The sequence below is a fragment of the Cyprinodon tularosa genome, unplaced genomic scaffold (genome assembly GCF_016077235.1).
Source record: "Cyprinodon tularosa strain WSP-4 unplaced genomic scaffold, ASM1607723v1 ctg344, whole genome shotgun sequence".
Taxonomy (NCBI): Eukaryota; Metazoa; Chordata; class Actinopteri; order Cyprinodontiformes; family Cyprinodontidae; genus Cyprinodon; species Cyprinodon tularosa.
This window is the reverse complement of record NW_024039057.1, coordinates 19,419-80,366: the sequence shown is the minus strand read 5'-3', so window position 1 is coordinate 80,366 and position 60,948 is coordinate 19,419. Positions and strand designations below refer to the sequence as shown.

Below are 60,948 nucleotides of genomic sequence, written 5' to 3'. Positions count from 1 at the left end.
AAAATGATCTATAGTTATGAGGACATTTCCATTGAAATGGTTGAATATGGAAGTGATGTTTATAATTTAGCCTTTGGTTTTGGGATGCAGGTGTTTCAGTAAATATATTGTATTATCAGGCTGCTGGTTGGTGGATCCTTATGAGGTCATAAATTAATAAAACCACAAAGAATTTAAATTTATTTTAGACCTTTTATAATGGTTAACTGATCATTCTGGTACGATAGGATCATTTTCTTATGTACATTTTTGATTAGGAAATTGTGTTAATGTTTCCTACGAGGGTTATTAGCTTTTTTTTATTTTTCAACCTGTAACTGTGGATATAATTGTTCTTCATTTGTTTATTTTTTTTATTTATTTTTGCTAGTTTACCAGTATAGGGAAAAATATAAATTTTATTTCTTGATTCCATTGATGCCTACCTCCATTTGATCTTTATAATCTCTATTTTTTTAATTATTACTCATTGAGGGCTTTTAGATCCTGAAAAATTCTGCAAAACTACTCAATTTTCCACGTATTCAGACATTTTTTCTGAAAAAATTAAATATATCCCTTATTTATATATTTTTTTTAAATAGACTCTGAAGCTTATTATTACATCCCGTTATATTGCTCTAGACCTCTTTATGTTTAAATGATCTGGCTTTCATCAGGTTTTAAAATGAACGAATGATAAAGGTACAAAGCAATCTTATATTTTACCAAGTCAGAATTTATTAGTCACAGGAAGCAAAATGGAAAAGCTTTGTTAGAAAATAAGTGCATCCCTTAATTTAGCAAATAAACTAATCAAAAGACAAAAATTCAAGGAAAGTATGCTTTATCATCACTATGAGTCTACATACTGTTTTAGAGTATTTTATTCAGATTAAAATATTCTAAGACCTTCCCTGGTCCAGTTATGGTAGCTGCTTTATTTTTTTAACATTAGGAGGCTTAAAAAAAAAAAAAAAAAAACCTTTTAGGTTAGTCTATAAATAGCTTTTAACTTCATCTTCTCTAAGATTGCATCTGAAGTTGAGACACAGCTAGTTTTTCAACTCCAGAGTATCTGCAGGGAATCCGGAGTTGGTGAGGCTGGTTGGTGAAGACGGCAGCAGGGAGATCTGAGTGTGAGGTGATCCGATCTGGCTGATGGAGCCGTGATGCTGACGTCGCCGACTGGGAAGATGCTGGGTGAGCTTCCATCTTTTCCATCTCCTCTTTAACTCCTGCTGCACCTAAAATATGCAACGTCAACATTGATCCTCCCTGTTAGATGAGTCTCGACACGGTTCTCCTTATATCTGAGGGTTCTGATCTCACCTCTCCATTCATGAAGCAGTAGAGAACAGCAACGACAAAACCCTGGTAGATGTGAGAGGAGAAGGTTACAGCTTAGATGATTCATGTGTTTTCTTCTAAGCTGCTGGCATTTAAAAAGAGTAAAAACACATATCCTAAAATATTTCCCAATTTTGTCACACTAAAAAAATAATCTCAGTAAATACAAAAGACATTTTTAGCTTATTTTTGAAATGGAAGTGGCTCATGATATAAAAAGTGATTTCCAGCCCATAGGAGCAGCAGATCTCAAAGCCTTCGAGATGGGAGCTTTTTCAGACTAATAGATGTAAAGAATTGTTTCTTATCTTGGATTCCTTTGGAATGGGGTAAGAAAACTTTTGACCTATGTTGTGGTATAACTGTATGGAAGAGGGTTAGGGCCACTGGAAATTCTCACTTTTCTCTCAGAATTCTGATTTTAATTCTGACTTTGTCTAAGAATTCTGACATTAGTCTCAGATTTCTGACTTTTTTCTCAGAATTCTCACTTTAAGAATTTGTCTTTTTTCTCAGAATGGACTTTTTTTCTCAGAATTCTGACTTTTAGCGAAGAATTCTGATTTTAATCTCAGAATTCTGACTTTTTTTCTCAGAATTCTGACTTTAAGAATTTGTCTTTTTTCTCAGAATGGACTTTTTTCCCTCAGAATTCAGACTTTTTTCTCAGAATTCTGACTTTAATCTCAGAATTCTGACTTTTATCTAAGAATTCTAACTTTAATCTCAGAATTTTGACTTTAATCTCAGGATTCTTACTTTAGGCTCAGAATTCTGACTTTAATCTTAGAATTCTGACCGAATTCTGGCAGCTAACAAACATGTTAGCATTAAGCCGTAGCCCTATTTGTTTTAGAGACTAGCTCTCTTGTTTTAATCGCCTTCTGTTCCTCTGTTAAACTTCTCCATTACGTGCCCGGGGACCCGTCAGGCACATAAAAAAATCACCTTAATTCCCTCATTTTCCACCAATGTGTCACTGGCCTTCCCAAACAACTCGCATCTTTGTCAGGGAAGCTGAGTGCTCCCACATCTCTTTCTTCATAGTTCCCATCTACATTAAGATCCAAAATTATCAGATTAAAGTCAGAATTCTGAGATTTATTTTACAAATTGACACGTTGAGGTTGACTTTTATTTTTTCAGTGGCCCTAATCCTCTTCCGTAGAACTGAGTCCTGGGTGGGTGAGTTTAATAAGTTTTACCTGCGTGGACGACAACGCCAGCTCTGCAAACGTCCAGATCTTAAACACAGAGTCTACGACTTCCACTGGTAAGAAAACAAAAAGGATGCAGTGTAGACCAAATAGAGCCACCAGGAAAAATGTGGATTTAATCAGCTTCCTGTTGAAAAAAGGGATAATTATCAGCACAGGTTTTTTCTTCCCTTTTTTTTAATTATAAAACAATACTCTGGACTCTGTTCACTTTGGAAGGTATAACTCATTAGTAGGATTAATGTTGGAGTTGAATTAATTGGCTCATACGAGGAATGAGCCAATACTGCTTTTTAGCTTTTTAATTTTCATTTTTGTAGCTTTCAGTATTGACTGAAACCCATTTTAACAGATACGATATCAGCCCAAACCATACAGTACATACTTTTACTAATCATTTTGAACTTTTGGAAAAAAGGCTAAATTTAGTGATATTAATAAAACAGGACAATAATGAACAGCAACAGGTATGAGAAAAACTGACCCATATATTATTAACCAATCAATGGCTTACATAAAAATGTAACACAGAAGTGTAGTGTTTCTATCAGCTTGCTTTTATCTGACACAGGCTGACATGTTTATTCATTCATTCATTATTTTTGGCTTATTTTGGACCCATTACTGATATTAGTTATGGATAGGGACGTCCCACACGGCAAAAAAACATCTAGAAATATGGAAAAAGGTCATAAAAATGTATATTTACCCTTAATTTGAGTAGTTAAATAAGATGATTTGCCAATGAATGAGGTATTTTACTCTTAAAAGGAGATAATTAGATAATATGCACTCTTATTTTAAATATAAATTGTCTTGCCCAATTGTCAAATTGTCTCACTTACTTCATTAATTCAAGCAGAAATTCCCTTATTTTAAGAAAAAATAAATTATTTAGATTTCAATTTTTTGCAGTGCAGTGTCATGTTTGTCTTCCTCTGCAGCTATCATCACTTTTAAGTTTAAAGTCAGCCATTTTGCATTATAATGGCGGTTTTATACAAATGAAATGCAGCAGTCCTTATCATCTTATGCCAGAAAGTCAAAATTAATTGTTTTAGAATTTTACATTCCAAAAGTTAAGTTAAATATTTCCCAGAAAGACATCTTTAGGTCTTAACAGATCATTTATATTGAAAACACTATAGATGTTTTCTCTTCCTACACTGCCATATCTGACTGAACAAGAACGCGTGGGAACAGATCGGGGTCTGGTTTATCACTCAAACAAAAATACCTTTTTGTCTGAAAGATGTTCTTGCAGTCTAATGTTTTACTAAATGCGTTATATCCATGTTGCTCAAATACTGAGAACAATAATAAAAAAAAACGCAGGTTTTCAAACTTGCAGCCCGAACAAATATAAGTTAATTTTGATCCACCATCCAGTTACTGAGGTAAAATGAAGGAACGATACACAGATAACAACGAATCAAATGGCTATAGAATAATATACGTCGTAAAAGCAACTCACATATACTGACTAAATTCATTCCGCTGTGCATCTGGCATTCTGAGTTTGCTGATAAGTATCCTCAAAATACCCAAGAAAAAGATGAGGTTCACCTGAAATAAATAGAACAGAATAAAACATGTTTATCTGGAAAAATTAAAAAATGACATGTTTTGATTGGTTGGAAATTGTTTTCATCTAAAAAAAACATCATCTTTGATGTCAATTGTTATTTATTTTGTTTAGATAAATTTACATTTGATTACAAATATACAAAAATTCAATTTCTAAGGTGATTGCATAGCAAAAGCATAAAGTAACTTTTACACTGTAAAAGGGGGCAGGAATGTAGTTGTTAATTAATTTTACTCTGAATAGGCTAAAAGCTGAATTTTAAAACTTAAGACAAAACTAGGCTAATGGCATCACTAGATCCTTCGCTTGACTTACAGTAGAAGCCATTCAAAATGGCCCCTCCCAGTCAAACGTAAGCCGAATGGGAGCCCGATTCCCTGCAACTCCAACAAAATCCCCTCCAACTTCCAGCCAGTGGAGTGACCCGCTCCTTCTCCTGGGCGTGCATATTTTTTTTACCTAGACTCCATCCTTTCACTTAATTAAAGGGTCTGACGAGATCTACTTTAGTTCTTAATGTCCACAAATTATGACAGAAAGAATATTTTAGTACCAAGATTGATGTTTAAAAAGGAATTGTAGGGAACCAGCCAAGGAAAGTGGGGAAATTTAGAATGGCTGCTACTGTAAATTAGCTAAGCTTAACAAGCTATTTATATAGTACTAATTTAAAGTAAGCTAATGGAGCATTAGTCAGCACTTACAGTATAAAAAAAAAATATATATATATATTAAAATATTTTCAAGACTAATAAAACAAATTTTAAATAGCTCCAAGACAGTTTGATATTTTCTTTATAGCCCCAGTAAAGGTTATTTTTCTTTTAAAGTTCCAAATATCCTCTGGTTAATAAATCCATCAGATCATGTACGGTATTTGAGCTTTAGTTGCATTAAAATGTCTATTTTATATAGTATAAAAATATATCCCTCAACAGTTAAAAATTATTTGTTTTGCACTTAAGTCTACATTTAGTTAAAATTTAAATCTCTGTGCATAACAAGGCCAATGATTACTAACCATCCAGTGGTGTTAGCTGTTTGATTAGCCTTTACTTCATAATAATAGTCCATTTTATTCAATGAAATATGCACAAGAAAATTCAAATTTTTTATATTTTGTTTTGTTAATAGGAAAAAATGTTTTACACATATGGTAAGAAGAACTGGCATTCTCAGTATCCACCAAATCCATTCAAGTTTCCTGGTTTCCCAACATCTGTGGCCAGGAAATAAGAAACGATTATTAATAACTATGACAAACTACTATTTAGATGAATGCCTGATTAATCATTCTTGCATCTTACCCTTCATCTTCATAGAAATACTTAGCACATCCCCAGCAGACAATAACAATAAATGGAACACCTGTGAGATGATAAAAAAATGTACGTTTTCAGACAGTCTGGAGGTTTATGAACTTGTTTGCAGGTGAAGCAAAGCAAAACCTGTGAGACGCGATATATTGCAGTACCCCAGCTCAGGAGGATGTACCAGGCGAGGTGTTTCTTCAGGGAGAAGAAGGATCGGCTCACCAGGGTAAACAGGAAGTGACCCTCCGCCAGCAGCCAGCTGTAGTTGGCAAGGATGGAGTAGTTGGAGAACATCAGCACAATCTTACAAGCCACCTGCAGAACACCGTCGCAAAAAAGAGAGGCTGAATTCAGCAGCTTAACACAAACTCTCTCTGATGCTCCTTGGAATCGTTCATATCGTTCTTACTGTGTAGTTGTCACAGTGGTAGAGCTCCTCATCTGTAAAGAGAAGACTGTCCCTGATAAAGATGGAGATGGCTCTCAGGATGAAGGAGATAAACAGCTGGATGTGAATGTGGTTCCTGGTGCAGTGCAGCTTCCTGTAGAATACATTAGATCTGCTTTAGAGGCTTTCCTTCATCCGCTGACATGTAAACAGACATAAAAGGAAAATATATCCCACCTAAACAGGCAGAAGATGGTGATAGCGATGGTAAGAGTGATGAGGGAGAGGGTGTATCCGATGGTGTACATGGTTTTCACATAGGAGTAATAGAGATGAGAATCTGGGGGCTGAGAAGAGATCAGATTAATGAGAATTTATTTGTAGTTTGTTTCAAAAATAACATTGGTTTGAGTCAGAATAACTTAACTTTTCTTTTCCTGCTTACAGATTTCTTTTGTATTTTACTAAATTGTAAATGTTTCCTACTCTCAAACATCAGTAAAAACTAAAGCAGAAAGATATCTGCTCTGAAAAATCACTCCAAAATTAATAAATCCCTTTTCTGCTCTTTTATGGTATGCTAGCCACGCCCATTTCTGACAACATGAAGTAAGCTAAACAATATTTTAAAGCAGCACATGCATGCTCTAATCTAAAGAGATCAAAAAGAGATTAGAAACATAATCATTCGCCTTTATGGGCCTGAAAAAAAACCCAACAGTGAGAGACAAATGGAGAGCGGGGAACCCAGGAGGGGCTTAATGCACGGCTGTATCAATGATTTATATAAAAAGGGAAATGAAACCCTTCTGTGGCAGGTGTTAACCCATTTAATCAGATTTAAAATACAAGCAACGCTCAGACATTGGAACTGACAAGAGGATCTTTTATCCTTTAAAATCTTCAGTGAATTAAATCAAATCTGCAAAGTCGAACAGGTGAAAATATTCATCAGTGACGTTTAAGATTAATTTGTAGTTATTTTAAATTCCTGTTTGTACTTCTAGCCTCCAAGGATGATTATAATATTCAATTAGGTTGATCTGAAGCATTTAGTGACAAAAAAGCAAAACAATAACAAATCTGGTAAGTGGTAAATATATTTCTCAGCACTGTAAACAGTCATAGGACAGTCATAGGACTTTTTTATTGTAAGACTGTGCAAATGCTATTAAAAATCTATTTAGAGTTTCTTTCCATGCAGGCAAAAAATATGGAAAATGCTCAAGGTTTAATCAGCATTATGTTTATTAGTTTGGGAAGGGAGTGTAATTGCTGCCTGACTACAGAAAGTGATCTGGTTGGACTTTATGGAATAATCACCTCACAGTGTTCAGTTAATAAAACTGCTTACCTCCAGAAAATGGAAGGACTCGTTGAAAGTATAGCCACAGGCATCCTCGTATGGGAGGAGAAGGTCTGTCCACCCATTAGTTGTGCAGTTGCGCTGCACTTTACCTGCAAAATACCAATAAAATCACTGCTTCCTTTTGCCTGCAAAGAGGAGCTCTGCAGAAATATATATAAAAGAAAAGGAATGAGTGGCGTATTACATCTTAATTCAGGGTAGCGAACCTAAGTGATCAGCTTGATGTGACAAAGACTACATATTACCGAGAAAAATTGCTAGATAAACTTCCTGCCTTTTTGAAAATTTATTATCTTTATCTTTCAACACTCAGCACTCTTACATGTTACCCAGTCGTTTGTTTACATAGGCTTTACACAGCTGTTTGGATAGAGATCCTAAGAGGAAGAAAAAGTCTCGCTTCCCTTAGAAGACAAATTAGTTTTTTAGGGAAATAATTAACCAGCGTGATGTGGTGCAGATAATGGGTGGCAGTGTTTTTTAATGTGCGTCATCGTGCTTGCGTCTCACACCTTCTGAATTAAAGAAATCCGGGCATGGTTGGGAGACGGTTTCCCCCAAAGAGGCAGGTGGCCAGCAGTGCAAGGTGTCCCACATTCCCTTGCAGTGCACACTGCTGTTTACTAAACATATAAAACAAGAACGACAGGTTTCATGTTATTTTTCTGCAAGAGATAAAGCAGTTTTAAAAAAACTGATGAGAAAAAAATTAATGGATTCAATTAAAATTAAACATGCAATAAAATCCTTATTTTATTTCAGGGTAAATATGAGAGTGCGTGTTATTAGATGACCACTAGCTGTCACTAAAACATAGCATTGTAATTCTGTAAAGGCCCAATTTTATACATTAAACTCATCTCAGTGATATGTTAGTTTCAAATCTGAAAAAAAGGAAGTTATTTTTGTCAAAAATTACACATGTGAACATTTTGGAATAAAAAAAAAAATGCAAAAGCTGTATTAACTTACCTTTTGCTTTTTGCTCCTTCAACAGTATTAGATCATTCATGCACTTTTGTTCATCTTTAATAAGATTCATGTGAGGATAGCAACCTGATGATGTTCTACCCTGTAAAATAGAATACCATTCTGTTTTTTTTGTATTCTCATGGATTAAAATCAAACAAGTGTTCTTCTCTTTACCTGGTGTAAAAGCAGCACCCCAATAAGCCCAACTTTCTGCATGATGTTCCCTTTTCCCTCTATGAAACCCATCTAGGTCCAGACTCCAAGCCGCATAGCTGATCTGAATAAAAAACAACATCCTTGCTGTTATATGCAGCTGATATATGGGCCCTTAAGATCAAACATTATATTGTAATGGGCAGGGCAAAAAAGAAATACCAACATCACTGTAGCTCCATTCAATTTCAAAATAAAATCATGATATAGGTTTATAAATAGGTAAATTGTTTTACTTGATATGTTTTTTTAATGTACCTGTCATTTATTTTAATGTATATATGTTTCTTATGTAACTTTGCTGCCTCTTTGGTTGGACTCCCTTGAAAAAGAGGTTTTTAATCTCAATGGGATTTTTTTCCTGGTTAAATAAAGGTTAAATGTAAAAAAAAAATTAATAAATGTACAGAAGAATTATGTGGTGTTATTGAAAATAAATATTAAACTATATTTTCCGTATTTTTTGTTATTATCATAATTATTATTTTATTTAAACACTAGAAAAGAACGTTAATTGACATATTGAGGCTCTTACTTTGAAACTTTTTACGCGTATTTCCGGCCTGAGTATTTGGACTTGATGGAACTTTACCGCGCAGCGCCCCCCCCTCCCCTTCCCGGTCACCATGGTAACGCAGGCGCCTAGTTTGCCTCGTTTCATAAACAACGAGAGATAGAGGCGTTTAGGCGTCACAGCTCCGGTAGGAACATTCAACAAAATTAGCCTCTGTCTTTCAAGAAGCAAAAACTCTGGTTTTTAATTCACTTTTAATTGTTAACCTTTAACTGTTTTTAAATTCTGTGCTCTGAAATATCTTTTTTTGTTTAAACTTTTGTCTCGGTTAATTACAATTTAACTTAATTTAACAGTCTAAATCTGGTAAAGCAGACTTTATCTTTAGAAATTTAAAATTCAAGACTGTAGGGTTCCTACAGAAAACGTTCATAGTTCAAACTTTTTCTTTTGTCAATTATTCACCAATCCTTCCTTCCTTTCTCCCTTCATTCCTCCCTTCCCTCTGTTCTCTCTCCTTTCCTACCCTGTCTCCTTTATTTATGCCTTAGCACTTTATTATTTTACTCCCCTTTCCTTCTTTTTCTCCACCCATCTCTATATAATCTTCCCCTCCCGTCCATCTTTTTTTAAATACTTACCCCTTTTCCCTCCATCAATAATTTCCTCTATCTAAATGCTCATCCCTCCTCCCTGCTGTTTTGTGCTTCTGTAGAGTAGAACTATATGCTATGCATTAATTTGGAATATTTGCATTTATTTTTTCTAAAACATAGATGTTGTGCAGCAAATTTCTCTAATGAACTCTTGCTTCGCTACGTCTTCTTTCCTCATTTCCTGGTTTTCCAGCATTATTATTTCTCGGCACACAGCAGTCTCCTTGACTCCCCTCCAGCCTTCTGCCACCTCTCTCATGGGGAACCGGAGCTGACCTTTTGCCAGGATGGAGGTAGCCCCGTCTGGCTCGCTGAGGCTCTCGGAACCTCACAGGAGGGGGACGCCTCTGCCCCTGAGCCAGCTGGTGGAGGAAACCAGAAGCAGAGCCAGCATCCCCAATCATCTGCTGGAAACAAGTATAAGCATCAACCTCTCTCTCTGAAGGGACTCAGATGAAACTATAAGCCCCTCTCTGACATTCACTGTTTATTTGTGAGATGTATCCTCTTTACTTACAGAAAAATAAGTATTATAAGAATATTATAAAAAAAATAAGTCATATTTTGCAACTTCTCTCACTTGATGGAGGGGTCTGAAATTATCATCATAGGCGTATGTCCACTCTGAGAGACATCTTAAAAAAAAAAAGTCCAGAAATCTTAATTTTTTAACTATGTATTTGTATGATATGACAGCTGCAAATAAGTATTTGAATACCGGAGAAAATTAATGTTAATATTTGGTACAGTAGCCTTTGTTTGCAATTCCACAGGTCAAATGTTTCCTGTAGTTTTTCACCAGGTTTGCACACTGCAGGAGGGATTTTGACCCGCTTCTCCTCAAAGATCTTCTTTAGATCAAGTTGCTGGGCTGTAAATGAGAAACACACAATTTGAGCTCCCTCCAAGGATTCTCTATTGGGTTTAGGTCTGGAGACTGGTTAGGCCATGCCAGAACCTTGATATGCTTCTTTCAGAGCCACTCCTGGGTTATCCTGGCTGTGTACTTCGGTCATTGTTGTGTTTGAAGACCCAGCCTCCACCCATCTTCCGTGTTCTGAGGGAAGGAGGTTGTTTCCCAATATCTCGAAATACATGGCCGCGGTCATCCTCTCCTTGAAACAGTGCATTCGCCCTATCCCATGTACAGAAAAACACCCCAAAGCATGATGCTACCACCACCATGCTTCACAGTGGGGATGGTGTTCTTAGGATGGTACTCATCATTCTTCTTCCTCCAAACACGGTTAGTGGAATTATGACCAAACAGTTCTATTTTGGTCTCATCTGACCATATTTCTCCCATGACTCCTTTGGATCATCCGAACGGTCATTGGCAAACTTAAGATGGGCCTTGACCATCCGATTTAAGCAGGGGAACCTTCCGTGCAATGCATGATTTCAAACCATGACGTCTTAGTGTATTATCAGCAGTAACCTTGGAAACGGTGGTCCCAGCTCTTTTCAGGTCATTGGCCAGCTCCTCCTGTGTGGTTCTGGGCTGATTTCTCATCATTCTTAGGTTAAATGAAACCACACGAGGGTGAGATCTTCCATGGAGTCCCAGTCCGAGAGAGAGCGACAGTCATGTTTAGCTATTTCTATTTTCTAATAATGGCTCCAACAGTGGACCTTTTTTCACCAAGCTGCTTGGCAATTTTCCCATAGCCCTTTACAGCCTTATTCAGGTGTACATTTTTTTTCCCTAGTGTCTTTGGACAGCTCTTTGGTCTTGGCCATGTTAGTACTTGGATTCTTACTGATCTGATCTGTCTTTATGCAGCGAAAGACCTCAAACAGGTGAGTCAGGTGGACATTTTGAAGGCCAACAAACAGGACTTTGAGGGGTCACAATTCTGGCTGATTGACAGGTGTTCACACACTGGGGAAAAAAATCAAAATCTAGATAAGTAATTATTTCTTAAAATAATTGCATTTGTTCTTGAATTGAGGAGGTAAAAGAGACATTTTGTTAATAGAACAAGACAATTTACACTTAACATAAGAAAAAGCAATTGCATTGTCTTATTTAAAGTGCATTTTATCTAAATATCCTATTTTGAGAGTAAAAATACTCATTCCATTGGCAAATCATCTCATTTACCTACTCAAAATAAGGGTAAATATACTTAAAGAATTTTTTACTTATTTCCAGATAACATTTCCAGTGTATATTTATTTACAGCTGTATCATACAAATAAATAGTTAAAAAAATTATATATTAGTATTTCTGGATTTTTTTTATTTTTTTTTAGATTATGTCTCTCACAGTGGACATGCACCTACAATGACAATTTCAGACCCCTCCATCATTGATTTCTAAGCGTGCAAAATAGCAGAGTGCTCAACTACATATTTTCCTTACCGTATATTTGATTTACACTGAATTTCTCAACATGTTAATTTTCCCTTTTAGAAATCTACGCCAAACTGAAGAGCAACAGTCAGATCCAAGCAGACCCTGCAGAGCTCCATTTCACCAGCTTTGATTTGGGAAAGAATTACACTAAGATCCTGGTGAGGAAAACACTGGTTCAGCTTGCAAAAGTATTTAATACACTTGAACCGTTTAGTATTTTGCTTTATTAAAACTCTGAGCTCAGTTGAGTTATATTGTTGTAATATCATGGAAAAGTTTAAAAATTATGAAAAGGTTTTCTTTGCTTTTGAGAGGTGTTGAGCATTAAACCAGGACATGTACAGTATTAAAATAACTACTAATCTGTAAATTATCCGCATTAGCAGTCCTATTATCCAGTTTCTACCTTTTTTTTAATTATTAAAAACTAATTCAAAGCCCTATATGCGTGACAAAGGTATAATATTTCTTTATTTTCTTTTTTTCTTCTCTTATGTCCATTAGAAATTAATCAACATCTCATCTGAAGTGATTAATATTCATATAATTCCAACCCTGACAAAGTATTTCCATACAACTTACACCAAAAAGGTATTTCTCAACCTGAATGTGAAATTCTCCCCACCGTTCCTCCATGAATGCAATCAGTTCTGATTTTTGTTTCCGTGCGTCTGCCAAGTGTCGGCTCATCCCAGGCCTCTCCTACACCCTGAAGGTTGTCTTCTGCCCAGACGAGTGGCGCTACTTCTACGACTGCATCCGTGTTCACTGCAAGGTTAGCTAACCCTAACCGTAACCCTTTTGTTGGTCATATTTAAAAATGCTATTTAAAAAATAGCATTTAGCAAAGTTGGACAATTACATTCAGTTTTGTAGAATCCTGCAAACATTTGAACCCCCTAGCTGCTCCCTACTAAATGGTATGTACTTATATAGCGCCTTTATTCAAGTCAGGAGACTTGACCAAAGCGCTTTACACTACATTCATTCACGCACACACTCATACACTGATGGTGGCAAGCTACATTGTAGCCACAGCTGCCCTGGGGCTCACTGACAGAACACTGGCGCCACCGGGCCCTCTGACCTTCAGTAGACAATGCAGCTGAAGTGTCTTGTCGGAGTCGGGGCTTGAACCTTCAATCCTTCGACTTCAGGGCAAACTCCTACATCCAACGCCACTGTCGCCCTACTATTACAGAAGAGCCACTGAAAAAAAGAAAAAACTGATTTTAAAATTTTGTTTCAGTTTAATGATGGAATAAAGTCAGAATTCTGAGATTAAAGTTATAATTCTAAGATTAAACTCAGAGTTCTGAGATTAAAGTCAGAATTCTGAGATTAAAGTCAGAATCCTTAGAAAGAAGTCTGAATTTTCAGATTAGAGTCAGAATTGTGAGATTAAAGTCAGAATTCTAAGATTAAAGTCAGAGTTCGGAGATTAAAGTCAGAATTCTGAGATTAAAGTCAGAATTCTTAAAAAGAAGTCTGAATTTTCAGATTAGAGTCAGAATTGTGAGATTAAAGTCAGAATTCTAAGATTAAAGTCAGAGTTCGGAGATTAAAGTCAGAATTCTGAGATTAAATTCAGAATTCTTAGAAAGAAGTCTGAATTTTCAGATTAGAGTCAGAATTGTGAGATTAAAGTCACAATTCTAAGATTAAAGTCAGAATTCTGAGATTAAAGTCAGAATTCTTAGAGAGAAGTTTGAATTTTCAGATTAGAGTCTGAATTGTGAGATTAAAGTCAGAATTCTAAGATTAAAGTCAGAATTCTGCGATTAAAGTCAGAATTCTAAGATTAGAGTCAGAATTCTGAGAAAAAAGTCAGAGTTCTGAGATTAAAGGCAAAATTCTAAGATTAAACTCAGAGTTCGGAGATTAAAGTCAGAATTCTGAGATTAAAGTCAGAATCCTTAGAAAGAAGTCTGAATTTTCAGATTAGAGTCAGAATTGTGAGATTAAAGTCAGAATTCTAAGATTAAAGTCAGAGTTCGGAGATTAAAGTCAGAATTCTGAGATTAAAGTCAGAATTCTTAGAAAGAAGTCTGAATTTTCAGATTAGAGTCAGAATTGTGAGATTAAAGTCAGAATTCTAAGATTAAAGTCAGAGTTCGGAGATTAAAGTCAGAGTTCTGAGATTAAAGTCAGAATTCTTAAAAAGAAGTCTGAATTTTCAGATTAGAGTCAGAATTGTGAGATTAAAGTCAGAATTCTAAGATTAAAGTCAGAATTCTGAGATTAAAGTCAGAATTCTTAGAAAGAAGTTTGAATTTTCAGATTAGAGTCTGAATTGTGAGATTAAAGTCAGAATTCTAAGATTAAAGTCAGAATTCTGCGATTAAAGTCAGAATTCTAAGATTAGAGTCAGAATTCTGAGAAAAAAGTCAGAGTTCTGAGATTAAAGGCAAAATTCTGACTTTTTCCCCCATATTAAACTGAAATAAAATTTAAAAATCAGTTAACTTTTTTTATTTTTTCAGTGGCTCTAATCCTCTTCTGTATCCTATCGCTTTCAATGAAACATCCCGTCTTTTTTTACCTCTTTCTCATGATATCTCTTTCCCTTTCTTCATGGCATCCGCCCCCGCTCCTTTTAAGGGGGAGGAGAACCTGTTAATTCCAGTTCATGCTTACCCTGTCATCGATGACCTGCACATCCCTCCTCGCATCGACCTGCCAGCTGTACCGCTCGGACAAAGGTGTGTGTTGAGATCCGTGGCGGGGAGTTTTGTGACCTTTCCTCCGCCCAGGCTCTTACCTGTCTCTTTGTATTCTTCAATACATCCAACCTTGCTTTCCATTCACGTGTTTGTGTCCAGTCATAGATAAATAAGATCTGTTTTTCTCCTTTTTTTTCTTCTCTTCCCTGTCTGCAGTGTTCATCATTCAATTCCCATGAGATGTAGCTGTCCAATTGACTTTGAGTTTGAAGTGTTCATCATTCAGCCACACCAAGCCTTCTCCATCCACCCCCTCAAAGGTAAAGATTTGGAAAATGATTCTATTTAGCATCGAAAATGATTCTTTTCAATGATTATAAACCAACATATAAAGAAATCCTAGTGAATAGAGTTTGAGGTTATAATGAGAAAATGTGGAAAAATATGCAAGTGTATTTTTAACTCCCATTTTAGTCGTCTAAAAATAGAATCCACCCGCTAGACAATGCTAATGTGCAAGGCTTTCCTCAACCTTCAGAGCTGTTCATAAGTCTTTGCATGACTTGAAGGGTCCCTCTAGTTTCCACTCTCTGCCACACAGCAGCATTCATGGTCTGGAAAGCATCACAACAGATGGCGGAAAAAGCACTTGGGATCCGGATTACAGCTGGCTTAAAACGTTGGAATGAGAAGAGGAGAGATACAAATGAGTTTCAGTTTTTTTTTTTTTGTGTGTGTGTTTTTTTTTCTGAAGAGGCTGTTATGTGCTTCCGTTCTGCTTATACAAACAACAGCAGAGCATGAAAACAGTCACTACAGCAGTTGCAGTTCGATGTTATGGTTTAGCGTCCAACTTCTCCTCCCTCTGTGGCCCTAAACAGACGGAAAGGCCGTGGGAGATGTTTTGTTCATCAGCAAATCTAAGGTGTAACTTTTGAGTTTACGACCAAACAGGAACTAAGGTTCAAATATAAAGATATAAGGAAGATGAATTAAAGGTGACATTAAACAGCATGACGTATATGAAGTATTAAAAACTAGCTAGATTACAAAAAACAATTTAAGCATGAAGCAAACTATGCCCACAATAAATCTCTTTCCTTTTTCCATCTCCCACCATCCTCCCTGCTCTGTTATTTAAATAGTTATTCTATTCTATAAACCGCATTTTAAGGGTTATATAATTAAAAGTTTCTCTAGTATCTTCTCTACCTACTTAAATCCTATTGAGTTGTGGAGTAAAGCAATCCAGGTTCCCCTCGGACATAATGCCAGATCATTACAGAGAAACGCACAGGACAAACAGTCCTCTACACACACTTAGTTAAGGGAAATTTAGTGAGGCTGATTTAACTAACAAGCATGTTTTGCACTGATTGAGGAAGCCAGAGTATCCTAAGGAAACCACATGGAAAGGTAGAACATGCAGAAACCCCAGAGGGGCTGGCTAACACACCAGCATTCAGCAGATAGGGCAATCAAATAATACAAATCCTCCTATTTCTTAATCAACCTCTAATGGCTCAGGAGGATTTCGCCTTTTCCAATATGCGTTCCTGTTCCTTGCAAACACCTTGCAATATTATCCAAATCTACACCTATTTTATATTCATATAGAAACTATTTTCTATTTATGATTTTTGTATCTATTGAGGCAAGTGTATTTTTCTTGCAAAGTCTGTGTCTTGATGATCTATTAGTAGAATATTCACAAACAAGCTTGAATCTCATAGAAACTGATTCACCTATTGATTGCAGTAGGGATCCCCGGGTTATTAGGGCAGAATATTATGCAGAGATATTGCAGCAATGAAGTTAAAGGAGGGAACAAATTGGACTTTCAAACACACAATGAATGCAAAGCTTCACCAGATGACTTCAAATTTACCAAACGCAGAACTGAACACCATTTTAACGTCTGATTGTGATCTAGGTTAAAAGATAGAAAGAACTCAACAAAACGCCTGATAAAAAGTGCAATGACTGTAGCTTATGAGACTGTGAAAAAAGGATATATATTTCAAAACATCTAAAGAATGAAGAAAGTTAATGTTGTTTTCCTCTAATTGCTAGCCCAAAAAGATATTTAGACAGTGGGGTCAAAAGTACACACATTTGTTACTTAATTAGAAGTATAGATACTGCAGTTTAAAAACACCCTGGTAAAAGTTGAAGTATCAACTTTACCTCTTTACTCAAGTAAAAGTGAAAAAGTATGTGCTCCAAAAACTTATAAAAGTATAAAGTAACCTTTAAAAAAAACAGCCGGATGCAACTATATGAATTGAAAGATCAATTTTTCGACTATTTCGAAAAAATTCTTGAAGATGGGGCCAAGGATGAGGGAGGCCTTGTTGGTCTCTGTCGCTCTCGCCAGTCTCCGACCTTTCAGACACTTCAACATCTTTTTCTGAATCCAACTTTATCCAATAGCATAGACAATACACGTTTGCAGTTTGAAGAACACCTGCTTGCTTCTGATGATTTCCTTTAGCTAATCAATGAGTGTTTGCGTTCTATGACTCATCCAATTACACTAGTTTTCACTAGATGTGGATGGTGCTAATAATCTGCATTGGATGGCGCGCATGACATGAAATAAATATTCATAAACATTAAATCGAAGCCAAGAGTAACAAGTAATGTTTCTTTTAAAAATGTAAGGAATAGAAAGTACAGATACTTGTGTGAAAGTGTAATGAGTAAAAGTCAGAAGTAGGAAGAAAAAAAGTAAGGGAGTAAAGTATAGATACTTAATAAGTGTACTTAAGTACAGTAACAAAGTATTTGTACTTCTATACTTGACACCTCTGTATTTAGATACTGCAGATCTGTTGTTTGGCCCAACTCTGTTAATCTATTTGTAATAAAGCTGTTGACAGTCAGGTGTTAACTGAAGCTTTATCTTTGGTTCAGTTATTGTTGGCCAACTATTTACATGTAGGTCTGGTTACTTTATAGAAATGTTTTAGCTTTTACCAAAACACAAAACTCTGTATCATATTCTCTCAAACTAATAAAAGTTTTTTTTCTAGCGATCAAGGAGTCAGTTTTAAGGCTGATTATTCCTCTTATATTGGGCAAATTTATGTTTGAATATTTTGCAAAAATATGTTGCGGTGCATGATTGGGTTTTCATCAAAGTTTCCTGTCTTACGTGCATTGTTGCCAGGTTGGGATGTTTCTCAATCTGACAGTTTATGATGGTTGTCTATGGTTAAAAAATTTTTTTCTTTAGATTTATGGCCTAAGAGATCAATAGACTTTGGTTCAAATTGGGCGAGATTTCGTTCGTCCAGGCGGTTTATGAAAATTTTTGGGCTGGAAAACGTGAGTCAGTGACATCTGGCAACCCTGCTGATGTGGTGAGTGTGGACGTTACGCAGCAGCAGTCACTGTTGTGTCCATGTTAATAACCAAAGCCAGTAAAGCCGCATTATAGAAGTCTTGGTGATGGTTGTATTGTGATGCTTGAAGATAGATCTGTTAATCCACAATGTGTATTCGTTTTTGTGTTTCACATTTCAGACGCACACATTTGACTGTGCTTCTATTTATTTTTTTCCGGGGTGGGGGGTGTCCATAAGTGGGCTGGTGTAGATTGAAAAATGCAGGGCTGAAAATCGTTCCCGGTCCGAGCCTGTCTGCTGCTAATAGTTTTGGGCCGATTCTTGGAGCCGATATGGTTCCTTCCTTTACATGATAAAAAGTTTTAATTCCAAACATAAAGAAACATCTATTCAAAATCAAACAAAACTAGGGATGCACGATATTGGGATTTTGGCCGATATTCGATATGCCGATATTTTAAACCTCATGTAGCCGATAACCGATATCGATACTGATGTTAAAGCTGGACAAAAATAAGTAGTCATTGAAAATAGCAGTTTTGTTATCCCTTTCTGACACTTTGAAAAATAATATACTCAAATATGTTTTCATATGCTGATATCAAATTGATTTTTAAAAACGCGGTATCGATCTATTTTACTTTCAAAATCTCGTGAAATTTCATTGTTCTGTTACAAACTCTCGTGATATTTTGCAAATTCTTGTGAGATTTTGTTAGTAAAATAGATCGATACCACGTCTTTATATCAACATATAAAAATATGGCAACATTTCGTGGATTCTCGGGGGATTTCGTAACATAACGATGACATATAGCAATATTTCATTGGTAAAAGAGATTGATATGGTGTTTTTAAATGGCAATATATCAGCATATGAAGATATTGTGATATTTTAATGTATCAATATTTTTTCCCTCATCTTTAGAAGTTTTTAAGTCTGTAAAAAATAAGTTTTTGAGGAAGAAGTAGTAGTATTTTTATTTTTTTTTTTTAGACTTTAGAAACTCAGAAGCTGATCAAATATCGGGTTAAATATCGGTGGGGTGGCCGATGTCCGATATTCAGTTTTAAGGCCGATACAGGCCGATACTGATAGGGGGCCGATTATATTGTGCATCCCTAAACAAAACATTAACAAAATATAGCAAATGGAGGTTAGTGGTAATGTACAGGCACAATGGCCAGTGTCATGAAAAAAAGTGAAAAAACACTAATATCAGCCAAAAACATCAGCCGCCCTTTTCACTCCTAAATTGAGCGTTCTTTTTGGATTTTTTTCTCAAGCTGTTTTTATTTGAGATGCAGTTAAATCTTAGAGATAAATTCAAGCTTCATGCTACCTAGTTCCTCTTATGTGTGGGTAGCATCTGGATATACCGTATCAGCCATTTTTGATCTGGGCTGAAAGTAAGCGGTCAGACCCCATGCTAACCTCAGAGCCGCCTTTCTTTTCCAGGTGTGATTCCAGCCAATGGAGAAGCGACGCTCACCGTGATTTTCTGTCCTCTCCAGTATGAGACGTCTCAGTTCACCTTTCAGCTGGTTGTCTCACAATTCAACACCAAGCCCTACCTGTGCACTGTCAGCGGGAGCTCAGCCCCTCATTTAGCACGCAGGTAAAAGACCACTCAATGGTAGTGCAAGTAAAACACTATTGCATGGAGGGTTTTTATTTATGCATTGTGAAAAAGTATGAAAGAAAAAAACAAACAAATACAGTACTTTTTAAACTGTACTTTACCATAATATATGCATTTTGCAGGTTTCATATAAAAAGCGTTCCTACTGCCATAAACACATACTTTACTTCTATATGTAAAATTGAAAACAGAGTAAAGTTTTGATTTTTTTTTTCCACCCAAAACTGATACAAGAAAAAAAAGTCAAGCTGCTCTTCCTGGCTGCAAGATTTACCCCTGTCCTCAATTCTACCCCAACATATCATTCCATACTCACATTTTATATGTATTTACAAGCTTTCTGCACAACCTTTATCTGAAGAGGAATCTCTCAAAGCTTTGGTTACACAACGTTTTTGGCATGAAACCCTGAGCAAATACCCAAGGTTGAACTTCTAGTTCCTCTCTCCTGTTTTGTTTTCCTGCATCTTGGATGTCCCACATAAATAGTTAAAGCAATTTCTTTCATTTCTTGTTTCTCCTATCAGAAAATAAAAATGTTCCAAGGCTTTCCGAGCAAACTGCCAATAAACATTTTAGGCGAAAAACATGCCTGCAAAACTGGATTCTCCGCAAATGGCTTTGTGTGCTGATTAGAGCGTCCCATTTATTTTTCCGGCTGGCACAAAAAAACCTAATGTTTAATTCTGCTCCCATGAGAATGATGGGGCCATCCATCACGCAGCAGTAGCTTCTTCCACTGCACTGTCTGCTGTTATCTCCACCAAAAGTTAATAATTCATGGGGGAAAAAAATAAAAAAAACTTGGTAGCTGCTGCAGTGATATCAGAATAGATAATGCTTCTTAATGGATGTTTAGCATATAAAACACTCTCTGTGTTTGTTGTTTCCCACTGTGCAGTGAAATGATTGAAAAGCTATATGCATGTGAAGTCCGTAAAAAATAACCAACGCTCTAGACCGAATCAGTGTTTGATTTGGATTGTTTGAATGATTTCCCTGACATGGATGAAGAAACTAACGTTTACTCAGTCATATTTTAATCACTGGGCTTCAGTTCTGTATTTTCCTAACATATAATCAATCTAATTCTATCCTTTATAGACACTGTAATAAATCTGTGAATTTTATAGGGTTCTTGTTGGTTTATACCAATTTATTAGGAGTTGTTTCATAATCACAAATAAATATGAGGGGAGTGATACAGAAAATATGTGACAGGTGACCTCATTGCAGAGCCTGGCTGCCACCCCCACACCCCTCCTCTGTCCAAGCAGTATATCACAATAAACAGCCCTCATATTAGCTTCCTTCTGGCCTGGAAATTGATCCTGGAATCAACAGGCCAAAGCTGCAACCTTCCACTATTTCTCTGAAAGTTATTTAAAAGGTATTTGCTGCAAACGTCAATGTTGTTGTTTATAAGAAACGCAACGCTGGAAATGGAAGAACAATTTCCAACAAAGCAGCTGCATTTCGAAACAAATGGCCTGGATTTAGATATTCTCCAGTTTCTGCAAAAATGTTTCTGCATTTATATTATTTCAATTGTTTTTCCATTCAAATCCTGCATGTAATTAGTCTGTCTGTGTCGATTGGAAGTTACTTCAGAGTTGATAGTTATTTAGTGGCTAAAAAAGCTCTTCCTCTGTTTGCAACCCACAAAGCAAACAGAGTTTTAGAGACAAACTGAGATTTTTTGAAACTCTTTATAAAGTTGATATCTTTATAAAACATCCATTGTTGAAGATTATTTAAAGCTTTAAAGTAGACGGTAGCTCCACCCTGAATCAATGTCTTTCTGTTCCATTCACAATACAGAAACATTTTTTCATTATTTTCTATTGATTTTATATTTTTCTACTTTGGTCTCGCTTTTTCCTTTTTAGTATAATAAGTATAATAATATAATGTAAAGTAAATGCTTCTATTTGTAAAATAATATTGAACTAAAAGGTGACTCTTGGGATGTAATAGATATTTAGGATAAAAAATGTGGAGGGAAAAAAATCTGTGAGGCAAATCTGGGAGAATCGGAGGCATTGATCAGTGTTTTTAGATGTTTTCTCCACTCAGTATGTGAAGGTAGAGGCCTATTCTGTTCATTTTGAGAGGGTCAATATGGTTCTTAGCTACCTTAAATCGGCTGTGTTTCAGTTTACTCTTCATTTGTTTTACTTTCCATTATGCCTTCTCATATTTTGTCAGCTGTTCACTTCCCTAAGAGCAACAACATGCACCAGAAATCTCATAGCTGCAACTGCAGACAAACATGGTTCAGCAAAATATCAATAAATATATGTAATGTACAGTAAATACATATACAGCCTAAAAACATATAATAAGGTATCTCAATGATAAAAAGATCTGGATGCATTAATACTTTAACAAGGCACTACCATTTTCTCCAACCATGTGTTTATCTACCTGCTAATGAGGACGGCTAACTTCTTTCTGTCTATGTGAAATTGAATACATCCATTGATCCATTTTCCGTCACGCTTATCCATGCTGGGGTCAAAAGGGGTGCCGGTGCCTATCTCCAGCTGTCAATGGGCGAGAGCCGGGGTACACCCTAGACAGGTCGCCAGTCCATCGCAGGGCAACAAAGAGACAAACAGGACAAACAACCATTCATGCACACACTCACACCTAAGGAGAATTATAGAAGCCAATTGACCTAACAGTCATGTTTTTGAACTGTGGGAGGAAGCCGGAGTACCCAGAGAAAACCCATGCATGCATGCATAAGGAGAACATGCAAACCCTATTCAGAAAGACCCCGGGCCATGAAGCAAACCTCGAAAGTTCTTGCTCCAAGGCAGCAGTACCCACTGCATCACCTTGCATTCCCATTTATATCCAGTCAAGTGATATACTGAACGTTTTCTTCTACCGTATATTCTCTCCTGCTTTTCATGTTTTCTTCATTTAAACTTCCCAAATCCTACGTTGTTGTTTTTTAAATTTGCTTTTTAAATTTTGATCCCCAATGACAGCCATTTGGACCGAAAAGCAGACGATGGTGCTTCAGCTCCTGCAGAACACAAAGGACGTCCAGCTCCTGCCTACAGAGCTCCTGGAAGTAAAGGCAGGCGGAGTTCAAACAAGGAGGCTGACAAATCAAAGGTGCTTAGAAGTGAACAGAATAATTTCTTTTACACCCAAACTCAAAGGCAAATATGTTCTTTAAAAAAAACTTTTTTAAAGTACATATTTCTGTGCTTTAAAAAGGTTTGTTGTGTTTTCTTTTGTACATAAAAAAATACTTTTTTCTACCATCTTTCTCTCTATTTAGACATTTAAAGATAAGGTGGGCGCTAAGCATGGCCAACCACCTTCAATGGATGCCTGTACGCCTGCAGGGGTGGCAAAGATGCTTATCAAAGACATCAATAAACTCAACACAAAAGGTAGCAACAGCCGCAATGATTTTACTCCTAAAGCTGACACGGCTGCAACCCTTTAAACAATTGTTTTGTGTCGTCTAACGCAATCTCCTCCATTAAACTCTTACCAACGTCTTTTATTTCCTCGGCACCCGCTCCTCTTCAGCCTTATCCTGTGGCAGTATGAAAGTGAAGCAAAGCAGGCAGATGAAAGAGGCTCTCTTCATGAAAAAGGTTCAAGAAACTGCGAATGAGGAACAAGAAAACCAGCTCAGATGGTAGGAAAAGAGAAAAATAGGATCAGTGGTATTTTTTAATAGAACCTCAACACAGTCTGCAGAAGAGTTGAGATACTGAAGACTCATATTTGCATATTTAAATGTATTTAAATATCTAATTTACTTTACTTATAAAATAAAATATGTTCTTTCGAACACTAAAGGGCTTAGAATATACATACTCACATGACTAAAATAAATTGGGTTAATTTTTAGTTCTTCTTTTCTGTAATATACATATGAAATAAGTTCCTAACTTAGAGTTGATTTAAGATTTAGAGATTTGTTGTTTCTCTTCTTTGGTGTCTTCTGTCAATGTTTTCCTCTTCCATTTAGCTTAATTTGTAGATGCATGTGTTTTTTACACAGGCAGGTTCATCCAGGTATGGAGCCAGTGTCAGAGCAAAGGCAGAGGCAGATACTGGAGGACAGAGAGTCGGCTCTGCATGAATACAAGGTGAGTTTCAGCAGCAGCGTGGAGAGAAAAGACAAACATTACCAAACAAAATATTCATATTTTTATTTGTCGAGTTATTTAAAGGTAGGCTATAGTGGAGGATGTTCTTTTTCTGGGTGAATCGTCAAAATAGGTGGTCTTAATTGTCAATCATTCTGGTGATATGATAACATAAAGCCGTCCTATGTGCCCATCCCCATTTTCCCTTACTGGTGACGTGTCTGACATAGTGGAAAAATTGTAAATCTTCTTTTGGAGAGTAAGCTTGAATGAGTGATGCAAACAGCAACTTTTAAACAGAGCGTGCATAAGGAGAAATGGGCTCTGGCACGCTTTCGCGCGCTTTCAATACACTGCAAAAACGATCTAGAAATAAGTAAAAATTTCTTAAAGGCACACTATGCAACATTTTTCAGTTAATTAATGTGTTCCATAACGTTTTGGATGATTAAATGAGTCATTTCAGGTTGAACAAAGGTATTCTCGGCCGCCCTGGTGGTCAATGGGGGAAATACTGCACTTGCAATTGCAGGAGCCCTCGGGCCGCACCCACAGGCTCAGAAGTCTCGTGAGAGTCAGTCTTGCTTTACGGCGAGAACTGCTACACGCCCCCAGTTAAAAGCATGCTCGTTGCTAGCACAGTGGCGATCTTTGTGCAGTTATCATGGCGGAACCAGCGTGAAAACAGCGAAAGCCCATGTCGGAGCAGGCAAGAAAGAGGAAAAGGGCTCCGGACAGAGAGAGGAGTCGTACACGGGTGAACATCGGGCAAGCTTTTTCCGAATGGCGAGAGCTAAAATAAAAAGAAGGCTGCAATGCTGACGCGGACCTCACGTTTCTGCTGATGCGATTGTAAGTAACATTGGAATGGTTTCTCTCTCTCTGTGTGCATGTTCATACTTTCACTGTGTTAGTCATTCAGTGCATTCGCCTGTCTGCTAAGCTCAAAACAACCGCGCCTGGCTTGACGGAGAAACCAGTAGAACAGCTGTGCATATTTACGATAGTGCACTTTTACTTTCGCCCTCTGGGGGGAGCCTCGCTGGAAAGTCAACACCGGTTGCATAGTATACCTTTAATTTAGTGTATTCACCCTTAATTTGAGCAGGTAAATGAGATAGTTTGCCAATGGAATGAGTAATTTTACTCTTAAAGTAAGATAATTAGATAATATGTACTTTAAATAAGACAATGCAATTGTGTTTTCTTATTTTAAGTGTAAATTGTCTTGTTCCATTGGCAAAATGTCTCTTTTGCCTCCTCAATTCAACAACAAATGCACTTATTTTAAGAAAAAAAATGACTTATCTAGGTTTAGATTTTTTGCAGTGTAGTGGTATCCTCTCGGGACCCGGTACAGAATTGTGCATGTGCATTTTTCTTTTTTAATTGGAGAGGGTGTGTCTTCAAAAATTCACAAAAATCCTCAACTATACCTTTAATTTAGTTTGGGTAGCAGTGAAGTCATAAAGTGGAAGTAAAATCATACATAGCCCTAGGAGTATTCTGTGACCATACATTTTTAATTAACTTTTTAATTAGATCAACTTTGAACTTTAACTGGGCTGTTCTAACTCAGGATCTGCTTTAATTGATTGACTTTATTGATCTCACAGTGAGGATCATGACATCGGCTTAATAGTTAAAAAGAGAAGGTACCTATGTATATATGCATAGGTATATATATATATATATATATATATATATATATATATATATATATATATATATATATATATATGCAGAGGCAAAATCTCGGGCCTGGGAGGAGTTCGGAGAGGCCATGGAAAAAGACTATCGGTTGGCCTCAAAGCGATTCTGGCAAACCGTCCGGCGCCTCCGGAGGGGAAAGCAGTGCTTCACTAACACTGTTTTTAGTGGGTGTGGGGAGCTGCTGACCTTGAAGGAGGATATTGTCGGGCGGTGGAAGGAATACTTTGAGGATCTCCTCAACCCGACAGACATGCCTTCCGTGGGGGAAGAAGAGACGAGGTGCTTGGGGCTGGGTTCGTCCATCACCCGGGCTGAAGTCACCGAGGTAGTCAAAAAACTCCACGGTGGCAAGGCTTCGGGGGTGGATGAGATCCGTCCTGAGTATCTCAGAGCTCTGGATGTTGTCGGGTGTCATGGTTGACACGTCTCTTCAACATCGCGTGGAGGTCGGGGACAGTTCCCCTGGATTGGCAGACTGGGGTGGTGGTTCCCCTCCACAAGAAGGGGGACCGGAGGGTGTGTTCCAACTATCGGGGAATCACACTTCTCAGCCTCCCCGGAAAGGCCTATGCCAGGGTGCTGGAGAGGAGAGTCCGGCTGAGGGTGCTTGAGGGTTCATGGGAGTTTGCCCAACCAGTCCACATGTGTTTTGTGGACTTGGAGAAGGCATTCGACCGTGTCCCTCGTGCTGCCCTGTGGGGGGTGCTCCAGGAGTATGGAGTCGGGTGCCCTTTATTAGGGGCCATCCGTTCTCTGTACAAGCGGAGCAGGAGTCTGGTTCGCATTGCCGGCATTAAGTCGGACCTGTTCCCGGTGCATGTTGGACTCCGACAGGGCTGCCCTCTGTCACCGGTCCTGTTCATAACTTTTATGGACAGGATTTCTAGGTGCAGCCAAGGACCGGAGGGGGTCTGGTTTGGGGAACAGCGAATCTCGTCCCTGCTTTTTGCGGATGACGTAGTTCTGCTGGCTCCCTCCTGCCAAGACCTACAGCGTGCGCTGGGGCGGTTCGCAGCCGAGTGTGAAGCGGCTGGGATGAGAATCAGCTCCTCCAAATCCGAGGCCATGGTTCTCGACCGGAAAAAGGTGGCATGTCCCCTTCGGGTTGGAGGGGAGTCCTTGCCTCAAGTGGAGGAGTTCAAGTATCTTGGGGTCCTGTTCACGAGTGAGGGAAGAATGGAGCGGGAGATCGATAGACGGATCGGTGCGGCTGCTGCAATAATGCGGACGCTGCACCGGTCTGTCCTGGTGAAGAGAGAGCTGAGCGAAAAGGCAAAGCTCTCAATTTACCGGTCGGTCTACGTTCCTACCCTCACCTATGGTCATGAAATTTGGATCATGACCGAAAGAACGAGATCCCGGATACAAGCGGCTGAAATGAGCTTTCTCCGCAGGGTGGCTGGGCTCTCCCTGAGAGATAGGGTGAGGAGCTCGGTCATTCGGGAGAGGCTCAGTGTAGAGCCGGTTCTCCTCCACATCGAGAGGAGTCAGTTGAGGTGGCTCGGACATCTTCTTCGGATGCCCCCTGGACGCCTCCCTCGGGAGGTGTTCCAGACATGTCCCACCGGGGGGAGGCCCAGGGGACGACCCAGGCCACGCTGGAGAGACTATGTCTCTCCGGCTGGCCTGGGAGCGCCTAGGGCTTCCCCCAACAGAGCTGGAGGAGGTGTCTGCGGAGAGGGAAGTCTGGGAGTCTCTGCTTAGTCTGCTGCCCCCCGCGACCCTTTTCCGGATAAAGCGGGAGACGACGAGTACGAGTACGAGTATATATATATATGCTAATATAATATCATATAATGTATAATATAATATAATGCTTATATAAACTATTCAAATGTTGCTGTTGGTTTAAGGCCGATGCCTCTTTGAAACATTTTTCTAGATCCCATAATCAGTTGCTCCTCCAGCAGGATCCTCCTTTCCATTCATTCTTCACCACCTGTAACGAGTTTCCCCAAACCATGATACTGCCACCACCATGTTTGGGAGAAGGGCCGTTTAGGATGATGGACTAAACTAGACTCGACCCTACTTTTTTTAAGTCCTGTTCTCTGGACTAAAGGGCTGGTTATTCTCCCGCAGCAGTGTGTCGCAGTAATCTTGTCACAGACATTTTTGATTTATGCCAAATAGGGAAGCATGGTCTGCACTGTTATTTCACGCCACAATACAAGACGGGAGAATCACAAACTAGCTGTGGGTCTAGATAGGGTCGAGGTGGTGAGAAAGTGGGGGCAACTTTGTGAGAGATGGAGGGACATGAGAGGAAAAAAGAGCGGGGATCCAGGTGAAAAGTTTCCCAGTGCTCTTGCACACCTCGCTCTTCTAGCTGGTCCATCTTCATGAGTCGTTTTCCACAATGCTAGTCATACAAACAAAACAAGATGGTAAGGTACCAATCAGGAAATAAGCATGAATAGAGCGGATGTAGATTTGACCAATCAGAGGCCTCCTGTCTGCAGCTCTGTCTGCGGTCACCTACAATTTTGGAGAGGTGCAGCAGAGTGTCTGAGGAGGGAGCAGGGACGTCTGTTTTCACTGCGACACACACGCATACGAAGCATAAAGCAGTTGCGAAGTATAAATCAGCTTTAAGACCCGTGGAGATCACAGTTGCAGCAACTTATTTATAAACTCATCACCGAATTAAAAGTTTTAACCTTTAAACACTTAGAATTTTTTTTTCCTCATGCTAACAGCAACAACTAGACTAAAAGGATGACAGCAATGGTTTGTTCTTGACCTTCTTGAGACATAACATTTTACATGTAATGCCAGAAAGTTAGCCTTTGATTTAGTTTTGTGGAGCTACAGGAAAAAGGTAAGTGGTTTTCAACATTTTGTGAAAGAAAAAGCTAGAAAATGTTGAAAATGTGGCATGCATCCTCCTTTAATTACGCTTCTAAATTAATTGGCTGCTCTTAATCACATTTAGGGGGACCAAATTAAAAGAGGGCCGAATAACAGCAAGTGTTTGCATTAAAATGTATTTTTTGTCAAAGAGCGATATATGAATGATTGAATTAGCCTTTTTTTTAAATGATTGTTCTTATAGATCTGTTGACATCTGAAAATGAATCTCTTAAAAGTCCCTTTAACCTCTATATGTTTGAAATGTTTTTCACCGCTGAATCCACTTTAGGATTTTTATCCTTAAAACACAACAATATAATCTGCTTTCAGGCTATTGATTTTATCTTGTAACCGTGGAAACAAGGCAAGGTCGGCCAAATCAAGTTCAGTTTTTTTGAAATACGAGTTTGTGAATAGTTGAGGCTGAACAGCCCTTCCTCTCTTATCTCCTGTTCACTTAAGCTGTAATCCACATACTTTATCACCATACTTTATTCAGATGTTTTATGGGAAGTCATGTATTTATGAGAGGAATGAAACGCTGATTAAAGGCCAGAACGCAAACATTTATGCAGCGTGTTATGGCTTACAGTTTTGTAATCTTCCAGTGTGAGTTTCACCACCTGGGAATCCTAAATCACTAAATTAGGGCGCCTCATATCCTGTGACAAGGAGAACATTTCCTCTTCAGCCAAAGGACTTTCGCCTTTAGCAAAAAAAAAAAAAAAAAACTTGACATATTTCTCTTAAACATCTTATGCAATGACCATCACTGACAAAACTTTAAAACGTTTTACAAAGAAAGAACATCTGCTTTATTTTTTATTTAAAAATTCCCCATAACTTTTTTATTATTATTCAAATCACAGAGTTAGCTGCTGTGTGAAAGAAACAGGAGTTCATTACATTTAATAATTTCATCTAATAAAAGGGAAGTAACCTGAGGTCTGAGGTGACATTCTGTAGTTTATTGGAACATTATAAAGTTAAACAAGAAATGCTGAAAGAAAGAAGCAAGGGTTTTTTGATGAAAATGTCTCTTGTTTGCTGATTGTGTTAAAGGTCCAAAAGGAGGATGAGAGGCAAGATGAAGACATCGCTCCTGAACAAACCAAGCTTTCCTCCAGTCGGATGCTTCATGATGCAAAACAGGTCCTCCTACTGTTTGAGTCGCAAGTTTAACATGAAACTCAAGTGTTGACGATCCTCTTTTACACATTAAATGAGACGTGTGCCTGTTCAGCTTAACAATACAAAACTGGATGTCGTTATCTGCTTTAGCTGTGATCAACCATTAAATGGCCGTTATTAGCGGTTAGCAATCCCATAAAATGGCTCTAGGCTCTTCTACCTCTTCTACCTTCTAGGTTTCTCATGGCTGAAAAGATGCAGCTTGTCCTTGATAATAGCCACTCTATTTACCTACTCTTTATATTTATACATATATATGGATTTCATATGGTGTTTAAATACAACTCAGGGGTCTGAAGTAGTTATTGGATATAAGCAACAAGGCGATCAACTTTATTTTTGTTCAATAGATGAAGAACTACTAAAATTCTGTTCAGATTATACATAAATAGGTTAATTAACTCTGAGATAAAAATGGAATTACCTTAGGGTTAGGATTAGGATTCATTCAGTGATAATCTACTGAGGTAGGTAGGTAGGAGGCACAATCTGAAGCCATTCTATCGGACTAATAACTACTAATAACCATTTAAAGGGATGATATGCGAAGTGGCTGCTGATGTTGCTGAGTTTAGTAGCAGAAATTAAAGTAAAGCCACAGCATGATGCAGGCGCCACCATGTTGTGATGTTCTTCACATATTTTTTTTGTACACAGATAAAACTTTTGCTTTTTAAAACATAACAGCTTGCATGCCTAAACATACCCTTCCATGTATTGAAGGAAGAGCTGTTTGGATCATGTATTCGATCTTTTTCTCAGTCAGCTGGATAAATTAAAGTGTTTTCACTCTCAGGCGATGATTACGGGGGAGTTTATGGCACTGAAGCACTTTTGATTATCTGGAGAAAGTGAAAAAACTGTCCTCATAGGGGAGTTATTGTTGCTGCCAGCATGCACAACCAGCACAAAAACACAAATCTGGACGTCTGCAGAGAGTTCTAACAAACACTAGCAGGTGGATATTCAGTTCTCGTGGTGTAGAGGGCAGTAGAGCAAAGTGGGAGGTAAGATTTAGTCTGACAATTGGAGGAAACAGGACACTATTAAATATAGTAGACAACCAGTAATATGGAGAAATTCTTGCAGCTCTTTTAGTATTGATTTCTGCTTTTTGGTTGGTTCATGTTTAATGCTTACCTTTCATCACCTCTGGTTGTTTCTAGAGTTGAATTACAGGATAAATATTACATTAAATGAGGAAAAGATTTTTGACTTAAATATTTTACATCACAAAAGCCACACTTAGAGAACAGTGTGTAAGTAATATTTGTATACATATACACTATATTATGTTATTCTGCCATGATGAACGTTTAAAAGAGCCTCATCTTAGTTGGTCCTCGTTCTGTTTGGGAGTCAGATTTGGGTTCCCTTAAAGCAAAACAAAAATACCTGGACCTTTTTTTTTGACTATTGCAACTTTCTTTCATTAAATTCCATCTTTGCAAGTAAATAAATATATATACAAAAATAAAATACAAGAAAAAAAAATATATATATAAAAGTGTGTAGATATGTACATATTCACTGTAATTTTGCTATATTTTCCACTCAACAGAATAATACATAAATGCAGATAAAAACAAAACAAAAACAACAATAAACAGTAATCCCTACCCATTTAACCCACCTCCCCAAGTTTCCCTTCTATATTCTGAACTGCCTAACCAGTTCCAACCCTTCCCATAACAACCAGGCAGTCACACCCACACACACCATGCATACACCCACATCCCATTTTTCAGGATATTTAACCAAGTGATTAAATAATGTACTGCAAATGTTTCCATTGTAAAGACTAATTTATGTCTTCTAATGAAATATAAGAGACTTTTTTGAAATTTGGAATCCCCTGTTACATTACATTGGAGAGAATTCAGCTTAAACTATTATGCTGTGCTTCGCCTGTGCCTGTAACATTTAAAATGTTGGGATTGGAAGTTGTCAGATCCTGAAAAGAAAAACTGTACCTCTTTGATAATACCAGGTGCACCTCAGTTAATGTAAAATAATCATTAAGAGTTTATTTCTTTTATTCCATTCCAACGTTTGCAAAAGTAAAACACATTTATTAGAGATATTGATGAGACTTCCAACTTATCTTTTAAATGTTTATTTCCGCCTGCTAAGAATTTGGTGTACAGGTAATAAACACACAACATTAATATTCTCTGGGTTAATTGAGTCAAAATGTCCGCTTACAAAAATAAAACATTCTGTAGAGTACTGTATTGTTTGGGCTGCTTTGGCTTGAAGCTCTGTCTCATCTGGTGACTCATGTCAGTGCTCCATGGATCCATTTACTGGCCAACCCTGCAGTGATCAAATCATCACTAAACCAGATGGAACTAATTTAAGCAGTGTGGGCTGCCGCCAGGTCTTGCTAAGATATAAAGCACCATTTCCATAGCGGCGATCAGCTGACCTTTGATTTGATGAGTGGACCAACACCAGCAGAGAACATGGTTCCACAAAAAAGGATATTTCAGGTCGTATATGTGCATCCCTATAGCTTTTCTCCCAAACTATATCATCAGCTGCTTTACATTACTATTAAAGGTATAGAGGATGATCTTCTTTTGCAGGTGGATCATCTAAATAAGTGTTTCTCCTAATAATGAATCATTCTGGTGATATGTTTACGTACGGCCGTCTTACGAGCTCGTTCCGTTCGCTAAATTTTTCTGCACAACTAAACTTTCAGGCAAATATCTGTGGTGGGCTACGGTTTCAGACAGTCATTGAAGCTCACCGCCGTTCTTTGAAAATGGCCGAGGGTCGCAAGAGAAAAAGTGTCTATGAAGTGTATGAGAAGATAAGAAAGGCCTCAGAAGAGACAGATGTATCCCATAATGCTTTGAGAGGAAGGCTCTCCTCGCAAAGCATTATGGGATTTGTTGTTGCAGCGGCCTGCTGTCGCCATAGGCTGTCTCTAACCGACAGTGGCAACTAATAATAAAGATGATGCAGACACTGCGCTGTGAAGGAGAAGTTACTTCACCAATGGAGCAAAATTAAGTGATCATATGTCCAAACGGTCAGTTCACTTTTAAGTCCACTATATAGTATATAGGACACAGTAAACCTATATAAGCTATAAAAACAGCAACTTTTAAATAGAGCATGCATGATGAAAAATGGGCTCATTCGAGCTCTCGCATGCACGTTTTTCAAAGTGGAGAGGGCGAGTCTTTTAAAAAATTCATGAAAATCCTTCACAATACCTTTAACGGTTTGTTCACCTCTGTTTCTTACGCACCCTTTCTATTGCACTTTTCCTTCCACTCAACTTTCCATTCATATATATTGGCTCAGCTTCCTTTTCTTCCTCTTTCAAAACTGTTGGAAACAAACAGGTTAAATGTACCAGTCTGCCAGTAATAAAATAGACGTTTTTAAAATGAATAATTAAAACTTTTAAAGAAAATCTAACTTATCAAGCTATCCATATATCTTGTTCTTGTTTTACACACCTCAGTACTGTAACACCTGCCTTGGCAACTGCAGCTGACCAATCAGATCCCTGCTCTGCAACCTCCTTTGCTTACTGGACAGGAAAATGTCACCCTAAAACTTTCCCGATCTCTCCTAGGATCCAGACGGAGAACCAGTCTTCCAGCTGCACATCGATATTAACTTGGAACTGAGACAGAGAGCCCTCACACTTTTTCAGCAGGCAGCTCGAAAGGTACATGCCAAACAAATCTAGTTTGGACTGTGCGATATTGGAGTTTGAATAATATATTTCTGTAAAAAGGTCAGCAAGGTTTGTTTGAATATCTATGCATGAATGAACAAGCACATCATCTTCTCCGTGGGCCTCATTAGAGGGGTTAGCACCCCTGCAGCCCTGTCACTTTCAGCTCAGCCGTGTGGAAATTTCAGAGTCAATGTATAATTGTCTTTCAGTCCAGTTTATCATTAGTGTTTCGATTTAGAATTTAGAAGCATATTCGTTATGTATTAAGTTATCTTTTTTAGATGAGTGTAGCTAAAATATAAAATAAACAAAAGTAAACAACTAAAAATTGACCAAATCTGATTGGTTTCCATTGGAAAGCCTTTTTCTAATTTCGCCAAGGTTTAAACATGCAGCATGATACTAATAAGGGGTCTTGTTTGAGTACACAGAACCTCATTACAGAGTCATTATGGAGAAAGGAAGGAAACAAGAAGTCCTGAATGTCAGAAAATAATTAGTCAGAGTCAACCTCAAACTCCTCCCAGATAGTGTAACTGTGGCAAAGTGGCGACAGGTCGAACTCGTCTCTGTCTTCCAGGTTGTGATTCGAGGCCGGATGCAGTGCAGACTGACCTTGTTGAAGAAACTGGCTGATGGTATGAAGAAGGCTCCCTCTGTAGAGAACAGGTTGAGCTTTATTGTTCTGAAACAACCTCATTATGACACGTTGAACCTTTTTTCCCTCTTTTTTTCCCCAGTTAAGGATAAAACATGTGATTTATTGTCTCCTGACAACATATTACCACCGTTCCCCACTGAGAACAATCCCATGGTGAGAACATCTTTAACTGTATTTAATGTAAAGTTTTACAATGGATTTCCTAAAACAGTTTTATATGAAGCCTGCACAGATACAGAAATCAGGCATGTGGAACAATTTTTATCTATTACTTCCTGTATTTAATCCGGCCATAAAATCAGTGAGGAAGTTCAGTTTCTGGTACTTTAATTAAATCTTTGATTCAGACGCCCTGCAGAGCTGTGGACCTCAGTGTTGAGTTGCATAAAAACTGCCATTTGTCTTCTTGATATTTCAAGGCTCTCAGGAATTTGGTGGCGTTGCCTGTGGATCCTATTGATGTGACGGTGACAGCACACATTCCTTTCTTCAAGCTCCAGGTCAGTTCTTACCAAAGCACCTGGCTTTCTCACATGGCAGCTCCCTCATATATCACTGGATGCGTAACCAGCAGCAGTGTTGGATTGTAATTCAATAATAAGATCAGGGAAAAACATTTTCTGTCTGGAAACACCGGACTTTCTGCTAGCCTACAAGTCTGGATGAGGGAGGAAACTAAAACTATACCATGTAAAAATATTTGTAAATTCATTCATATTTAACTCCTTACCAGATATGTTTTATTTTTAATATATTTTCCAAACTGAACAAAGAGAATTTCCGAGAAATAATCATGAAAATGTGTAGAAACCCAAAGTTTATTCATTATTGCAGCACTATATATCCATGAGGTTCTGCAGCCTTACTTTATTCAGCTGACATTTGCCAAAAGGCAATGAACACACCTGTCAGGTTGCGAGTGCTTCACAGAGACAGACAGTCATATGCTCTCACACTCAGATTATCTTAGCATCAGCGGTTAACTTAACATTCAGGCCTGTGGACAGGAGCACTGAGAGGGAAATGTGGACATGCAAGTTTAGAGGCTCCAAGTAGCCTTTATCAGCTTTTCATCCCTCCTAAAATCATCTTTCTTCCCACGTTAATTATTCAATGAGCCATTAACATTCATCTGCTACGCTAAGGGACGTTCAGGTAGAGCCTTAGAGTTAATGAGCATCAAATACAAATCTATAAATTGCTCATTTTAACAATAAACATCAGTTTAAGGTCAGTTTATTTTCCTTTACTGCAGATAAATTCAGAGTGGAGGAAACCTTTATCAATTGGCCATGTTTAGGAAAAAAAATTGTAATCTTGCTTTAATGAACAGTTAAATTTTAGCTTCTGCAGTTTAGAGAAATTTAATTGCACCTTTACTCCTACTGTAGGATGTCAGAGGGAAAAAAACACTGAAAATTGGTAATTAGAAGCTTTGTTGACCTCTGAAGGAATAAGCTTAGCTTTTTTTTCTCTTTCCAAAACTGCCACTTTAAACTAGTTCCATTTACAGTTTTTATAGTAAAAAAATGCCTTTTAGACGTGAAAAATATTCAAGACCTGAAGCAAACTCCCCATTTTACTGCATGAAAAGTTGCAGCAAAGTGTAATTCCACTAATTCCCATCAGTTTTTAACGATTTACAGCACATCGCATTTATGTGTGCCTGTGCGGAAACTGATGTTAACGTTTTTCCTGGAACCTTCTTCCCATTGTCTGCAGTGATTCTCAGCCTATATCCGTTCTTTTACATGCAGGAAAGCAGCATAAAGGGGCGTGAGATTTATATATTGTTTTTGCAGGTGTGGAGTATCAGAGAAAGTGATATGATGTGTTGAAGGACTGTAAATGGGGGCAAATATTACAGAACCAGGAGTTCATGTGGAGCAGTTTAAATAACAGATGGTAGGAGGTCCTGACAGCAATAAACCGGCAGAGCGATTTGCTCTTTCTGAACCACAGAAGAGTTTTCTTTTGGTGAATTGTGAATGATTATAGGTTTTATTTAGACTGCAAAAAAAACATACGCATTTAGCCCTTTTTAAATGCTGCTTTCTTCTTGGTTTTAATGCTCAGTGGAACTTTGTGCATTTAAGCATGCCATCTGTGATGTTATCCAGGTTCCCCAGCACTATCAGCTCATGGCTTACTGGCGTGTGTCTGCTTGGGAAGCTTTTAACTCCTGTATACCCACAACACTGGCCAGACCTCTTCGTGCTGGAGCTCCGGTAACTATGAAGCTCCTCGATTGAGGTGTAAATTACCTCCAATATTTCAGTTTTTATGTTTTATTAATTTCCCTTTAGGAAGCACAGGAGCCTGTTGAAGACAAAGATGAAATTATTGGAACGAAGAACGTTAAAGTTGAGCTGAATGAAGAGGAGCCTGTAGCAGCAAAGGAGACTGTTGCATTATCCTTCAGCGCTCCTGCAGATCTGCTCAGGCCTGTTCCTGCAAACCCTCTCAGGATCTTTGTATGGCTGAGATTTGCTTCATATTACTTGCTTTTTTCATACGGGAAACTCCTCTTTCTACATATTTACTTAGTGAAATCTTATTATAGAATCCAGCCCCGGGTCTTCGGACTTATAAACCAAAGCCCAAATATCTGGAGAGCGACTTGGAGATTCACCTCTGTCCCCTGCAGAGGTAAGACCCCAAAAAATTATATTTTTATTTCATTTTTTTTTTTTACAACCATATAACATTAATTCAGCTGTTACATTTTGTTAAGGTATGAAGTCTTTAAGAGCAGCTCTTCTGGCTTCACGACACGCCCTCCACAACCTCAGTTTCTCCATCATGAGGTAAATTCCTTTCAGTCTCCACTCTTTATGCCTTTATGGCTTTCTGTAAAATAACTCCACTAGTAATCTATATATGGAAGGCAATCAATCATTTTATCAGAATACAACCTCTAGATATGGATTAAATGTGACATAGCAGCAACCAAATCCCCACAGCATGATGCTGCCACCACCATGTTTCACTATTTACTTTATATGATCAGGGTGAAGTTCCAGATTTCCAAATAGTTATTTTTAATCTTCCATAAAGTCGGATGGATTGAACGATTAACCTGCTTTGGTTAACTTCCTGGTTGGGATCTGGAGACATTTTTTGCACTGGATCTCTCTTAGTGGTGCCAAACTAAAATATGGCTGAATATAAATCCCTGTCGCACTTGCTGCATATTTTAATTCCTAGCTTTATACTGTATAGTCTTTGTTTGTTATGTATGAGGTAAGAATTGTTTTTCATTGCATCGTTTGTTGACTATTTTCCTGTTGACCTAAAGTGCTTTTTAAAACTCATGTTCTGTATTTTATATTGTTGTTTTTTCCTTGCAGGAAGTGATTGTAAAATGGAGGAAATCAGATTCAAACTCTTTATTTTCCGACTCCAACTCACTCCCCACCAGTTCTCCTCGAAGGTAGGTCACCTGTTTAATGCGTGCGTGTGCTCATTGTTGCTGAGTCTTAACAGAAGCGCTTTACAGTCCTTCGGACCAGGGAGGCTTTTACCTTCCAGCTGACTTAAACCAATCCTGATCAGCAGCTGGAGAAGACTGCTTAAGCTCAGCATAGATTTTTTACTTCCTGTTTTGATTTGAGAACCAAACTCTAACAGCATCTAATAAGAAGTTAAAAATACTGCAATTTTCTCACACTGAGCAAAAGGAATCCACTTGAAGTCATGATGTTTTTTGTTTATACTGTACAAGTTTCCATCTTTTACAGGAATTCCTGTGTTTACAAGACCTTAATTGAAGATAATTTAATCGTTAATAGATTCTTAGTGATTGTTGAAGTGAGATATATTACATGTTATGTTTTAGACAAGTTTTAAAGCTTATGTTGATGCTGTTGAAGAGGATATTTCCCTCTAAATCCTCCATCAAAGTCCAATCATTAACTCGCCTCTGTGTCTGTTCCGTTATCTGGCAAACAGCATTACAGCAAGCAAAGCTCAAAGTGGTACAGTATGAATATGTAACAGAGAAGTCCAAACAACTTCCTCCACCTGCCAGGACGCTGGATGTCAGATTGTCCACTTGTAATAGATCCGCCAAGGCTCATAACACATTCATAGAGGCAGAGGCTGGGAAAGCATCCTCCACTTTAGGCACTTCAAAGCTCTGAATCTCAACTTTTAGACTGGTTATTTATTCTCGCGTTCATAGAAAAGACATAATTTAGTCTATAACTGATCATCCAGATGAAATAGAAGATGATAAATGAAATCATTCCTCTTTTTTTGTAGACGGATTTAGCTCAAGTATCTCTATTAAAGAATCTAGGTCAGGCTGTATGGAGGCTAACATGAAGAAATAATGATTTATTCAGTCTTCAGCCTGAAAGAACAGCAAGGAAGTGGTATTTGATGTAGTGTGTTAGCAAACACAGCTCTAGTTTGTCCTGTTCTATTTGTGCACACTTTTCTGTGCAAACATTTTTTTTTCCCACTTGACCCTTCTGCAGAAACTTTTACATTTTATCTTCCATGATTGAGTTTTTGGAATCAGGTACCAAAGGAAACAAAGCTGATCAGGAATAAATATCAAGATATTTAAGTGCTGTAATTAAACTCAGACAACAGAATAAGGCACTAAATGAAGGCACAACTGTGTTGATCTGGAAACAGCAGCAAGACGATAGCTGCTTTCCCAGTTGGAGCTATTACTGGAAAGTTTCACACATCTGAACGGAACTTATTGGCTGCTGTTAATGCTTCGTGCCCTTCTTGCCTGCAGCGCTTTGTCTGCTCATGCAATATTTTACAAAAGGAAGCGATCATCAGCTATTCTGCTTTGCTCAATCTCTCCAGAGTCCCCTGTCCTCCAGCACGCTTTCTTCTCTTCAAGGTTTCTTGTTGGACATTGGTAGATAGTTCACTTTGTGTCCAAACCATTTTGTTGGCATCACGGTTCTGCTAAAATACCCAATAATGACATTTTGTCAGATTTGCGGTTGATTCCACCATTTCTTAATTAGAAAATTCTCTGGTATTTCAAACATGTCACAGTCTAAACAGCTTCCTGCATATCCGTCCTTTGATATGCCCCAAATGTACGACTGCTTCACGTCTTGTCACAGATCACATTGTCGTTTTATAGCAAACAGTCTGATGTGCGCTTACAGCTAATTATCGGCACACGCTCCTGATTGTTACAGGTTTGTTGATACTTCCTGAAGCGGAACAGGGTGTAAAGTTAGAGGGTAGACTTCCAGTCAAATGTCCTTTAAGGATCTTGGAAGTCATGCTACAGCTAATTTTTGGATAAATATAAAGGCTTCATGTGAATGGAATTTAGAAAGTAGTTAAACATTCTGCCCAGTTTCTAGATTATCCAATACGATTTAAATTAAGTATTCACTTAAAATATTGCTTTTATTTTCTATCAACATCCAATCTTACTGTTCAAAGTAAGATTTTTCAATTAATTATTGTTAGGATTTGCTTGTTTTTGCGCTTCAGGAGAAGCATAAAGGATGTATATGTCTCTCCCAGGTCCGTGGATTACAACACAGACATCCTCCCTCTCTCTGCACCTCCTGCTGCCTTCCCTGATGAGCCTCCTGCTCTGCCAGAGTCCTGGTAAGCACCTCATATTGCTGTTTACACTAACCAGGGTCTCCAGGTAGGCCTGCCCCTCTGGCACTGATGGCGATCCTGAAAACCTGTCTGCAGGTGTGAAGATTCGGGGATCCAGCTGACACCAGAGATGATCAGAGCCGAGTTCCTCGTGAGGAAAGCTCCTGTCTCCAATAGCAACCTCCCCGCACCAAAAAGGCCAGGTCAGTTAGAAATAAGACAAACATCCAGCCTGGCGGGATCGGAGAACTCACATTTACAAGGAGACACTTTTCAAGCCAAGAAAAAAAAATAAAAAAATAGAATGATTGGCCCCACATTTAGCAGAAATAAGGCAAAAAAAAAGCATGTTTAGTTTTAGGAGGGGAAGTATTCTGGATAAACAAAGCATAAAGTTAATGAATGAGGACATCATGTAGCTGGAGTTCCTTTAACAAAAGCTTCCTGGCAGCCGCATCCCACTGGATAATATGCAGAGATATTAAGCTGCTGTCTAAACACTGAAACAGACCTTTTCTTTGCGTTTCATCCTGCAGAGAATCGGCTCAGCCTCTTTCTTCCTCTGACATTCTGCTAATGATTAAACTAAGTTTGCACGTCTGCAATTAAAATGTCAGTTTCAATCTAATTTATCATCAAACAAAACCTTATTTTCATCTCTATCGATAAAAAAGACTGAGTGATGATAGAGTTTGTGATACAACATAGGAATAATAAGGAATTACGTTTAATTAAAGTCTGAAAGCATGTAATGCTACAGAGCTAAATGAGCTCAACTGGAAATTGCAGCTGAAAATAAAGGCAAATTTACAGAAAAACAATAAAATAAAACAACAAAATGCTTGTTTTGGTTCAGTTTTCTTCATACTGACATTAAGCTGCTTCATTACAGCCTGGATGTGACCCCAAGGTCTGAGATCAACCAGACGCAAACATGACAGATGGCCAGACTGAAGAAGCTTGAAGGAGAGGAACGTGAATAGGCAATACCACTGCGCACACACACACATCCTCTTCAGGAATAAACACTACTGCTTTCCTCCGGAGGCACATTATTCAGCAGCCATCCTACTCAACCCCATGCAAGACTCTCCTTTGTCTGTTTTTGCAACTTCTGTGAAATGGAACCTAGTTAGTTTCTCGCCCACCTGTAAAGCTTCTTCCTGCCCACTCAAAATTGCCTATAAGCCTCCCTTCTGAGCTCTCAGAAAGGCTGGGACTGTGTTTTCCCTCCACCTACCTCATCCGTATCGGTGTGCAGCAGAGAATCCGCCACAGTATGTTCCTAAAAGCTGCACTTCATCTCTGACAGCATGGTTTTGGTATTGACTGGACTGTTACTGATTTAAATGCAAATGAAAGCCAAAGAATTTCACTCTCTCTGTAGGTCTGACAATGAGTCCTAATTGAGGTTTTGTGTATTGAGACGATTCAGCTTTTAATTTGCCCTGCAGCTCGCTGATTTGCAGCCATCCGGGGACTGAGTATTACTCCATCGTTAATTAGAGACATCAGTTTAACATTCACACTTATGCGGTTGTAAGAAAAAAAGAAAAAAAAAGGAAAAAGGATAGCAACCAAGTTAAGGATTTAATTATCAAAAGAGCTGACAAGCTGCGAAGTCACCGGATATAATCCAGCTCTGCGCACGCACCACCTGCCACCCATAGAGGGAGCTCCAGCTCTATGCCTCTTGACTTACAGCAGCAGTTACCTCATGTGTTTGTCCATCAGTGAATGGGTGTACAGTCACTGATGGCAGGGGGGCTGGAGAAAAAAAAAGTGGCACAGAATTGCTTGTTTGTTCTCCCTTTTATAGATGCACACAAAGTCACACCAGAAGGTCACAACATTCGGTTAGACCCAAAGAGAAATGCAGAAACATTTATGAATATTCTTTCAGATTACATTAAGATATTGGACAATTGTGCCTTTTTAAAGGGACAATGTTCTTTTTTTGGCTGCAAATGACAAACCAGCAGATAAATGCTCTATTTCATTATTAACATTTACAAATGTGTGTGTTTTTTTTTTTGCTTCTTTAGTTTCCAAATAAATAGAACATAACAGGAACCAAGATACATATTTCAATAGAAACACAAATGGTCTGTATTTATTAATCAGGAGGAAGTTATATCAGTACGTTCTGTGTCCACCTGAATCCTCCTGAACCACAGAGTTTAATTATTTTGATTTTCATTAACCCAGATCTGAAAGGTGCGGTGTGCGTTTTCTTTCAGAATGTGATTTTACTACTACCAGTCTTTGGGGTGTGACGCTGCCACCTTTTCACATCTACCGACTTAAATAATTGTTTTCCTATATAAAGTAGCTCAAAATAATTACAACTGGAAGGAGACTTTAAGTCTTGCCAAAGATTGAAATAGAGCATATTTATAGTATTTTTTTCCTGCTGTAAAACGAGCCTCTGTTTCTGTCTATTTTCAGAGGATTGTCCTCTTTTTAACATTAAAGTTTGTTGTAACTTTACCTATCTGCATAAAAAAAGGTTTCTTGTTTCTGTCGTGCACGCCGCACACTCCTAAGTTTTTCATTCATGGACACAGCTGCTATTAATCTTCCCTCCATCTCGACTGACAGATGAGAACTCCTCTCCACACGACAGTAAAAATAGGAGCAGCTTTGCTTCTACCAGCTGAAATTGGACGGGGTCTCATGTAAATCAAGCAGCACATTACTCACAATAGCCTAATGCATCCACAATGGGACACAGTCTGAAGGAAGTTTCTGAATCTCCTTTTGCTTCTCTATCTTCACTCCATCGATCACTTTCGGCTCTCCAGGGCATAAATCATCAATAACTGCAACAGTCTCTCCTGCTACCTCCTTCCTTGATCTTCTTCCCTCGATCACTGTTTCTCTTACTCTTCTCACATTTTGCTAAACTATCGTCCAGCGCTTTTTGGATGAGATGTAAAGCGTTATTTAGAGTTGCAACCAATGGAGATCAGTCAAATAAAGGTCGAGTTACATCTGATTAAACTCTAAACGCTGCGCACTGACAGACTTAAAAGAAGCAGTCTTTTCCAACTCTCAAGGCCTTTTAAATGTTCTTTAGACTGACAAGCTTTTAAAGAATCCTTTATGTTGCTCTGAGAGGAAATTACTTTATTTATGTCTGTGCATGTAGCTGAAGCAAGAACAAAAAGGTTAAAAATCTTAACACTGACCAGGTCACCATGTTTTAGACACTGCGAGTCAGAAATAACACATAAAATACATTCCTATCGCATCAACCTTTTTATCACCTTCACTAAAGTCTTCAGAATAAAAGAACATCTTAACTGTTTCTGGCCTTTAACGGAGGCTCCTGTATTCATGGGGCTTTTATTTTCCTTATCCTTGTTTGCAGTAAGGTCTGTTAGAACTGTTGGAAAAGCAAAATCCAGTACATTTAAAGTTGTAGGGAAGTCATATTTAGATTTCAAATCATTCTGGCTTAAACATGTATATAAATGTACTCTTTATCAGACGATATTGTCCCAAAAGTTGGAAGATTTCTATTTAAAAAAAAAATCCTGTCTTAAAATCTGTGTTATTTTTCCACTATCTTATGCAGGCCAGTTAGTTATATGTCAGCTTGTACGCCTAAATTCAGCCAATCATATATCAACGGTCATTCCCTCATCTTCCCTAAGACTTTAAGGACTGACTGAGGTGGTGTAACCCATGATGAAACTGTATGTATATTTAAAAAAAAATCTATTTTAAATGATTGGTTACAGTTATGCAAGATTCTCTGCACATATTTATATATGAACCTGTAAAATAACATAATTCTATGAGTTTGATAGTTTCTTCTTTTCAGGGTTGCTTATTATCAGGTTTTCTAAAGAGCCAAAAACATTTTAATAAAGGCTTTTCAGCTTTCAATTTCTCACCACAAAGGAATCTACCAATAAAAAAAATAAAATAAAAAAAACTACCAGCTTTGTCCAAAATCAAATAGAAAAATATAGTTGAATTATGCCTCAAGCCTTTTGATGGTTATAGAAATCGAGTGATTAAGCCATAATTTTCTAAGGACTATTTAACCAAATATCCGTGGACTCTGGTGATGAATTTAACTGTTGTATAACCATTGCAGCCTTTAAACACACCAAACTAAAACTCCAGTCAGTGTTTCATGCATTACCTCTTAGAACCAATACATTATGAACAGTAGAAATGGACCAATACTTTATGAAAAGTATGTATGGACCGTTCTTATGCTTTCTTATCTCAATCTCTCATATAATATGGAGGACCAATCCTGCCATAATTAAAATAAAATGCGGAAATAAATAAATGCTCCAAAAATAAATAAACATGCAATTAATTGCCACTGACTGGACCGTACCGCACTGTCCCGTCCGCCCCCCAATGGTACCTTCCCCCGTCCGCTTGAGTTCTCCGACCAGCCGCGGAGCTCACGGCTCGGTTCTGCTGCACTTGACAAAATTCCCCCCGGACATTTTTTTTAGGTATGAAAAGTAGGACATGGCCGGGAAAAAGAGGACGTCTGGTTACCCTAGTATCGACCCTCTGACAGACCGTGTGATTCAGTTAGCGACACACATGGACACAGACTTCGACAATCTAGTTTTTCAGAATCTGGAGGAAGAGGCCCATCTTTTAACTCAGTCGCTAACGTCCGCGGTGAAGTTGGTTTGAAGTTGGGTATTGGATATTCAAGGTTGATCCGATGGAGGGAGTTGTGGTTGACTGGGACTGAACTGAGGGTACAGTTAGGAATAGAATTGCCAGACGTCCTCTTTTTCTCGGACATGTCCTACTTTTCATACCTATGGAACTCCGGCGGATTGGGGAACAGAACGACCAAACCTGACCCAGTAAGGCAGGCGAGGGGTAGCAAGGGGCCGCCTGCCTTACCGGGCAGGTGGTTGGAAGCATACCGTCACTGGGTCGGGTTCGGTTGCTCCATCCCCGGCTGGCTCCGGACCCAGACCAGCCCTGGAGCTGATGGCTCGGTTCAAATGCCCGGTCCGGTCCAGTCAGTGGCCGAGCAGCCAAATTAAAGGGTCAGAAACCCAAGTATTAGCATTATTTCAAAAACAGTTGCTAAATGTCTCAGCTCACTGACAACTTCATCGTAGGTAGCCATCTTTATTGTGACTGGCCGCTGGCTGCTAACCAACCAATGGGGATAAGCTTACCCTTAAAGACACACCCTTCCTCATTTGCATAATGAAGCAGAAATGCATACAGAAATGCAAATTCAACAGGCAGAAATAAATAGGGTAAAAAAGTAAAAATTAAGAATAAACCAGACAAAAATATTATAACAGGCACATAAATAAATACTTAAAGAAATGAGTAATACATAAATAAAGTTGAAGAATATAAAGGACAATAAATAAATAAGGTAATTGTTACAAAGGCAAATAAACAAAGAAGCTAATTAAAGGAGATATATATATTTATGTCTCACTGTATAATTTAATTTGTACCTACATTTATTAGTTTATTGTATTTTGTATGCTTATTTATTTTTTTATTTCTGTATTTATTTCTAATTATGGTAGGATTGGTCCTCCATACTTACAACCAGTGCTGCTTTTCCAGTTTGCATGTAAATATAATGAATTTAATTAAAGGGAATATTTAGACACAATATTTCAGACTATACAGAAGTGACCACTCTTCGAAGCTTCGTAGCTGATGACATAACCAGTCCCTGTTGTTAATAAAACAGGTAAGTACGGTATGTTGCTATTTTTTCCAGTTTCCAGTTTAAACTGGTATTCCATTTTAGGATCAGCAGGATGAAGAATAAAGGAAAGATGTGCTGCTTAGGTTTAACATTAACAGTTTCTAGTTTTGTCTTATTTGCATGTTCATCCATGTAATGCAAAAAGGGTGTGTTTTTTTTTTTAAATGCCAAACTCGTCATCTGGTCTTTTTCTTACAGCACTTTCTTTTCCTTCCTTGTGACTATTCTTTAGTTTCTCTTTAGTGACTCTCTGCAGAGTGTTGTGTTTCCTTTCATGCACTTGGGGTGAAAAGCAAACAGGAGGATGAGTGTTTCCAATAATTACTTTCACTTTAAATGTCAGTCATTTATTCATTTCCGCTTTTTTGTTCCTTCGTACCACAAATCTGAACTTTCACTGCTGTATGTTATGTAAGAAGTCGAAATGGACATGAATTACCATTTTCATCTGCACTCTCCATGCAATGCCACCTCTGTCTTGATTAGTGCGCATTCTCCACCGTAACCATAACAGAGGAATTCCTCTTAATAACCTTCACTCCCGCTCTCGTGTTTCCCCTGTTGGTGTATCAGACTTTGAATGTCAGCCTACTTCAACCTTTCATGTAGCTGGAAGCAACAGAAAATCCCCGAAATCCTCCCGGAGAGGGGGATTGCTGAGCTTGTGACAAATTCAATCTGCTGCCCCAAAAATGTAGGCTGATATCAAAAAGGAAACGTCTACAAAAGCTGCCTGCATCTCTTTAGAAATATCCAGACACTAATGTTGTAGAATATATGACATAAAGAAGATATTTTCAAATGCTGGAGAAAAAACTCCACCTTTGTTATTCGTTATTTCTGATTATATCACAATAAATGCTGTATAGAAAATAAATATGTTACTGTAGAATAGTTTTCTTGTTACCGGTACTCTCTAAACTGATAGTAAAGAGCTTGATAGACAGTAAAACAAGTCTCAAAAGAGCATGCACTGAAGAGCCCCTCACAAAGGAAGGCGCCATTGCTCAAAACTACATAAAAAGCTAAATTAGGTTTTTTGGACGCCGCAGTCCTTTTGGAAATAAGGATGCAAAGCTGAGCAGGTGTGTTTGACTCCCTTACATCTGGTTTGTAGGGGCATATGTACTAAATTTACAGTCATGTATTATGGGAGCCTTGTGGAAGAAAAACCGGAATATAGTGTTTAAACTTAATTTAAACAATGTAGATTCAAGCTTCGACAATTGTGTGTTTGGTGTGTTTCCCCATTAATGGCTTTTATTTAATTTTGTTATTTCCAGCCAACTAATAGTCGTCCTGTCAACAGATCCTCTATGGCACTCTGGAGGGAAGCTAATTTTTGTCATATTTATCCAAGATCATATGTTGCTATTCCTTTGTAGTCCACATTTCAGCAAAATTGGAAAGCTTGGTTGTTGGAGAGCATAGTCAAGATGGAATAAATCAGGCACTTAATTTGAGGAATTTGCTTTTTAAGCTCAGCTTCTTCTCAGACAAAGAACAGAGCACTCAGTAGTGTAGAGCAAACCCCATGCTGATTATTCATCTTGTAAGAAAAGAAGCCAAAATATCAAAAACTCCTCAGCTTTGAATGGAGAATCCTGGGTCCCGTTTCTATAAAAAAAGAAATGGCTATGATGTTTCTTTAGGGGATCTAATTTCAGGTGTGTCAGAGCAGAAATATGATTCAAATCAACATCTTGGTCCATCCAGGAGACTAAATTTGGTGCACCTCACCACTTGATAGCCCTGCAGTGAGGCTTTCTACATGAAGAGCCATGCTTTTATACCACCTTTTGAGGGGTGTGCAGTGTAGCAGTAAATAGGCCACCGACTCAAACAGGGGCCACATAAATCCCCCCTGACATTTCCGCAGACCAAAATACAAATGTTTATTTTCGATGAAGAAACACATGGCAAATCGAATTCCTTTTTCCCTTTGTCCGGGCGAGTAGGCAGGCCTTGCCTCGTACTCCGCATCTGTGGCGCCTGCGTATTGAAAGAAAAAAAAAAATGGAGGAAGTCTTTAAAATCCAGCAGCTTTCAAAGCTGTAAAACTGGATTTCATGGTTTGGAAGTGATTCTTGGGGAATATTTCAGTTCGGTTTCAACATGCAAGCATTTATTATTATTTCCGTCACGGCTTAAGATAAAAGAACAATCAATAAACCATTTGCAGCTGCAGATCATTGTCAACAATAATTTAACAGAAAAGAATTGAGAGGATATTTTTAGTCAGATTTGTCTTTTTATACTGGAGCTATACTACATGAAGAGGGTAGTACCAAAATCACTGCAGCTTATCAGCTTATATAGGGCAGGACCTTTTTAGCGTATGCTACACTACAGCAGAACATGTAGCCTGAATATAGCTAACATTTAAAAGGCAGATGGACAAAATGAGCAGATTAGACATGTCAGGTGAAGTGTGACAACAGCAGAATATCACACTCGAGTTTATGTTATATCCCTGGTTAAAGTTGTAATTAGCTTCCATTTGTGTAATAATACCGAAATTACTGATAATCCTTTGAAGACACAAGAAAGATATGATGCTTTTGTTTCATCTACTTGTCAGAAAATCAGAAAAAAGTCAAAAAATCTACTTTGAGTTCAGCTCCACCCCCTAAACAGCAGCAAAACAATATCTCACCAGTGGTGAGTTGCTTTGATGATAATACTATTCTGATTCTCAAAGCCAAAGAATTATGTTTCCTCTTCTTTAGGATGACATGAAACTTAAGAGAATCAGAGAAGTTGTTACCATCTGCTTGTTTACCACTAATTAGCTTAGTAACCACAGCAGAAAGTCTCTGAGGTAAGCTCTAAAGCCTCCTATGTATCTGTCCAATTACTGAGAGAGAAATACTCATTGTAGCCAACACGATTTCCAAAGAGAGATTTTTTCAGCCCTACAAGTGCTCACTTGCTTTTTTAAATACATGTTTTTATTCTCACTTGATTTGCTTGCATTCAGTGTCACTGCTTCGAAATTAAAGCTTGGTTGTCGGAGAGACAGTCAAGACGAGAACACAAGATAACAAAGAAGTAGATGTTTTAGACAGGTGGTTCTTGCTTGGCTTTAAAGTCAGCTGTACAATAGAAAAACATCTTTTTTTGTGTGCACATTACTCAAAGCTTAAATTAAATCTATTCACTTTGTGATGTCTCTTCAATTAGAAAATGCTCCACATTTACTTCACTGTGTTTATAATGCTAGCTCCTCTAACAGTTCAGTGTACATAATTAGGTAGCACTGTGTACCTACTTATTACTGCCATCCAGATACCAGGACACTTCTTAATACCTTTCAATTAAACACCCTCAGAGTTTACAATAGTGAAGCCGATTTCATGCTATGGTCTGTTTTTCTCATGTAATTAGGGTCACAGACATGTGAGGCATCTCTAAGGTGTTCCTCTACATTTTACTCTTTAGTCTTATCTTGTTCAGATACAATTACACACCCCTGAAAGAGGTTAGACTGCTTACCAGGGCTGGCGTAAAAAAATATTTTTTGATTCTACTATTAAAGAACCAGAACAGTTTTCACAGCCAGAGATGTGTGATCATCCTGCTGCTTTGTTCTTAATATACATTGAGGATCATTTGCTGTGACACCATCCATCATTAACGTACTTGCCACATCTGGAGCTGGTTGACAGTTACCTTTTGTATCTCTGCTTCTTTCTGTATGTCTGCTTCTGTCTCCTTGAACCCCAATCGGCCTCAGCAGATGGCCGCTCACCCTGAGCCTGGTTCTGCTGGAGGTTTCTTCCTGTTAAAAGGGAGTTTTTTCTCTCCACTGTTGCCACAAGCATGCTTGGTGTGAGGGATTGCCTCAAGTCAATGAGTCGATGCAATCAACTGGTTTTCCTTAGATAGAAACTTTGAATCATTTAGACTGTATGATCTTGTTGAATTGTCCCTGTAAAGTGCCTTGAGAGGACGTTTTTTTGAATTGGCGCTACATAAATAAACTGAATTGAATTGAATCACTTCATCATCTTCTAACTTAGGTTTAAGTCATTCTCCTGTAGGATTTTCTGGTATAGTTCCAACACTTAAAAAGTAACATATTTGACTGGAAGTGTGCTGTAGTTTTTTTTGTTTTTTTTTTTAAACATGAATGTAATTTTTGCAAATGTGAGACAGGCTGACAGGCCTTTGTGTTGTTTTTGGTCTGCTGTGGTTTTGGCCCTGGAACTCTGCCATTGATCTTGAACTCTCACCTTAAAGGAAAAGTCCGGTCATATTCAGAATTCAAACTTCTGAAAGTACTTTAAATATGAAATTATTACATACTGTTTAATATAGAATAAGTGTTTTTAATTAAGAGTAATTTAATTTGAATGTGCTTTACCGGAGACATCAATTTTTTTCAATGAACGCTACTACCACCTGTGACGAGACGGTGCGGTATCGGCTGTTGATCAAGTCCGAGTGCTGTATTTGGTGTTTGTCACAACGCACTATTATTCAAGTCATCTTGAAAAAATTCTTCTTTCAAATGTTGGCTACATATTACGGGTTTTTTCTCTGTCCAGAAGTTCGATGGCAAATCTTCTTTCTTCAAGTTGGCAATCCAACTACGAATCGGTCCATGTGGATCATAAATCGTAAAGGTGAAATAATTTTTTTTCACTTTTACCCGATGTATTCTAACATCTAACTGCCATGCACGCTGGCATTGTCAGTTTAACTATAGGTCTCGCGAATTTCAATAGTGAAGTCCTCTCGAAATCCTAAATAATTGTTGTTGATTGCAGATGTGTCTAGTACTTCCTACCAATTTTGCCTGTAAAGCGGGGAGAATGGCGCTAGGCTTACCGCACCGTGACGTCAGTACTGGAAGATGTCAGGAGTGAGGCGTTACTATATTTGGGCAAAAATGGCCACTACCGGACTCAGTGCCTGCAACAGACTCATTATCTTTACTTTTTTACTGATTACTGCTAAATTCATTAAATCAGTTTTAGGCATTGATAATGATCCATTGATCATTCTTTGCTGATACGACTTTGCCTTTAATTAAGACAAAAAAAAAGAACTGGAGAACCTTAAGATGTTATTCCAGTTTCTTCTGTGACCTTCTGGATGAGACATGGATTGCGCTTTTGCAGTAATTTTGGTTGTTAGCCAATCCTGGAAAGGATTGAAGCTGTAACTTTTTTTTCTGTGTTAATAATGATCCGCGTGGTTTGCTGACGTTCCAAAGCCTTAGTGATTGCTCTGTAAGCCCTTTCAGGCTAATTAGATGTGCCTACCTGATTGAGAAATATCCACACAGCTCCTCTTTCTTGACTCTGAAGAGAGTGAATATCTATGCATTTTTATAAATCTTTGTCGAAATGTTTTTTCATGCATGGTTTCATTCTCATGTTGCATTCTGTTTATATCCCTTTAAGGCAATTCTTTCTGAAATGTTTTGGAAAAAGCAAATACAATTAAAGTTTTTTTAGTTTAATTGGATCCAAAATCAGAGTTTTGAGCTTGTAATAAGTTACAGTAGCAGCTGACTGTTGCAGTAAAGCAAAATTACAGTGTTTCTACAGTACTCTTATAAATTCAAACACAAAAGAAACATGTTCAGAAATTTATAGAAAAAAAGATATTTTACAACACTTTGAGTGCCACTGCTTTAAAGAGATACAAACCAACAGAGGTGTCACCTTATGCCTGCAAGTTTCTCTGTTTTCCATGCCTTTTGCTATTGAAAGGCATAGTCCCACGTAGAAATTCAAAATTCACAGTGCACTCTTTTAGTTATTTTTAACCTGGAGCTAAATAAGTATTTTATTGTACTGCATTCAACTATGTTCAAAGAAGCCATAAAGAAAATAAGTAAGACAACTTAAAAATACATCTTAATTCTGTGCTAAATTCAGTTGACTAAAATGACTAAAGATGAAATTATGACTAAATCGTTGTTGTTTTATTCACAATGCTATATTTAAACACAACACATTTGTTAATGTTAACAATGCCAAGAGTTGGAAAACATATTGCTTGTGAATAAAAATCACATTGTGTGCCAAACATTAGTTAGTGGCTTTAAATGCTAATTTCCAATGTGTAAAACACATGTTTAGCTTTCTAAAAATACTTGGATGCATCGTTCGCGGATCATCATATATGGAATAGACATGGGCTTTCCCTTCGGAGTATTATTGTCGTTGCAATCACTGAACCTTAAAATCATGTGGAAGTAAATCTCTGTCAGCTTAGGCATCATGGCTGTATGCCTGGTGCTGAAATAATGATTTTCAATCTTTCATTTTCACATGACTACCTGCCTCTTTTTCCATCTGATGTTTTTCAAACAAGCTGCTACCAGATTCATGAATCCTCTCAAGCACGATGCATTCTGTACAGATCATAGATCTCTGCATTCCTTTAAATAGTGACTTTTGTGCTATTTTCTAAGTGATATTTTCCATGACCTTGTGGAGAACTTTACAGCCTCCAAACTTTTCTAAAATTTCTAAAATCAACTCTGCAATAGGCAAGCTGGCACAGCTTTTCAATTACCATTTCTCACTGTAATTTTCAGAAACAATGGGAAAGTGTTTTAGTTTTCAAATCTTCCATAAATTGGGGTTAATGAGGACATAAATTATGATACCATCCAACTGTGTAATTGTATGGCTGTCTTCACTGAATGAAAAGAGTATGAATGCACCTCCAGAAAGCGATGTAATTGGTCTTTTAGTGTTCTAAAGCTGTGGCAGTGTTTTTTTGCTGTTGAGTTACACTCCTGACATTTTTTGTACATCGGTATACTTCTATTCTTATTGCATTTTGAATAATTTACTGATATGAGCAGAAGCCTGGATGTTTGCTTTTAGCCAAAAAAGAGGAGTTTGAACTAAAGGCTGAATATGAATGGAAACTGAGGGAAGTGTCAAATATACAATATATGTAAGGAGGTAAATTCTGTGAAATTTGAGGAAACTTGTCTGTCAAGATGTGGAATACATTCATTGTCACTTTGTAAGCAAAAAAAAATAAATCGATTAGCAAAACTATATATACTGTACATGGCAATAGGAGCTGAATAATGTCAGTGGTGCACTTTTCTAAATTTTCAGTTGCTGAGGTCTGCAATTTAGGATGCCTCAAATCTAGGGTAAACTAAAAAGCAAAAAAGTACAACACTTGTACTTTAGGACAAATATCAGTACGTTGGCTTTTCTTGAAAATGGAAATCCAGCAAACCTTGTTGAAGCATTATTGCACTTGTCCAATTACCCAGCATACCATAAAGAAGATTATTAGAATATTGTATAATTAGGACCATAGAGGGATTGTGTAAAAATAATTTCACATATTTACATAAAATTCTGTGATATGATCATATGCTTGAAGCTTAAACCAGCCTTTTACTTATTTTTATGCATCTGTGAATGTATTTCCTATGCATCTAAGCTAGAAGTAAACCTTGTTCCATGTACAAAATATGTAGAAATAATTGATGATGCAACCTTGTTACTTACTGTATACTATCTATGTAATGGGATGAGGGATGTTAATTTATGCTACTACTTGAGGAGAGGGTAAGGCAATTTTTGCTGAGCTGTTATAGCCTTTTGTTCTTTTTTCAGTAGTTACCTATTCATCTGTATACTCTAAAATTTAAATCATCACAGTCTGTGATTGCCCTCTGATGTTGTTAGTAAAAGGATTTATATCATTTCTAACAGGAAGGTGAGGAAATCTTTGCAAATGCACACAGAGCATCTGCAAAGAGAGATAACTAATGGGTCATTGCAGGACATCCGAGCATGAGCAACATAAGTTTTATATCAAATAATTTTTCAGCTTGACTTATTTTGATATCATACTTTATATGCTATAACATCAGATTTATTAAAATGCAAATCTAGAATGTTATTCAGTTTAAGACACAAATGTATATATTGCCGTGTTGTGCAGGGATTATATATTTAATGCCCAACCCAGTATGGGTGGCAAATATGTTATATAATCAGATAATATTTGGGCTTTAATATATTTGTTCCCAATTGAATCGAGTCAAGTGAAGTCATGGTCAGACAACTCTGAACATATATGGAATAAATTCACCACAACTTGCATTCATTCAAAATATGAGTTTATTCATAAAAATCGTTCAGCTCCAAGTCAGACATATTTTAGTTAAAACTCACGACTACACCGGTGAAACTTACCTAAGCTCCTATATACTAAAAGAAGAGAAAAAAATGTTTTAAAACCATAATCAATAAAATGAAGCATTTATATCACGGTTCCGCATGGATTTTATGTAAGAGATCCACAGTTTTTCATAAAGAATTAGAAAATGTTGTCATATTAGCTTTTAATTTCTAATTAAGAGCAATTGGAATGTGTAAAATTTGCAAAGCAAATCTGAGAGGTAAATAATACACCATTTGGCAAAATAATATTTCATTAAATGATTTTCTTGATCATAGACCAATAACCTTTAGTTAATTGAGCCTTAACCTTCGTTGATTGTTAGCAGAGGGTCTTCAACTTGAAAGGTCATCCATCCATCCATGCATTGGGGGGTCGCGAGGCGTGCTGGTGCCTACTTCCAGCTGTCTACCTTTGAGATAAACAACCATTACTACACACTTACACCTAAGGAGAATTTAGGGATGCCAATTAACCTAACAGTCATGTTTTTGGACTGTGGGAGGAAGCCGGAGTTCCCAGAGAGAACCCACGCATGCACCGGGAGAACATGCAAACTCCATGCAGAAAGGCTGGGAATCGAACCCGGAATATTCTTCCTGCAAGGCAGCAGTGATACCCACTGGGACACTGAGCATATTTGGTCATATTTGGGTTATTGAAAGTGATAAGCATATTTGGAAACACATAACATTACCACGTTAGTTTTTAAACCCTTAGTGAAATAAAGCTTATTTTAGCTTTATAAACAACAGCTCAAAACATGACAGCATGGTGTACCATGTTGATCAGTGAGTTAGCTTGTCTTACACAACAATAAACACATAATACGATTAAAAAAATTATAAATAAACCAAATTCTTTATCTGAACATTAATTCCCTAGATTTGGCAGATGTCTAACCTCTGCTGATTTCAGTTTTGGTTAGAGCTGAGTTGTCTCCAGTATTCAGCAACTTAGCATGGCTGGCCCACAGTAGGGGGAAATCCGCTTAATTCCAGTTGCTACACATCTGATCAGTCTGCAGATTCTGGTCTTTGGCTTCCATGATGGGGCCTCTTCAATGTGGCTGGGCTGAGATCAACACCAAAAGGATGAGACAAACATGAAAGAGCTGCTTTGTCCTCTAAGCACCTAGGGGGGCAGAGTCACATTCCCCTTCAGGAGGGACTTGAGTCTCTTTCCCACTGAAATTAGCAGGTTAACACAACGCTTAGGGATCCCTTCCCACTGGCAACAAAAGTCAGGTCTGATACCCCGCTAGTAACCTCCTTGTTATCTGTCCACCACCTGCCGCGTGTCTGGTGACGCCATTATGCTGGGTTAGCGTTGATGATGTAAACAGTGCGACAGAAATCAGGAAAGTAAACAATGGATAGTAGGTATAGAAGGTAGCCAGGGTGTAGTAAGTGTTCTCCATTGCCTTGTCCTTTTGTCCTTCCGAAGCACTCTTACTAGAGCTGCGGCATGTTTATCGAATGCAAGCAGAGTTGTTTTGCCTTGTTAGACCACACGCGACTGGCGCAGTGTGTTGACATCTGTATGTTGTGCTCAATTGTTTCACGTAAATTGCTGGGTAAATTGCTGGGTCAACCTGCCGTGATGCGCCCACTGTATACCGATTGGCTCACTTTTGTCTCCATTGTAACAATAAGTAAAACAATCTTTATTATCCATCAATTAGCATTTGAAAGAAAAAAAAAGATATTTAAACTGAAGGCAACAAATTTGATTCAAATCTGCGTCAGAATTTTTATAGTATTTCTGCTTGTCAACAAATCCATGCATTTTAGATAGATAATGTACTGCTGAATGAAGCTTATTGCCCCACCACACTGTTTTATGTATCTTGGGTAATTAACCCTGTAAAATATCACCCTAACATATGATCAGAGGAACTGGGCTGGATATTTAAGTAATGTCTGCCATCCATTTTATCTATCACAGAAGGCAAACACAATATGTCTGTACCGTCTAGAGTCCACAAAAGGTTTGCTTTTCTGCATGATGAAATATAGATAATGACCTTATCTAAACTCTTGATAAGACAGCTTAAAATGCTTAATAATTAGGTAGATAATGAACTACCACAATGACAGAAACTATAAGGAAAAAGCAATAGAATACCTCAAAGGTTTCAGCAATCATGCAGTGGATGGAATCATGATTCATGCAGGGAACAAAGAGATGGGCCACTAAGAATAAAACATTTATTAAATTAATTATATTCACGGTCGATGTGGGGGAAAAAAAGTAAAAATCAAAAAAGTTATTATACCAAAGTTTCTGTTTCAGTATTGATTCCTGTTGGATGAAAAAAGAGACTCCGACTGCTGGAAAAAGTTGTCAAACATATTTTCCATGTCAAAGACTTTTGCAGCCACTTTGAGGTCTTATGAGGTGGCCGTGCATTTGGTTTTCAGACGAAGCTTTCTCCACATGTCCTTTTTCCCTTACATGGCTTCAGCATTGTCTTTCATCTTGTCTGCCTTTGACAGGTTGGTCCCAAATTAATTCTACATTGAAAAAAAGTAAAAAGTATGACAACAGATGCCCTGTAAAGTTGGCAGAAGACAAAAATAGGAAAAAATATGTATACAATTTTTTTGCATAGATCTTAATGCAATAAATTGCAAATTATTTGGCTTAGTGCAACACAAGTATTCATGCAGTGAGCCTGAATGACCTCCTGAAGCCTATTTATATTGCAGCAGTTTCCAGAAGACTTGTTTGGTCACTATGTTTTCTTAAATAACTTATGAAACTTTCCCCTCCACAATACAAGCCTTCAGAGTCTTCTATCTTAAGGCGGTTGCCTTACTCAGCTTGCTGAAGTTTTAATTTTTTTGTTGCATTTGTAGCTTTTATCTACCTTGAACCTTTTGCCCTGATAGACAAAGTACAGACGAAGAACATATACTGGCATCCTGGTCATTTTTATTAAAAGCCGAATGATAAATTCATTTTTTGTGGTCCTACAATGTCTAAAGGAACATTTGGTCGACAAACACAGGCTTCCTATGAGTTATAAAAAAATCTAGATTTTTTTCACCCCCATAATTTCATGAAATCTGTCACTATCTTTACTTCTTCCTTTTTTTCCATTGTAATACTGCAAACTTTAACTGTTTTCTGTCCTTTATTACTTCCAAGTGTCCACATTTTTTATTTTTTCTCCCATTTCTTTTGCCTCGGTGTGCAGATGGGATTTGTTGGTGGATTATCTCCATATAATGTATGCAAAGGGGTTTCAAAGCGCCACTGTAGTTGTTTATTCTTTTCTGCATGATCTCTTGCTCATCTTTTCCTTTAATGGGCGTTAGGCTTGTTTGTTTTGGTGGCCGGTCCTTTTTAATCATCAGTCTTGTAGGGTCCTAAATTTTGTACCTTTAATTCCTTTTCGATTTTTGTAGTCACCATATTAAGGACCCAAGTCCTTTTTTTGGGGGGGATCGTTTTGAGTACAGATTGCTATAATGTAAATTGGAGTGCCAATTTAGTCCAGTCAGTGGGGATATTAGGCTTATCTGTCATGGTGGAGATAAGAAGGATTCTTCCTGTAAATGTTTCCATTTAAGTTTTTGTCTGTCTACAGACAACCAGAGGGATTTCTTTGTGAGGTTAGGTTCCTGGTTATGAGTTAAATCTAGTGATATAATTGGCTGGTTATCGTCTGCCCATATGTAATCAACTGTTTTCCTTAAGTAGGCTCACAATCACTCATTCTGACACCCAAAAAAGCATCAACAGATACTGAACTGGGGTTAGCTACTCTTAATTAACCCACTGCATACTAGATTTTTACATACTCTTCCCACGTTACAGTTGCCATCCCTCTTTCCTTTCTTAATCCCATATCTCCAGCCATTTCTTCTTTAAGTAAGATATTTAGAACTTCTAAACTTTTAAAACTCACCCATTCTTTCAAATTAAAATCCACACAGAGTAATTTTGAATATATTTAGGTATATTAATTATAACTACAAGGGTTTTTGTTACTTTGCATTTTAAGATTCTATTTGATATGATACCCCTTAACTCACTGCGCAATCACCACCATCTTGATAACATACCTCAAACCATTGCAGCTTTTCCATACCTTGTTACATGTCAAACCTAATATGAAATCATCAATTACTCAGTAGTAGTGAGAGATTATCTGTTGTGGTGAAATATTTTTTCATTCATTTTATTTTTTATCTCCACCAGGAATTTCAACCAATATGTCTGAGTATCAGTTTCAGTGAGGCTGCTCCTTAAATTGCTGGAATCACTTTAGGATCCAAGCTCACACAGCAGCAGTGGGTTAATTTGGCTTTTTATCAGCTGTTCAGAGGGACCCTGAATGAATAAATAACAAGAGTATTTAAACTTTAATCCTCTTCGCTTTTACCAAGAGCAATTATTTGTTATGGCTCTTTCAGAAGAAAGGCAAGAAGGAAACCCAACATAGCTGCAAAAGAATAACTAAAATATCACATTTTGTCAAGTCGATAATAGCTCCTGCAGTTCCTGCATGCAAATAAAACAAGCAAAAACCTTTTTTTTTTTTCAAACCAGTACCCACTTTACACACAAATTTTATCTACTGTGGTGATATAGCATGTTATTGTGGAAAACTATGACTCTGTGAGGATTCCACTGACACACTTCTCTTGATTTATTGTTCAGTAGCTAATGGCTAATATCGAGTGTGCACTATAGCACTCTGTTTCATTTTCATAAGCACATCTGAAATGAACCTATAAGATATATTAACATTAATGTGACCAGTGGCAGCCTTCTGTCACTTCAACAGGCTAATGGATGCAGTTAATGTCACATATATCATAGCAGAAAGAAGCTTTTAATGTTTCAAATAAAGGTGCTCAAATGCATGGTTGCTCAGGAAATGACACCTTAAATGCTAATTAACATATTTAAATTTCACAATATGTGAAATTTAGCTGCAAGCCACGTTAAACCACTAACTACTACTACACTATAAACCCAGACACTATTGAAAGACACATTCTGTAATTTAATCCAGGTTGCAACCCTCTTAGTCTGTCCTATTTTTGTTCTTTAAACAAACCATGTTTATTTTAATCTTGATAGTTAAGCAGTGCAGAGGATTATTGCTTGCGCCATCCAAACCATGTATAGTACTTCCACACAGAAAGGTGGTAAAATAAAACAATCACTTTAAAAATAAATCCTGCTGCAATGTGACTATACTTTTGGGATTTAGGTCAATTTTAATTAATCATTATGATTAATAGTCAGCAATCAAACTATTATCTTATGTTCATGGATTAACAACAGATTAGGACTTATTAGGTAACCAAAATAGCTACAGTATGAACCTCATTCTACTATGTTACTTAAATATAATAATTGGTTGTTCATATTTTTGACAGAGACAACTTGATGTCACATAAGTAAAAAAGCAACTGTGCTAAAACATGTTAAAATATATAAATACTTCTGGTTACAACATTCACATTGACATGAAAGTATTCATCACCAATAGGAAAAGTAGGTTGAAATCATGTGAGACAGAGCTCAGGTGTTGTTAGATCCTACCGTAGAAACTCCATTATAGATTTAACAAATGCCTTCTTCTCAGTGTTATATTTCTCAGATTTAAGCCCAAAAAGCAAAAAAGAAGAAAAAGAAAACATAAAAAAATGTGCATTGGCAGATAAAACACTACAGTAACTGCTTATATCCTCGCAACAAAAAAAAAATCAAACTATTCTTTTAAGTGCTCATCTGCTCCTGTTTGATAAGAGACCAATCCTCTAACTTCCTGCAATGTTCCCTGCTTACATAAACTGTGCAATTGTAAGAAATGCAGCTCCTTAGCCAATTGACAGTTGCCAAAATTACCTTAGACATGTCAAGCTCTCATTCTCTTATTTGCTCCCAAACCATTTTACTTTGATAATTATTGTATTTATAACTAAAAGGTGAGGATGATCGTTTCTCATAAGATCTTTCCGCATTGCCTTGGGCGTTTGTCGCATGGCTACAAATGAGCCAAACCTCCTTCCAACCAGATTTAAGCCTGACATTCGATTTCCCTATCGCTTAATCTGGGGAGTCAGGTGATGATGGGAAGCACAGTGTTGTCTGGGGGACACACTTAATGTCATATTCACCATCGTCACATATGCAGGGGGTGCAGAAGGAGAGGGTGGTGAAGAAAAGGTCAGGAGGGACACCATGATGGGATGTGTGAAGGTTTCAGAAGAAGGGAACCATCAAAACGATCAGGTCAGTCTGGCTATGTGAAAGCACCTATTGATATTATCCTGTGACTTAAATTAAACCAGTCTTAAAAGTTATCCAGATTTTATTTTCCAAGGCTTATCTGTCAATTTTATTTTATCTGGGGATGATTTTTTTTTAAACATTAACTTAATTTCAACCAATCCATCCATGCAGTGATGGTGGGGTGTAATAATAATACAATTTTTTTTTTCCCAGAAAAGAAAAACTCTTAATGCAGCCTATTGGTGAAATTTTAACCATATAAACACCTCTTTAAGGACATCACTTTTTACTGATGTTTTAATTAAAGTATTAACATTTATTTCTCAAGTAAAAGTAGAAATTCTATAGTTTAAAAAGATTAAAAAGAGAATCAACTTAAGCTTTTTACTCACCTAAAAGTATAAAAGTACCATTTATAAAACTAATAGTATAAAAGTAAAAGTAATGAAGGAAAAAAGGTTGAGAGATGCTTTAATGCGCTAGCTTATTAAAGAAACATTTTTCTACAATTCTGGATGATAACTTCCTTATACTGCTAACAGTATCAAATTTAACTTTGCATCACCTTGAAAAACTATTTACTTTGGTATGTGATGAAGAACAAGTTGGTGCAGTAAAGAGTCAAACCCATATATTAATTGTCTGAATGAAACAAATTATTTTGACGTTTTTTTTTTTTTTTAAATAGCAACAGACCATAATGAAATTAGCTTACATGAAAAAGGCTAACAAGTCTATTTTTAAAATGTAAGGAGTACAAGTAAAAAGTTCTATAAAAAATCATTACTCCAGTAAAGTATAGATAGCCAAAATTTCTACTTAAAGGTAATACGGAGGATCTTTGCAAATTTTTGAAAAGACCCGCCCTCTCCACTTTAAAAAAGAAATACAAAAGCACAACCCTGGACCCGCTACTGATAGGGAACGCCTATTAAACGCATCTTGCCTGTTTGCATCGCTCATACAAGCTCACTTTACAAAAGAAGATTTGCAATTTTTCCACTATGTCAGACTCGCCACGGGTAAGTGAAAATGAAGACGAGCACGTAGGACATCCTTAAATCAATTTAAATTCACTTTATTTATATAGCGCCAATTCACAACACATCATCTCAAGGCACTTTACAGTTCACCAGATCATACAGTCAAATTGATTCAAAGTTTTCTATCTAAGAAAAACCAGTTGATTGCATCAACTCATTGACTCGAATGAAATCCCTCACACTACGCATGCTTGTAGCGACAGTGGAGAGGAAAAACTCCCTAAACAGGAAGAAACCTCCAGCAGAACCAGGCTCAGTGTGAGCGGCCATCTGCCGAGGCCGACTGGGGTTCAAGGAGACAGAAGCAGAGATACAAAAAG

General features: G+C 37.6%; 2 protein-coding genes across 2 annotated transcripts; one reads left to right on the top strand and one right to left on the bottom strand.

Annotated features, from left to right (window-relative positions):
- Positions 1–2,305: 2,305 nt before the first annotated feature.
- On the bottom strand, positions 2,306–8,503 carry LOC119789720 (secretin receptor-like). The gene is made up of 12 exons (XM_038294774.1): positions 8,351–8,503; positions 8,177–8,276; positions 7,717–7,827; positions 7,190–7,293; positions 6,073–6,182; positions 5,857–5,989; positions 5,609–5,762; positions 5,442–5,502; positions 5,284–5,353; positions 4,021–4,112; positions 2,535–2,673; positions 2,306–2,383 (listed from the first exon to the last, which is right to left on the bottom strand). Exons 1-12 carry the CDS (start codon positions 8,420–8,422, stop codon positions 2,306–2,308), a joined length of 1,224 nt encoding a protein of 407 aa, XP_038150702.1. The 5' UTR covers positions 8,423–8,503.
- Positions 8,504–9,039: 536 nt separating this feature from the next.
- On the top strand, positions 9,040–40,986 carry cfap221 (cilia and flagella associated protein 221). Its single transcript, XM_038294750.1, has 25 exons — positions 9,040–9,090; positions 9,753–9,976; positions 11,977–12,077; positions 12,424–12,510; positions 12,599–12,694; positions 14,521–14,621; positions 14,799–14,902; positions 19,392–19,551; positions 22,575–22,704; positions 22,874–22,988; positions 23,131–23,242; positions 23,612–23,699; positions 29,328–29,417; positions 33,052–33,147; positions 33,740–33,797; positions 33,900–33,973; positions 34,240–34,320; positions 35,941–36,048; positions 36,127–36,294; positions 36,384–36,469; positions 36,555–36,627; positions 37,171–37,253; positions 39,332–39,418; positions 39,512–39,618; positions 40,308–40,986. Exons 2-25 carry the CDS (start codon positions 9,847–9,849, stop codon positions 40,316–40,318), a joined length of 2,346 nt encoding a protein of 781 aa, XP_038150678.1. The 5' UTR covers positions 9,040–9,090; positions 9,753–9,846; the 3' UTR covers positions 40,319–40,986.
- Positions 40,987–60,948: the final 19,962 nt, after the last annotated feature.

Bases quoted from the DNA above. Each gene is read 5' to 3' on its own strand.
- LOC119789720 (XM_038294774.1), bottom strand. From the start codon at position 8,422: ATGGGTTTCATAGAGGGAAAAGGGAACATCATGCAGAAAGTTGGGCTT. The intron at 8,277-8,350 runs GTAAAGAGAAGA...TCTATTTTACAG, and splicing joins GGGTGCTGCTTTTACACCAG to GGTAGAACATCATCAGGTTG. The intron at 4,113-5,283 runs GTAAAACATTTT...TATTTATTTCAG, and splicing joins CAGTTCTTCTTACCATATGT to GTGAACCTCATCTTTTTCTT.
- cfap221 (XM_038294750.1), top strand. From the start codon at position 9,847: ATGGAGGTAGCCCCGTCTGGCTCGCTGAGGCTCTCGGAACCTCACAGG. The intron at 12,511-12,598 runs GTATTTCTCAAC...GCGTCTGCCAAG, and splicing joins ATACAACTTACACCAAAAAG to TGTCGGCTCATCCCAGGCCT. The intron at 14,903-19,391 runs GTAAAGATTTGG...TTTCTTTTCCAG, and splicing joins CTCCATCCACCCCCTCAAAG to GTGTGATTCCAGCCAATGGA.